The following is a 72089-nucleotide window of genomic DNA, read 5'->3' on the forward strand; positions in this document are numbered from 1 at the left end:
CACCATTGCACACTCCAGCCTGGGCAACAAGAGCGAAACTCCGTCTCAAAAAAAGAACACTACCTATTGGGTACAATGTACACTATTCAGGTGACAGGTGCACTAAAATTTCAGACTTCACCGCTATACAATTCATCCATGTAACCAAAAACTGCTTGTACCCCAAAAGCTACTGAAAGTAAATAAAATCAGTAAAATGAAATTTTAAAATGTAAACGGAATAAATCATCGAATCAAAAGACCAGAAAAATGGGAGTAGAAGTGAGGGAAGGAGGGAACACACTGATTTTTGTCTAATAGTCACAAAAACAAAACAGAAAACCAGAAACATTTTCTCTTTTATTTTTTCACCATCTCTCATTGCAAATCTTCTATACGCTAATAGATACTTTCAACATTGCTACAGATCCCCTTAGATTTCATCTTCTCAAGAGCAAAAGCAAATCATTAATGTAAGCCTGTTAAACTGGATGGCAACTATGCATGACTTCCCCTGGAACCATGTTGCAAGGACCGCTTTTTCAAGCAGCTTTTCCTTGTCTTTCTGCTGGAGGCCGGTTCTAGGTAAAACAGCCCAGCAAGGCAACTTGGAAAAAAATTTTTAAAAATTAATGAGTGCGGCCGGGCGCGGTGGCTCAAGCCTGTAATCCCAGCACTTTGGGAGGCCCAGGCGGGCGGATCACGAGGTCAGGAGATCGAGACCATCCTGGCTAACATGGTGAAACCCCGTCTCCACTAAAAATACAAGAAAATTAGCCGGGCGTGGTGGCAGGCGCCTGTAGTCCCAGCTACTTGGGAGGCTGAGGCAGGAGAATGGCGTGAACCCCGGGGGACGGAGCTTGCAGTGAGCCGAGATCGCGCCACTGCACTCCAGCCTGGGCCACAGAGTGAGACTCCGTCTCAAAAAAAAAAAAAAAATTAATTAGTGGAAAATCATAGAATAAGTCAGGATTCTAGACAAATAACTAGTGTTCGAGTCCCCTCCTTGCCCCAACATTGTCTCCCCACCCTCTGGAGTTCTCTACTCTGACTACAAGCGTAACCAACACTATGTCTGGGGGCGTCTAGGATACTAGTTAAGCATCCTGGCAGTGTCTGATCTGAGTGGTCAGTGCTCAATGTTGTTAAGTATTTTGCATAAAAATGCTGGTTTCCTCTGTGTGTGTAAATATATATATATGCTTATATGCATATATGTGTCGGGGGGAGGTATATGCCAGGATTCTAATAGCTAAAACAAAGATTCAGAGACAATAACTAGAGCGGCAGTGCAGAAAAGGGGACTGTTGCCTTGCTGGGAATATTCAGAGTTGGTCTGATGGTAACATGCAGTATGCTACTAAATGACAACCATCTACTAGGGATAAAAAGCCCTGCTTTGGCACATTTGCAATTTCCCTCATGTAAATAACACCCACTATGGCTCATTTCAAGCTTCCCAAGTGACATCACTGAATGGAAAGTTAAAGAGAGAAAGTCTTTCAGATGTAAATAATCTCAATTATATTTATAAATAATAGTAAAATGTAGTGGAATCACTAGAATGTGAATTTTGAGTATCGCATTTGCTTTTAATATAATGTAATTGCAAGTTTGCATAATTTAATATTTAATAATAGTTGCATTTAACAACTAGTTCCCAAAATCCTTGAAAATTTATCAGTGGGTAGGAGTGAGCAGGTCCTATTCACTCCAGCACACCACTACATGTTGCTCTTCAGAGACGTTAAAAGATACTTTGAACAAATCATCTGGATGAAACTATCTCCAGAGTTCCCAAGGATGCCAAACTCTTTGCTATCCCACTTTAGAAATACCCAAAACACAGGTTAAACTGTGGACGGTATTTATTAAGAATGCCATTAACAACACCTTACGCTTGTATCACGCTTTACACTTTTCAAAGTAGTACTTTTATGGCACGGTGAGACTGTCTGACCCTGCGGAGTGAATTTAAATCGCTGGGTAAATAGCTTCTTAATGTATAATGGGTGAAAAGAAAGTCCTGGGAGCTGTTTGTCAAAGAGAAAGGCGAAGGAGTGGAACTGACAGCCCCATCAAGGAAGCCGGGAGACTGGTTGGCCCCCACCCGGTTCCTGGTTCTCTCCTGGAAATGGCTCCAACATTGTGCAAGCAGGTGGGTGTACAATAGTTTTGAGCACGCATCTCTCCCTCTCTCAGATTTAATTAGAATTTCTCTTTTTTCCAACAAAGAGTTGGACCGGATACCTTCTAAGAGTTTCACAAACAGTATAATGATAAGCGCCATAACATTCAAATATGCTCCTAACAGCTCAGTAATGGTTTCACTCCAGATCAAAACGTGCCTGTTATTGCAGCAGACGCTTGTGCAGACTCTACATGCGTTCTCATCGCAAAAACTCACACCACCAGTAGTCGTGGCCGAGTGGTTAAGGCGATGGACTAGAAATCCATTGGGGTCTCCCCGCGCAGGTTCGAATCCTGCCGACTACGAAAACATTAGCTTCTTTTCTCGCCATCAAACACTTTTTGTGTTTTAGAGCATTCTGCCCCAACTTCCACAGATTTCAGGAATTTTCTAACGGTTGAAACACAACAGGGACCCAAACGGGAGAGGAGAGAATGAAAGGGCGAGAAAGTGTGGTTGTGGTTACAACGTGGGCCCGGGAGGGGCAGACGGGACAAACCACGCCAGACGAGCTTAAAGGAAGAAACGCAAAGCATCGCGAGTCACACAGACACAGGGCAGAGACAGCTCCGAACTCCGTCCCCGCATGCGCCAGCCCCTCACGAACCCACCGCGTTCTCTGCCACTAGCCCTCTTGGGCGCCGGGTTGCCACGGGAAGCGGTGCGCATGCGCAGGGACGCCTAATGGAACGTGAGCCAGCCGGGTCCCCGCGTGATTATCCCTGGAAACCACCGAGCCTGGCGATTCGAAGGGAAAACGCCAGGCGATTCAAGATGGCGGAGGACCTGGACCAGCTCTTGGATGAAGTCGAGTCCAAGTTTTGCACACCTGACCTTCTAAGACGGGGCGTGGTCGAGCAGCCCAAAGGCTGCGACGGCGGCACACACAGTAGCGTCTGGAACCAAGCCGAGGCGACAGAGAATCTCAGGTTAACGGGGCGGGAGGGGTGGGCTGTTCTGCTAAAACCCTGCTCCGGGCCCTAAAGCTGCCCCTCCGCCGCCCAACCCAAAAGAAACGTGCCCGCGAACTCCAGCCCCTCCTTACATCACGGTTCAGACCCTCAGCGCCCTATCCTCAGCGGCAGCGCACCCTTCGACCCTCTAAGCGGATTCTGGCATTTCTTCACTCAGCGCAGACTCCGCCCCCCGGCAGGCCGCAGAGAGCTGGTCCCGCCCTCCCGCAGAGCCCGTGGCCCGTGCCTGTCGTCTTCACCCTGTTTCTGCCTGCCAGAGCCTAGGAGGTTCTAGTCGGGGACCGGGATGCCCCTCAGGCGCCCCGTTCTTAACGCCAAGAAGGCTGTGCTGACCTCGGCCAGATTTTGCCTCTGTGTCCAAGCGGTTCTCATCTCCCTGTGAGGGGCCTGTTAGACAACTTCATCCCATAGACTCAGACCCCGCTCCCCAGGCCAATCCTAATTCTGTCTTTAGCTCAGTTTTGTTTTGTTTTTTGAGATGGAGTCTGGCTCTGTCCTGTTGCCCAGGCTGGAGTGCAGTGGCACGATCGTAGCTCACTGCAGCCTCCAACTCCCTGGTTCAAACGATCCTCCCATCTCGGCCTACCCTAGCTGGGATTGCAGGCACGAGCTACCACGCCCGGCTAATTTGTATTTTTCGTAGAGACAGGGTCTCGCTGTGTTAGCCAGGCTGGTCTTGAACTCCTGAGCTCAAGCTGTACTCCCGCCTCTGCCTCCCTAAGTGCTAGGATTACAGTTGTGAGCCATCGCACCTCAGTTTGTTTGTTTGTTTGTTTGTTTTTAACTCAGGGAGTTAAGATGAGATTAGATTCATGACAAAAGGGTTAATTATTGTGAACATTAAATCGTCTACCTTCCTTCTCTCCATGGCTCCCTAGTTAAGGGTCCCAGGCATACATATAGAAATTTAGGGACATTTCTTAAGTATTTTGGTTTTTGATCTAAAAAAACTACCTTTCAAATTTACCAGTCGTTTTTCCTCCATATAATTATTGAATAATAGGACTTCCTTCACTTCCCCATTTACCCCACAATCCCTCAAAAAACAATGTTTGCATCAGAGTATTGTCCTTCAGCAACTCTTGCTAGAATCTTTTGGAAATTGCCTCTTGCCTAGAATATTTTGGAAACGCTTGTGAAATTACACGGAGGCAACCTTGGATCAATCTAAGAACGTCATCTCCGTTAATTTTGTGGCTGCATCTTTGATTTGGTTTTGTTTTTTTGGTGTGTGTATGTGTGATTTCCCAAAGTATTATCCAGCTCTGTTACTATCCAGTTCACCTGGCTTATCTCCAGTGACATTTATTTATAAAAATTCACTCTGCGAAGATAAAAGCATCGAAAAAATTCTAAAGGAGCACATAAACAAAATTTCTAAAAGTTAGTTGAGTTCTGAGCAACATTTTAAAACAAAAATTAGAGACAACTATAATTACTATGAACGGGCTAACACTCATTTGGCTGTATGTTGTAAATACCACTCTCATTAACTTTTATTATCTTGTATACTGGAATTCTTTATGTGCCTATTAGCACATCTACCATCCGTATCCCACAACAGTTGTTGCTTTAATACTTTTCATTTGTCCTTCTAGGGGATAGAGCCAATCTATCAAGGAGCTTTTCAGAGCTGTTCATCTTGGGAGAACTAGCATGCGGTGGGGCAGGATGTATTGAAGCAAGCTCCAACCATGGGTTGTGTCATGCCTGTTCTTGCTCTACTAAAATTCATCCATAATGTTTCTAGTACCTCAGCCCACCTTAATACATTAGATTTTTTAGTACTAAATAACATAAAAGCCGTAGTGAACCAGTACTTTTGTCATTTATATTAAAACTTTTCATCTGGCAATGTAGTTGTAAATTGTACAAAAAACAGCAACAAAGGGCCTAAACCTTATACCAAATATAGTCCCAACCTGGTTTATAATGTTATATATTAAAATTTTTCCTTGAGCCAAAATTGATACTTAAAAGCTAGGAACAATTTATGTTTGAATTTATTAACAGGAGATTACCTACTAATTGTATAGCAGTGTAACCTATATCTCTCATAAGAGTTAAAATACTGATATTACCTCTTAAAATGATTGCTTTGCAAATAATACTATAAATGACCATGCTACACCTGGATACCAGGAACAACTGCTAATGTAAGGGGTCAAAACATGCAATTTGTTGAAGTGTTCCAAATGATAAAAAGAAATATGTGATTAGTAAAAAAAAGAAAAGACTGATGTGGGTTGAGAGGAACTGCAATAGGAATAAAGTGGTTCAGGCTGATACAGATGGGAATATTTAAAGATAATATAGCTTTCTAGATGATAGCTATAACAGCCAACATTTATTGAGCTCTTTCTGTATGCTGAGTGCTTTATATATGTTATTTCATTTAATCTTCACAACCCCATGAGGTGAATACTGTTATCCCATTTCACTGACCAAATCAATGCTTAGTTACTTGCCTACAGTCATATTGCTAAATCACAAGGACATAGTACATCTAGATTTAGGCTTTTATATATACCTGTCACATTTAATTATAGGTTTAAGTGTTTATATTTTATTTTGAATATACCTTTTATTTTCAGCAGAAACTATATCTTTAAAAGATTAGAATGTCAGAAACAGAGTCAGAGAGGGAACCAGTAAAAGCTTATTAACATTTGATTGAGATTATTATCACATCAGAAGACCAAAAAATGTCTTATACAGTCCTTTAAAATTATGAGTTCTCAATGAAATGTTGACTTTATTGTTATTACTATAGCAAAGCATAGGCAAGTGTAGGCATTGTGAAATTGCATGATCTAAGAACAGACCAGAATCTTATATAAGCTGGTAATTTGGATCTGTAACAGTACTGACTAGGTTGGTGGAGTTTGGATGCATCTGATTCTTGAAACTGTGAAATTGCATGAGGGAGGATACCCCAGTGAGTATGTCCTGAAAGCCAAAGAAGAGAATTTTAAGAGGCCATCTTAGCCACCTCTTATCAAAAAAGAAATATAAGGAATTGGTACCCAACAGTGTCAGATGCTTCTGAAAGATTAAAGAGGATTGGAACTGAGAACCACCATTATATTGTAGTGATTTGGGCAGTGGAAACCTTTGAGAGAAGACTTTCACTGTAGTTGAGGAATTAGAGGCCAGAAGTAGAATATTATACCTGAAAAAAATTTTAAGTAGTCATCTATATATCATTTTTATAGATAAAATATTTGAGTTTCAGTGAGATTAAATAATTTAAACTAGGTCAGTAGCTCTAGACTGGTGATGATTTTGCCACCCAAGGGGCATTTGGCAATGTCTGGAGACTTTTTTTTATTGTCACACCTGGGAAGGGTGTGCTATTATTTAATAGCATCTAGTGGGTAGATGCTGTAAAATGTCCTGCAATATACAACAGTCTCCTGCCCCTACATACACACCCCAGAGAATTATCTGACCCAAAATGTCTGTCGTTCCAAGGTTGAGAAACCCCTGTCTAGGATTAACACCCAGCTGATTCTAAATCTAGTCTACTTGTAAGGAAGTAGAAATCGTGGATATAGACTATTCTTCAGTAGTGAGTAGGAAAGGGTGGCAGCTTTAAGAGAAGGGTTTTTTGAAGTGTCTCTTTGAAGAAGAAAGCCTTGAGCATACTTCTAAGTCAAAGGAAGAAACCAATAGACAGTGAAAGACATTAAGGGTAAAAGTTACAGTACAACTGAAGAGGCTAAGCCTGGAGACAGACAGAACCAACCATCAGGTAGTAGGCAGCAGTCTCTTGCTTTTCTTATTTCAGGTGAAATATTTTTACTCCAAGATGTAACGAAGAAGGCCTATGTTAAAAATTGTCAGAATAAATACTTTTCTGAAATTAGAGAGTTTGACTAAAAAACTTGTCTTCTAAAACAAATAATTTAATGAAGTTATAAAGTTGATGTACAGCATCTACTTTATATAAACGCTAAAGCAAGTTAATGTTGTATAGTATGAAGTGCAGGGACTGCCCTAGATTCAATTCCAAGCCTTTTCTCCCACTATTTATATGACCTTGAACAGATTTCTGAATCTCTCAGTGCCTTTTCTTCATCTATAAAATGGGGTTAAATAAAGATACACTCATGTAAAGACTAAGGACAATGCCTGGGTTATAGTAAGTATTCAGTCAATACTTACTATTTAGCTATTAGCTATTTAGCATCAGCTATTAAATAGAAGTTCTGTGCAGTAGTGGTTGTATTAATAATCCAGTGATGACTGCCTGCAGAAGGTAGAGGTAGTTGAGTAGCTGAGATATTCTAACAAATAGCACCTTTTTTGGGGGGTTGGGGGGAGGGTGGTCATTTGATTACATGACCTTTGGCTCCTCTTGTAAAGAGATACGGTTGACTTACAATGCAACCTTTAGGGGAAAAGTCAGGAAGACTCTTAAAATTATCTTTGTTTATAATATCAGGTTCTGCTTATCATTGTACATATTTTGCATTAAATACATGCTTTAAGTAATTTAGATAAGTACATACCCAGCTTCCTCTCAAATATAATGTACATAGTTTTAAATGTCTCAAGTATGTAATATCAAGTATGTAATAGTATAGAACATATGTGAATTTGTACCTGATAAAATATATCTTTGTCTCAACAAACTTAGACTATATCCACAGTGAAAAAAATTAAAATCACTTTTATCTTTCTACTATCAACTCAATTAATGGACTTTAAGCAAAACTCTTCCAATACTAGTTTTATCTGCTCATAAACCTCAGGTGAGTTTTCTCTGCATATGTTTTCTTTTCAGATCAACAGAAACATTTGAAAAAGAAGATGATCTTGACAGTCTTATTAATGAAATATTTGAAGAGCCCAACTTGGACAAAAAGCCCTCTGTAAGTCAAGTGTTATAAATATGTAGCAATTCTATCATTATTTCAAGACATGTTTAGAATAGTCTTAAAGAAGACGCAAGTAGCTACCCATTATCTTTTGAATTCTGAGAAATACAATTACTTAAAGAAATTATTACACTTAAAGAGCTGTAGAAGCAGTAAAATATTAGAAACTCTCAGTACGTGTTTCCCTGTGCATTTCTCAGTAAGAATAACAAATTAGAAAAGCTGTTAGCATAGAAGTCAACTCACACATCAAGCTGGTCACTTGTATTTATTTGTAGTTTCTAAGAACACTTTTCTAAAAGGCCAAAAACAAACAGGTTTCATTATAGGAATGTGCTTAGCACCTCACATGCAATGCCATTGCTCTTATCCCATGAAGCAATGACTAAATTGTTAATATTTCAATTTTTTAAATGTTTATATGTCTATTTTAGCTGCATAAAAAGTTCACAAAATAATATAACAGCAACCTATATACTGAACATACCATGACAGCTACCCATATCAAACATATATTAATGTTTTGCCATATTTGCTTTACTGGACCTTTTTGTAAAAAAGAAGTGCAAATTAAAGATATAGTTTAAGACCTCTCTAAATCCTACTCTATTGCCTTCCTTCCCAAAGATAACCATTTATCCTTTCCATCCATACGTTTATACTTTTATTACATATGTATATAACCATAAACAATTGTAACTGTGTACAGTAGTCCATTATATAACTGCCACAGTTTATCCACTTTCCTGATGATGAACATTTACATTGTGCTCAGTTGTTTGCTATTACAAATAATGCTTCATCAGATATCTTTTTTTTAATTGGAGAAAAGGCATACAAATTTTAACATGTACACAGGGAAAACCAGTGATTATTCCTTCATTAGATATCTTTACATGGCTTCCTTTACCCATATACAGAAGTTTCTCTAGGATGTATAAAGCTAGAAGAGGAATTCCTAGGTCATAAGGTGTGCTTATCTTCAACTCTACCCATTGCCAAATTGTTTTCCAAAGTGACTTTATCACTTAACATTTTTCATACTGGGCAGTATATGAGAATTTATGTGTTTTAATTTTTATCAGTATGGTGTGTGTCAAGCATATCTTTTAGATTTAAAAGAAAGATACAAAAATAGAAGTCTAATTTACAAAGACCACAAAAAACATTAAGAAATAACTATAGTAGCAGGGTTTTGTTTTTTAAAGGATAGGGAAGATAAAGCAAAACAATGGACTGAAAACATCTAGGTAATGGTTGTGGTAAGAATATGGATAGAGACCACTTATATTTTTGTCCCCAGACTAAAAATCAAATGACTAGTATAGATTTTAAGATCTGAATTTTTCAAAATTAAACTTTTTCAATTCACCTGAAGTAAATTAATACACTGATGCCAAGTTGAATAATATGTAAACACAATAGCAATATTAAATATAGTCATTCCTTGGTATATTCAAGGGATTGGTTCCAGGAACCCCCCACATATACCAAAATCCATACATACTCAAGTTCCACAGTCAGCCTTACAGAACCTACCTATATGAAAAGTTAGCCCTCTGTATATGGGTTTTGCATGCCACAAATACTGTATTTTTGATCCTTGTTTCGTTGGGAAAATTCCACATATAAGTGGACTTGTGTAGTTAAAACCCATGTTGTTCAAGGGTCACCTGTACCCTGCAAACAGAATACTTCCTAAGTACCAAGTAAGTGTGTAAGCACTGAATAGTAATGCCAATTTGTAGTACTAATTAATGGTAGAAAAAAATTACATCGTTTTGTTGCTCTTCATTAATCATCTGAACAATTCATTATTTATTAAGTACTATAGGGTGCATATCTGTTTATGAGGCGCTATCTTTTCAGTTAAGGTGTTTCAGAACAAGATAAGTACTTCTCTGGCTTGGCTTTAAGATATACTAATTTGAAATAAAAGTAGCTCTTACAGTCATGAAGAAATAAATTTTTAAGCATGATCTTTTCCTTTTTTAGTTATGTACTATGTCCAGTTTTCCAACCTTCAAAGGAGATAGGAGGTCTAAGTAAAACATTCATTGGGGAAAAAAACATTTAAGAAAAGAAACATTGGGCCGGGCATGGTAGCTGAAGCCTGTAATCCCAGCACTTTGGGAGGCCGAGATGGGCGGATCACAAGGTCAGGAGATGGAGACTATCCTGGCTAACGTGGTGAAACCCCGTCTCAACTAAAAAATACAAAAAACTAGCCGGGCGAGGTGGCGGGCGCCTGTAGTCCCAGCTACTTGGGAGGCTGAGGCAGGAGAATGGCATGAACCCAGGAGGCGGAGCTTGCAGTGAGCTGAGATCGCGCCACTGCACTCCAGCCTGGGCGACAGAGCGAGACTCCATCTCAAAAAAAAAAGAAAAGAAAAGAAAAGATCGATCAACAGATGGTCTATGCCAGTGTTGTCATTAGAGGCTACATTATGCCCTAAAAATACTACTCCCCCACCGCACCCCCAGCTCTCCCATTCTGTCGCATTTCTGAACTGTTCCCAGACCCACACAAGAAAGCCCAGGAACCAACAACGAACCTCAGAGTGTGCCAGCTTAGAGTCATAAGCATGAGTCTGGATGGCACATGAAACATGCTCCCCAAACAGAAAGATTCGTGCATATTGTTATTTTTCAGACATGTGCCAAAATCTTTTCCATTTCTGCTTAACATCAAATAAGAGTTGAGTGACATGGTAAGACAATATTTTTGCCTCTATTAAATTTCCTCATCCACTATGTAAAATGAAGGCACGACTCTGCATAGTTTAAATTGCCTTTTCTCCATCTCACTTCCTCTCCTTGGCGGTGGTCCTAGTGTGTGGTTGGTTTATGTTGTTTGGTACCATATACCACTTAACACTTAATAAATGCTTGCTAATGATGATGATATTATGTAACCATATAGGAACTACTGTATGGTTGTGACTAGGTAGCTCTACATTTTCCTTGAACATTTATTGGTTGATACCATTCCATTTGATCAAAATTAATATTCCTGAAGTTACACAGGAGCTTGGTTAGTTTAATTTTAGTTCATATGACGCACATTCACAGCCTTTAAAAATGAGCCTGAGGTTTTTTTCCTCCTCAATTGAATTTTTCTAGAATGAAGTTTTAAATAGCAGGTCCTTCATATTAAATCATTGAACTGTAATATTAACTGAAGAGTTATAAAGTGACTCTAAATCTTAGCATGCTAATAATGGCAATATATCAATTTCCTAGCCTAAATTAGTAGAGTAATTTGCACATTCCTTAGGGAGTTCTGCTTCCGTTTTGCCTTTAAAAGGTTTTGATCATTGTTTTTATTTCAGAAACTTAAAAATGATGCCATCAAAATGTGTATTTAAGTCATTTAGAAAATATTCTTGTTATAAGGAATATTAGTTTTCATGTTACAGTTTTCTAAGTTACTCGTGGCCTTTTATTGTTTTGCTTTTTTAACAGAAATTAAAATCTAAATCTTCAGGTAACACATCTGTCAGAGCTTCCATTCAAGGCCTTGGTAAAAGGTAAGTTGAGATTGCTTTGGTGACTTATACACACTATTGAGCAAACACTATGAGCATAGTCTAGTAGATTTTGTTACCATTTAAACAGCAGTGACATTGAACAACAAAGCATTGGTTGGCCTTCAGGAGAAAGACCAATAGCAATATCTTCAGTGTTCTTATGGTCTATGACCCCCTTCATGTAAAGGAAATTAAATGGGGGATTATTGCTATTGTAAATAATTTTCTGCCATTTAAAAAAAGTGTGAACAGTTTCTCAAAATTAATGTTCTGTTACATTCTTCAGTATTTACTTTGACCCTTACATTATTTGGCAAATACATTTTTCTTTTACTCATTTTAACTCCTTGAGTGTTCCTGAATATACAGGTTATATCCAATAAAGCAGTGATCCTACAATAAATAGCTCTTCTTTGAAATGGTTGGCTTGCTAGGGAAAATAGACAATTTGATTACAAGAACATAAAGTCAATAAAACCAAAATTTTTTTAACATAGCCAATTAACTTCTCCTATTTTTTGTTATAACTTCATATTTTTGCATCTGTTGAACACATCTAGTTGCAGTCCGGTGTACCTTGGTGGAAGCTCTATTCCATGTGGGATTGGAACAAATATTTCATGGAGGTAGGTTGTCAGAAATGTATTACACTTTCTTACTAGGTTTTTTCCAAATGGATGCCCCGTTGTTAAAATGTAGTTCTTAACATCTTTGCATCAGTCTGTTTTATAAGGAGATATATTTTTATTAGCTAATCTAAGAATTCTTTGTTTTTAATTCTTGGGAGATAGCTATTGAAAGCTGTGATGTTAGGTATGTGTTATTCATTTTAAGCTCTTTTCTAAGCCCCACTTGAAATGCCTGGATCACTCCAGTCGCAGCTTTGTTTCCACAGGACACAGGAGAGTGAACTTCTTTCCAGGCAGTGGAAGTAAAGTGGCCATGCAGATACATGATGCCTTACCCACACTGCCTTGGCCAGTTAGCATGCAAAGCTACAGGTCTGCATTACCCAAAACATTCTCAAGCATAGTTGCTTGATTTTACATGTTTACATATTTCAAAAGCAGAAACCCTACATTCTTTGTCTCTTCCTTGCCCTTCCTACCTCTGCTTTCTCACTCAGTACCTCTTTCTGGGCAGTCTTATAGTCATGATGCCACCTACCCCAAACCCATGTTAGCCCCATAGTCCTAGCACATTCCATTGGCACTTTCATAATATGGGCAAACAGTTTGGCTTTAAGCAAACGCTACTCTCCTGCTGCTTTTGGTTCTATTTTTGGCAGAGGCCTACTTACCTAGCTTACTTTATTAAAATATTTTTATCTAGTTATTTCTAAAACACTTACTTTCTGTTAATTTTTTAAGAAAGAATGGCCTAAGTTATATGATTGCATGTTGACCACATTTCTGGAGGGATAACTGTTATATAGTCAAACGTCACCAGCAAGGATACATTCTGAGAAATATGTCATTAGGTGACTTCCTCATGTACAAACATCATAGAGTGTACTTACACAAACCTAGATGGTACAGCCTACTACACACCTAGGCTAGGTGGTGTACTAGCCTACTACACACTACTAGGCTACAAACGTGTGTAGCATGTAACTACACTGAATACTGTAGGCAGTGGTAACACAATGGTACATATTTGTGTATCTAAATATTAAAAAGGTACAGCAAAAATACATTCGAAAAGATTTTTCAAATGGTACAGCTGTATAGGGCACTTAGCATGAACCGAGCTTGCAGGACTGGAAGTTGCTCTGGGTGAGTGAGTGAGTGAGTGGTCAGTGACTGTGAAAGCCTAGGACATTACGCTAGTGTAGACTTTATAAACACTGTAACTTAGGCTACACTAAGTTTACTTTAAAACGTCTTTAATAATATTAACCTAAGCTTACTGAAGCTTTTCATTTATAAACTTTTTTTAACTTTTGATTCTTCTTTAATAGTAATTTAAAACACGAACACTGTATAGCTATACTAAAATATTTTCTTTCTTTGTATCCTTATTCATAAGCTTTTTTCAATTGTTTCATTGTTTTTTACTTTTTAAACTTTTTTGTTAAAAATGAAGACACAACACACATTAGCCTAGGCCTATGCAGGGTCTGGATCATCCATGTCACTGTCCTGCACTTCCACATCTTGCCCCGCTGGAAGGCCTTTGTTGGGGGGGCTACAACATGCTTGGGGCTGTCATCTCATAAAAACAGTGCCTTCTTCTGAAATACCTCCTGAAGGACCTGCCTGAGGATGTTTTACAGTTAACTTGTTTTAATAAGTAGAAGGAGTACATTCTCAAATAATGATACAAAGTATAGTATAGTAAAATCATGAACTAGTAACATAGTTTATTATCATTATCAAGTGTTAGGTACCATACATAATTGTATGCAGTACTTTTATACAATTGGCAGCTCAGTAGGTTTGTTTACATCAGTATCACCGCAAACACATGAGTAAGCATTGTGCTATATAGGACAGCTATGATGTAACTAGGAATAGGAATTTTTCAGCTCCGTTATAATTCTGTAGGACCACTGTTGTATATATGGTCCATTGTTGACCAAAACATCACTGTGGCAAATTAACTGTATTGAATAATAGAAGTGGGAGTTAAAAAAAAACATTGTTGGAGGGTTGTGGTGGTGCCAGCCTACATCCAAATCCAAAGACAATGCCCAGAAGGTAGGGCTATAGGACAAAAGTGAAATTAGGAGTCTGGAGAAGCCTTATATGGGAACACCAGGCAGCCAAAGGCTAATATAAATCCACTGGAATGTTACCTGCTGTTAGAGCTATGAAGGAGAATTAATAGTAATTGAATCATCATGTATCGAGGACTCTGTACAAAAAAATTAGAGCTACAAACTGCTTGTAGAGGTGAATTTAGTGTTGTTGCTATCAATCCTAAATTACCTGTCTCAACTCAGTTGGGACTTGTCTCCATCATTTTCAGAGCCATGCCTCCTCTATTCCAGGCATCTATCAAGTCACCCATGAACCACAGCAGCAGTTTCCCAGTTAGCATCCACTTCCATCTTTTCTAGTATCACCCACATATAGCATTCAAGATAATATCCCTAAAATATTATTTTGAGTGCCTCTCCTCTATTCAGAAGGGAAGTGAGAGTTGCCATTTGTCTCACATTAACTCTGAACTTATTATTTGCTTTACCAAATTGTTATCCTTGTTGTTCCTCTTCTCTCTTTAGTTCCTTCAGCTCCAATTAAAGCCTGGGTCAGATATTCCACTTCCACTGGGACGCTTGTCATTCTGTACTTTCCACTTGCGTTTTTCTGCGTCTGAGTATATTTACATTTATTCCCTGTCTGAAACAACACTCCCTTCTAATGCATGTCTCCTGCTACCTTATCTGTTTAATTCACATACTGCAGATTGATTTTTCCATTTGAATTTTTTCCATTTTTTAAATCCATTGAATGCCCATGTCGTAAACCCTGTGCTAGGTTATCAGTGAAAGGCAAAACATTGGCCAGTGAGGAACAAAGCAGCACATGATTACTCCTATGGCATGAAACGGAAGGGCTCTGATGACAGAATGCCTGAGTTCAAAGCCTCACTCTGCCACTTACAAGCTCTGAAGCCTTAAGAAGGGATGTTATCTTCTAAAACCTATTTCCTCACTCTTAAAAACTAAACATATTTCATGGAGATACTCTGAGGATTAAATGAAATAATACATGAAAACTATGCTTATGGTGGAAAAGACAGCTAGGTACTGCAGGCACACGGGGTTCTAATTAAGGTGTCTTTCTCATCCATTAGTCCTGCTTTCTTGTTATATCTCAAGGACTAGAATATTTATTCTACTACTAGCTTTCCATTTAATCTCAGGAAATACATATACTTATAGGTGCCTTCTGTTTTCATGAATGATCTTTTAAAAAAATACATTCTGGTTTACTTCTAAAAAGTAAACATTTCGTTGAGATTTTCTTATGTATGAAATATTTTGTGTGTACTTTGATTTAGTTCTAGCACAGACAAAATCTATGCTAGATGGAATTTCAGTAAACTAAAGAACAGCCTGTTTTCATAGCTCGAGGCTCCTATCACATACTGTTAGTCCAAGTGGGATGCCAAAATCAATTATACCCCATTTCTATCTCCTGCATAGCTGTAAGAAGAGATACCAGTTGCATATATATGTGCAGGTAAATATTGTATTCGCAGATTTTTTATTAGTTGCCCCTTTCATGACACACAATTTGCACCCATAGAAAAATAAACACGTGTTCATCTGCATATGCAACATTTTATGTGTGAAGTACTTTATACTGTCCAGAGCAGTTTTTATATATGCATATTGACTTACCTACTCCACAGGAGAAAAACCCAAGATGCCAATCAAGAATTTTTACCTCCATTTTATAAATGAAGAGATGGAGGTACTTGTATTAAATTCGTCAAACACATATTAATCACTTGGTAGGCCCTAAGGATTAAATGAACAAATTATGGTGAACAAATAAATGGACACTTCCTGTCCTCCATAAGCTTTCAGTCTAGATAAGGAGATAGGCTTTAAATAGATATCCCACAAATAAGTATTTAATTTCCATTTGATATGTGACATAAAGGGAAAGTATGGCATACTATAAGCATAGATAATGGGCACTCTAACCAATATGAAGAATCAAGGAATAATTCTCTGAGAAGATAATCAAACCACAATATGAAAAATGAGTAGGAGTTAGGCAAAGAGAGGTGACCATTGGAGCCAGAGCACACACATGTTTAGAAGATCCCTGAGAAGGGGAGGAGCTGGGGGTGTTCCTCTGGTGGGAGGAACAGAGAGCATCTGGCTGTGCTGGAGCATAATGGGAAAGAATGGCCGCTGAGGGGACTGGAGAGAGAGTGGAGGGACATTTGACTTAGGGTCCTGTAATCCTTTAGAGGATTTTGGAAAAAGTATGTCCTGTGTGCAATGGGCCAGATTTTTGTTTCTTAAAAAAGTCACGTCAGCTGCTGTGCAGAAAATGGCTTGGGAGTTGGAGGGGCAAGACAGGAAAGAGAAGACGGGAGTTGTGACCTGCGTGGTAGCAATGACTTAGGGAAAAGCTCAAATTTGAAGTATTTAGAATATAGAATTGACAGAATTCAGTGATTGATTAAGGAAGGTAAGAGAGAAAGAATAAGAATGACTCCCAAATAATGTGCCTTGCTCAAGGTCATATCAATTATTACAAAGCAAGGATTCAAGTTGGTTACTTGATACCTAATCCATTATGGTTTCTATTATATCACGTAGCAGAAAGCCATGTAATGTCTGGGAAGAATCTTAGCTGATGTTGCTATTGGAACTGCTGTTATCTTCAAACTGTCCAAACATCAAGTTTCTCTAGTCCCATTGTGTAGATCTGATAGGATTTAACAGAGAACCACAGTGTCTGGGCAGAAGATTATATTGGGTTAGATTTGGGGCATTCTTGTCATAAACATCTTTAAAATAGTGAATTCTACTTATTAGCTGGACAAAAGAACAAAGCTCTTGGTGACATGTGTGATATCCTCTACATTTTAGAAGGAAACACCTGACAGTTTGTCTTTCACTGGAGTCATGACTTTATATTAGATATGCTCTTATTTACATAGTTATGAAAGAGAAATATATTTCAGCCTTGAAAAGAAGTACTGATTTACATGGCCAGGGCATAAAGGAAATTGAATCTATCCTGCCTATTTGTGTTGTTTGTTTGATTTCTAGATACAGCTCTGGTTTGAGGTAATGCTGAATGACTTTAGATTTTAGAAAAAGATTTGTCTTTCATTTGTTGATGGAAAGGGGAGAGAATAGTAGTAGGAAGCATGGTGGCAGTAATAAGTACTACAGATAAAACGAAGGCATTTTCAAACCAATCGAATTTTACTCTCAATTATTTTTTAAACTACTTGCAAGACTGGATTATTCCATAGACTGGTACTAATTATGATCTAATAGAGTAAATCGTAGCAGTGGAATGATTTCTTAGCTGCAAGTTAGTTTTATGTTTCTCAAAGGACAGTGTTTGTAGGAAAATGTGGTGGTGTGAATAGATTTGAATAAACTACTAAATTTTAAATTAAATTAAAAAGCTGTATTTAACATTATGGTTGAGATTTTACACATACAAAATGTCAGGAAATTCTAAATTATAGTTCCCACAACAGCAATAATTCAGCCAAATTGCACATGTGTATTAAGGCATTAAAGTTAACACTCTGTGCAATCATGTAATAAACTATGTATGCATAAGAAAGCAGGTCATAGTAACTTTGGGAACTATCATTTTGCATTTCCTGACTTGTACATTCGAAGTCTGAGTTCAAATGTGTACAAATGTAGTTGTTGAATTTCCAAATGTAGAAATGCAACTTCATAAATTGCTAAGTTTGAAAGAAAATATGGACTTGCCTATGAAACTTGTATAGGTTTTAAATGTTTCATTATTATTATAGTTAATAGTATTTTTAGAAATACAAAGCATTTATTCTCTTTTTTTTTTTTTTTTTAAAGCATTTATTCTCAAAGAAACTTTCAGGCCAAAGGTATTTGCAGTTTTGAAATTAGCATATCTGAACTTTGAAGGGAAATAAATGAAAAAAATCTAATGATGAGTTTGTTTTATTTTTTCATTACAGAAGTATTATGTGCTTACTGGAAGAAAACAAAATTGAAACATGTATAAAGAAAAACATAATAATCTCCCTTCCTTCCCTTTATTCAACCACTCCTGATGCAACCAGTGTTACTGTGTAGTATGTAACTTTCTACATTTTGCTCCATGTTCTTATAAACTCCTAGCCACCTATATAGGAATTTATTGGGGGGGTCATTTTTACAAAAATAGGATCATGCTATACATGTTAGTGTGCACCTTGGTTCAGATATCCCTCCAGATTAGCATATAATCTAGTTATCATGAGCGTTGTTTCTTCTCTCACTACAATCGAAGCTCTATGAATATAGAATCTCACTAGCACATACCAGACTCTCAATAAATATTTTTTAAGTGAGTGAATGAGTGCATTATGCCAACTTGTGAGGCAGCAAACAAATACAATCTTTTCCCAGCGCTTAATCAGCTTATCTGAAAAACAGATTCATTTCAATGTCATGTGACATATTCTTTGGTAGAGATATTCCTGAAAATTTCAGTAGGAAGGGAAGCATTTAAAGAAGTCAGCTTATGTGAAGATCTCCCTCAGACCTAATTTGAAAACCATGGAATTAAAAGATCTACAAATCCATTTTCTTTTGTATCTATATAATATATGTGTATGTTCAGTGTACAAGATCGTAGTAAAATAGGTTTGTGCAAAAATTTAACCTTAAGGTTTAGACTGCAAATAATGCTTTAGTATAAAGATTTATAATCAGATTAATCTGTACTTTTCTATTATTTATTCAGTAGTCTGTAATATGTGGTATATCCCATAAATAAATCACCGTGTCTTCACATTTAAAGATACCAATAATCTTTAATATACAATTTTTTTTTTCTGAACAGAGCATGTGACCATCTGCGTTGTATAGCCTGTGATTTCTTGGTAGTCAGCTATGATGACTATATGTGGGACAAATCATGTGATTATCTGTTTTTCAGGTATGTTACTAAAGAACTTCACTCTGAAAAAAGTACCAAGTACTTTATATTTCTTATTTTGATATATTCTGTCCAGGCGGATTCGGCCAAATCATGTGGGCTTCACCTCTTCAATATAGTCATGTGCTACATTATGATGCTTTAGTCAGCAATGGACTGCATACATATATACATGGTGGTTCCATAAGATTATAATGGAGTTGAAAAATTCCTATCACCTAGTGACATCATCGCCATTGTAATATTGTACTGCAATGCATTGCACATGTTTGCGGTGATGCTGGTATAAACAGTAACATGCTGTAGAGGTTTGTAGCCTATACCATATAGCCTAGGTGTGTGGTAGGCTGTACCGTCTAGGTTTGTATAAGCTCAATCTGTGATATTCCCACAATGATAGAATTGCCTAACAAAGCATAAGCAATGCATGACTGTGTTTCTGTCATCCATCTCCTTCTCTCCATCTGCCTGCTGTCAGCCTAGATAAGGACATGTTACTTCTGGACAAGAATACAGAAGTAACCTCCTCACTGGTTTTTCTGCCTACAGTCTCTTCTTTCAGACCATCCTTCCCTTGTTCAGAATTAAAGCGTAGCTCAGAGTATACCGTCCTACTGCTCAACACCCTTCCACTTACGGAATAATGTCCAAATTCCTTAGCATGGCGTTCACGACCCTCCATAATCCAGCTCCCATCCATCCATCATCCAGCTTTGTCTTCCCACAAAGTATATTTCACCTTTGAAAGATTTTATTTACATGAGAGTACTCAAGGCTCCCATTGCTTCTGACTTGGTACAACCTCTTTACCTCCTAGGATGCCTTCCCACCATTTTATCTACCTAAACCCTACCTGTCCTTCAGAGTAAAGTTCATCACATGTCTTCCATGATTCTTTCACCACTCTCTCAACTGGAAGAAAACTCTTCCCTTCCTGTGTATTCACGGTGCTTTGGACCTATTATATACTGTAATATAAAACTGAAGCTCTTAGGTTGGTGTATGACTACCTTTCTCCTTGTGGCTGAGATAATGTCTTGCTCATATTTATGTAATTTGTACATTCTTATACACTTACAGAATACCTAATATCTTTAAGGTGTTACAAGTTATAAAAATATATTTGAACTTTACATTGACATTTTCAATTAAAAATTTAAAGCTAAAAATTAATACAGTATATTACCGCAGCACTTTTCAATAGCATAAAGAAAAGGGTAAGAGACTCTCCCCTACACCTCTTTTGGCAGCCATTCTTGGGTAAATCTATGAGTATACCCTAATTTAATAGTTGTTAAACTTTCTCACATCAAGAACCACTTTGAAAATCTTATGAAAACTTTGAATCCTCCTCATACATATATACACAATTCAAATATAAAAATACATGGAAAAATTATAACTTTAAAAATTTTACAGTTTCCAATCCAAATAAAGCCTAATGTATTCCCAGAATCTGAGGTCAGGAACCCATACTTTTAGGCTTAGCCCACTTTTTACCTTATAAGTGGAAAAGTTGGCTTTTAACTACAGGTTGGCTTTTCCTTTTCTGACTTTTCTAAACTCTCTGCTATTTACTATCTACTAGTTAATCTAATAAGTGGCTAATAATCTCCATATGTCTCCAAGATGAAGCATGAATTTTTATAAAACTATCATAGGATAATAAAATGCATGTAACATCAAGACAGTGGAGAACACAGGCATGAAGTAAACTATGGATAACTTAGTTGCTGAGGAACTTGCAGCATCTCAGAGTCATCAAGAACACCGGTTGGCTTACCCTAGATCTGTGGCAGCCTGGTTTTAAAATATATGTATTTTCAGATAAAACAGTGACAGCTAGAGGATTTATTATACTATTAAAAATAAACAAGTAGTCATTATTTAAATCAGTAGAAAATACTGTCTCAGTTTTCAAGACACTTAGGAATGTCTCTGGGAGATAAGAGAATGGAACAGCTAAAGAATAAGGCTGTCTCCACCATCAAGATATAAATCATTGATATTTATTTTGTACAGTATATTGGTGTTTACCTGTAGACATTATTCAGCAGCTAGTCTATGATACTCTTAGATACTGGGCTCATAAGATGAGAGGAGCCCAGGGGAAGGGAGACATGGGCGGGGACAAGCGTGTGAGCAGCAAGTTAGTAGAGACAATAAGGCCAAGAGCACTGATGGGAGGTGAGCCTTGGATAGGAAAAGGAAGACCTCTATGACTGAGAGGAAGCCAGCAAGGTACTGATGTGTTCAGGGAGAGCTTGCCAGGAAATTGAAGACTTTCATACCTGGCGGCCTGGTTTTGAGAATGAAGATGTGATCTGCTGAAAATAAGGGAGTGGAGGAGGATGTGGAATAATCACTGAGGAAACCAGAAGTGGACAATGACCAAAGACAATTTAAATGTTACACAGTGGAATGCTGTTCAGTTGTTTTATTGTCCTGTTTTACAATGAGAGAAGTTAATGTATCCTAACTTTGAGAAATTTTAGAGCTTTTTTTTTTTTGAGATGGAGTCTCGCTGTGTTGCCCAGGCTGGAGTGCAGTGGCGCAAACTCAGCTCACAGCTCACTGCAAGCTCCACCTCCTGGGTTCATGCCACTCTCCTGCCTCAGCCTCCCGAGTAGCTGGGACTACAGGTGCCCGCCACTACGCCCGGCTAATTTTTTGTATTTTTAGTAGAGACGGGGTTTCACTGTGTTAGCCAGGATGGTCTCGATCTCCTGACCTTGTGATCCGCCCGCCTCAGCCTCCCAAAGTGCTGGGATTACAGGTGCGAGCCACTGCACCCGGCCTTTTTTTTTTTTTTTTTTGAGCCAGTCTCGCAAGCCGGGTTGCCCAGGCTAGAGTGCGTGCTGCAATTTCAGCTCACTGCAACCTCCACTTCCTGGATTCAAAGGATCCTCCAGCCTCAGCCTCTCGAGTAGCTAGGAATACAGGTGTGCGCTACCACATCCAGCTAATTGTAGAGATGAGGTCTCACCATGTTGCCCATGCTGGTCTCGAACTCCTGAGCTCAAGTGGTCCACTCACCTTGGCCCCCCAAAGTCAAGATTACAGGCATGACCCCCCACAGCCAGACAAGTTTTAGAACATTCTGAAAGAAGTGTAAGCTATACTTACCACCTTGCCACAACAGCTGAAGAAAATGCTTTTATTTTTCTATTAAATCATGTGTTTTCTTTAAGGAATGGAATGATGTTTCCCTAAGCTTTTAAGATATATGCATTTTAAAAAGCATTTTAAATGTCATAATTAGATCCCTGCCTATTCATGATTCCTAATCCTAAAATCTCTAAGGATTCAGTCAAGTATCAAATGTTAAGTTTTCAAAATATTTTGCAGATCAAATAAAGGACATTTTTCCTCAACAACCTAGTTTTGGCAGGGTTTTTTTCTTTCTGTTAAAATTTAGATTATTCATTTCTTCCCTTAGCTAGGTCGTTTAGCTGGTCAGTCTGTTTCCTGAAGTCACACAGTTGGCTTGGAAAATCTCTCAGGTTTTGTGAGGTTCTAACCTTCTAAATTGTGCCTGAATTTTGTACAGTGTAATACTGAATGTGGTGCCCATTGACCAGCAGAGGGCACTTTGTAGCCTGCCTTCTGTTGTAGTGATATCCACAAGTAGTGGTTAGGTACTGTCTCTCTTTTTCCGGTATTCATACTGTATTTCGTCCTTTCACTTTGTATTTTTTCATCATTTTTAAAATTTTTTTCCATTTTTCTTTGCCATGGAATGTTTATATGAACTCATTACATGGATTATCATGAAATCATAATTGATTTTTTTATTAATTAAACTTCTATAGTCTTTTGTTATAATAGTATCAAATCCAGTGGTTATCATTTTTACGATGGCCCTACTTGTTGATTTAATTATTTCAACATTATTAATATTTATTTCAGGATAGACTTTTTGTTGCTGATAGTATGAGTAAATAGATCATTGAAACTAATGAAAATTTTCTATAGTTAATTCATCAGAAACCTATGATCTTTATGCCTCTGATGTTCTCTCAACTTGCCATATTGCAGGCTTTTAAAATACGGCATAGGTGAGTATCTGAGGTAGGAGATGAACCACCATCCTTTCCATCCTATTTTCATATTATTTCATCTCTGATAGGATGTTCGTAATTCTTCGGCCCTTTAGGTTATTGTATTCCACAACAGTCAATAAACTGGCCTAGAGAATTGCCATAAAAAGTACAGATTGTCAAAGAAATACCATCAGAAAGAGAACACCAAAGCATATCATCTAATGTTAGTGTGGGGGATCTTGATTGTTCAGTGTTCGGATACTGGGAAAATAAGAAAATAGGCTGGGCACCATGATTCACGCCTGCAATCTCAGCGCTTTGCGAGGCTGAGGTGGGTGGATCACTTGAGCCCAGGAGTCTGAGATCAACATGGACAACATACTGAGACCTCGTCTCTACAAAAAAAAATTTTTAAGCCGGGCATAGTGGCACATGCCTGGAAGGCTGAGGTAGAAGCCTGGGAGGTCAAGGCTGCAGTGAGCCATGATCGTGTCACTGCACTCCAGCCTGAGTAACAGTGAGACTCCTTAAAAAAAAAAAAAAAGAAAAGAAAGCAATGACCTTTTTAAAAAAAAAATTTTTTTTAATCATTAAGCACTGAACAAAGGCACTATGCTAAAACTTTCCTGTTTTACTGATAGGAACAACATGCCAGAATTCCACAAATTAAAAGCTAAGTTGGTAAAGAAGAAAGGAACACGGGCATATGCCTGCCAGTGTAGCTGGAGAACTATTGAAGAAGTGACTGACCTTCAGACAGATCATCAGCTTCGCTGGGTTTGTGGTAAACATTAAGAATGCAGACTGCACATTCGGACAGATGCATCCATGAGAGCGGTCTCCATGAATCATCATCATATTTAGATAACAGTCCTTAACAATACCAATCCCTGTGGGAAAAGGCAGTGAATTTTATTGATACAACTACATACAGTTTTGAAGACCAAATGGACTAAAGAAGATAATGTATTATAACACTCTGGAATTATTCCTGATATATGGATGTTTCACTTTCTACATTCTTTACTAATGTGACAGGCATCTACATTCTTTATTAATCTGTCTTCTGTTTAATGGAGGTTTGATTATGGAGTTCCATACAAATACCTAGTTTTTCATTAGCAGCTGCAATATTGATTGCTAATACATTTAGCAAAACATTCCCCTACTTGTAGCAGTTAAAGTGGATAAAGCCAGCCAGGGCAAAGAGGTCATTTAGGAGTGTCTACAACACTTCCTCCAGTCAGATCTCTTGTTACCAAAGATCATAATTTAGACATGGCAGAAACCAGGTGATCAGTGGCTAACGGAAGGGTATTCAGGAGTAGTTACAGGTATTTTGCAAAAACACTGCCTCATAGCTGATCTTACCTCATCAACTCAAAGCAATGTTATGCACAATATTAAATATATGTTACCAGTTTTAGCTTATTTTTCCCTCTTTTGTTCATTTAACTATCAAAAGTTATTTTCTATTTTGAATACCCAATAATATATAAAAAGAGTCTGATGCATCCAAAATCATAAAAATCCTAATACATACAGGTTATTGTTGGATTTTCCAAGTACTTTCTATCCTTTAATGCCTAAAACTCCATCAAATGAGGTAAACAACAAGTAATATAATTTTTCAGGCAGCCTGTGGACTTTTCTGGTAGGATCAGGTTAACATATCGTTTATTAGGTGAGTAAGTAAAAAGACAAAGCATAACTGAACCAGCAGGTAACCTATTGGGCTTCTTCCTGACATCACTGAGATCTGAGGAGCCCTACAATAGCAGCACATTCAGGAAATCAGATCCCTCAAAATTTCTAGTTCCCAACCCCATTGAGAGATTTTTGGGAGCTTTCCAATCTGCCACAAACCCTCTGCTACATATGTACTATATAGTTTAAATGTGTGATACAGAGCACACTGAAAGGGAGTAATTGAAACAAAGTTATAATCTTCTTAGTCTTATGCTAAATTTATTCCAGCCACCCTACTGAAGGGAGGAAGATCTGATCATTAGAATCCTTTTCCTAGCCATGACATATTTACATACTTCTAAAATTTACTGTAGTAAGTCTAGCATTGCAACAGAATAGATCTTATAATGGCCAATCCTAATACTTTTGTATTAAGGATACCATGACAGACTAAGTGTGGTGGCTAACGCCTGTAATCCCAGCACTTTGGGATGCTGAGGAGGGCAGATCAGCTGATGTCAGGAGTTCAAGACGAGCCTGGCTAACATGATAAAACACCATCTCTACTAAAAATACAAAAATTAGCTGGGCGTAGTGGTGCATGCCTGTAATCCCAACTACTCAGGAGGCTGAGGCAGGAAAATTTCTTGAACCTGGAAGGCGAAGGTTGTGGTGAGCCAAGGTTGCACCACTGCGCTCCAGCCTGGACAACAGAGTGAGACTCCATCTCAAAAAAAAAAGGATATTATGACAGATTTTATCTTTTAATAAAAAATGTATTATATCCCAAAAGTTTTATCTACATGTAATTGTGTCAGAAACCTAGGGGGATGTTGATTGAAGTCAACTGCTGGAAAAAGATACCAGAGCAACAAGATCCACACATTCAAAACCGCGTAGAATTTGACACATTATTCATAATGGTGCAATTCTTTTTTGTTCCAGTAAGCAAATTTACTAAATCACTAATTTGAAAAAAGAAATTTTTTTTGAGACAGTTTCACTCTGTTGCCAGTTTGGAGTGCAGTGGCATGATCTTGGCTCACTGCAACCTCTGCCTCCCAGATTCAAGTGATTTTCCTGCCTCAGCCTCCTGAGTAGCTGGGATTACAGGCGCACGCCACCAAGCCCAGCTAATTTTTGTATTTACTAATTTAGTAGAGACAGGGTTTCACCATGTTGGCCAGGATGGTCTCCATCTCCTGACCTCGTGATCCACCCACCTCGGCCTCCCAGAGTAACCTACATTGCCTCTACGTTGAAGGGACAAAGTTGTCCTGTTTTTGTTTTCCCTTTTATTATTTCATTATAACTATCCTAAAACGTACATACATTGCCTATGTTTGGCATTCCATAACATAATAATTATAATAATCCCCCAATGTCAGAAATGTATGTGTGAGTTCCCATTTTTATTGGCAATTTATAAGCTTTTTAATATTGTACTATTTAAAACTAAAATGTAGAAAGAATATTATGTTTATATACAGTCAGATAAATTATTAACTTGTAATTTAAGCTGAAAATGAAACTATTTTAGTATCAGTAGAAGAAAAGTATAGTCTCTAATCATCTATAATTTTAAAATGCAAAGCCTATAAAACTTTCAAGATGTTTTGCCTATTTGTTTTTTAATATTTATAATAATTTTCTGTCTTTAGCAAGTAACTATTTTTAAGCCAGGTAACTTCTGTATTTGAACTGTATTTTACTCTCAGACCCTCATCCTGCCCAGAAATGAGTAATAAATAATTACTCTGTGTTATTTACTTCTTTTATTTTATAGTAAAATATTCATTTGGATGGGTATTAATTTGAAATCATTTTGATGATTTTTTTTTTTTTTTGAGACAGAATCTCTCTGTTGCCCAGACTGGAGTGCAGTGGTGCAATCATAGCTCACTGCAGCCTTGAACTCCTGAGCTAAAGTAATCCTCCCACCTCAGCCTCCCAAAGTGCTGGGATTACAGGTGTGAACCACCATGCCCAGTCAAAAAAAAATTGTTTTAGTGTCAACAGAAAAGTTTCCAAGCATCCAGTTAAACAGATAATTTGTTTACATTGGGGAGGAGAAGTATGCCATAACTCTGATGTATGTGTGTGTGTATACATGCATGCATAAAGAGAATGTGTGTGTACATGCACGTGTAAAATAACATGGGTACTCAAAGGAACAGGTCCAAGTTTAGGAAGAACAGACCATGTTGACTTGGCGGTATATACCTAGAACTTGCTTGTTGATGTCAGTAAACTTAGTACTTTCTCTTGGGCCAGAGAATGTGTCATCAGACTGTGAGTCTGAATTGCTTTCTCTCTTTTTCTTACTGATATTTAAGAATATGAAAGAAAAAGGTCTTTGTATCCAAAAGCATTATGATGAAGCTTAGCCATAAACTTCAAATGCTGATATTTCTCAACTGTTGTTTTAACAAAATCTCTATCAGCCAACCTACTGCTCCCAGTAATCAGCAATATCTCTTGTATAAAATAGTTCCTGCAGCAAAGAAAAAATTTAAAATAGGCAATCTCTTTAGAGATTTTGCATCTTATTGTATTTCATTGGGTTTGTGACATCATTTTGTGCCCTATTTTAAGATTACACTAGAAAAACCAAAAAAGAAAAAAGATTTCATTAGTTATGTATATATACAATCACATGATAATTAAATTTGACTTTCCCCAAATGCCTTGAGATAAGGGATGACAAAATGAAGTGTAACAAAATCAGAGTTCAGAGTCATGTCCCTTAGAAAGTTACATGATTCTTTTATGCTTCATTCACCTTATCTATATGAATTGTAATACCGCCTTTGTAAGTTTGCTGTAAGGATTAAATCATATAACACATGAAAAGTTACTAGCATAGTGTTTGGTTCAGAATAGCTGCTTAATAAATGTTCTCATTCTTTTGTTATTATACTTTAAGTTCTGGAATACATGTGCAGAACATGCAGGTTTGTTACATAATTATATACGTGCCATGGTGGTTTGCTGCACCCATCAACCCATCATCTACATTAGGTATTTCTCCTAATGCTATCCCTCTCTTACCCCCCAACCCCCTAACCAGCCTCCGGTGTGTAATGTTCTCCTCCCTGTGTCCATGTGTTCTCATTGTTCAACTCCCACTTATGCGTGAGAACATGCAGTATTTGGTTTTCTCTTCCTGTGTCAGTTTGCTGAGAAGATGGTTTCCACCTTCATCCATGCCCCCCGCAAAGGACATGAACCCATCCTTTTTTATGGCTGCATAGTATTCCATGGTGTGCATGTGCCACATTTTCTTTATCCAGTCTATCATTGATAGGCACTTGGGTTGGTTCCAAGTCTTTGCTATTGTGAATAGTACTGCAGTAAACATACGTGTGCATGTGTCTTTATAGTAGAATGATTTATAATCCTTTGGATACATACCCAATAATGGGATTGCTGGGTCAAATGGTATTTCTGGTTCTAGATCCTTGAGGAATCACCACACTGTCTTCCACAATGGTTTGTTCTCATTCTTTTTCCTTCTAAAATGAATACTGTCTAAATTGAAGTAATAGTGCAGCATGATTCTTACAAGTCATTTGTAAAGATGTTTGTTTTATTTATTCCCTATGAGGAAAGCAGCAATGCTATCATTATTTTTATAACTAGTGACTGTACACATGATGACCTTTATTTTATATAAGTTGAAGCTACAACTTTCCTATTAAAGAAAAAAAAAAAAAAAGGGTGCTCCTCCTAGCCTGCCTCTTTCTGTGTGGCTTAAACCTCAGTCAGTCATCATGAAGGCATTCAGGCCTTTCACGGTATCTTTTCAGTTTCATCTGCCTCTGCTTTCCTCCTCCTCCAACCAAACTGCCTACCTGCTGTTCCTCAGATACACTCCCTCATCTTATGCTTTCGAAATCCAACTCATTTTTCAAAGCCAGTGTCTTGTACAACAGCAGTTCTCAAAGTGAGTTCCACTCTCAGGGGTCTTTCAGGTGGTCTACAAGATCAAATCTATTGTCAGTCAGAAGATGTCAGTTTCCTTCTTCACTGTGTTGACGTTTGTGCAGATGGTGGAAATGGTAGATAGCGCTGCTGGCACCTTACTTAGCACCATACAAAGCAGTGATGCTGTGCACCTCCCATCAAAAAAGCCAGTTTCACTTAAGAATGTCCTTGATAAAGGCGGTAAAAATTATTGCCTTAGCCTTCAAAAACATGTCTTTTTAATATTTTGAGTGACTAAATGGGAAGTACAACTAAAGCACTGAGTAATTGTCTGAGTTGTGAGCTGAATGAACTGCTTTTGCCTAAAACAACAGCTGACAGACAGAAACTATGAGCATTCAGAAAAGTAATAATGTGAGTCTCCTCCAAGAAAATAACTGACAGAATGTTAAGTGAAAATTAGAATTTCAAAATATTTATATCCACTGTGAGCATGTCCCCATTATTTAAATTCTTTCCAGATCAAACTAGTGGTGATATTAACAAGCAATTTTTTATACTATATAATGAAATGTGACAATATCTGGAAGATCTGTATAATTCAGCAAACCAGTATTGCCAAAGGAACCAATACATAATATAACAAAAGTATACATTTAAAATGCAAGATAGACCAATAGATTTTAACATAACTGCATGCTGAAAGGTCATTTGATATGATTTCAGTTTCTACATTGCAGCTAACTTTTAAGAAACTACTCCTTGTAAAATTTTGATGTAGTATTGATAAATAGGCACAGTTACCTGAAAAGACTATTATCCTCTTTTCCAGCTGTATGTCTGCATGAGGCTGAGTTTTCTTCTAAGGCCTCAGCCAAAACAGCCTATCTCAAGAGAGTGAATGCAGCAGTAAATATGAGAATCCAGCTGTCTTCTGTTAAGCCAGTGATTAAACAGAGCAGCAGAAATAGAAAACAAATGTCACGCTTGTCACTGCATTTGTTTTGGAAAATGCAGTTATTTTCATAAAAATGTGATAATATATAATGGGTTTATTATTTTTAAGTATATATGGCCTTAATGTATATTTTTAATGTTCTTAGTTTTAATTTCTAATACAATAAAAATCAATAGATATAACCAAGCTTTGGGGGTTAAGAATGTAAAAGGGCCAAAAACATACACTAAGGAAAAGACAGTAAGTGATGCTGGGAAAACTGGATATCCCTCTGCAGAAGAATGAAACTAGACCCCATCTCTTGCCATATACAAAAATCAAACCAAAATGGATTAAAGATTTAAATGTAAGACCTCAAACTATGAAACTACTAAAAGAAAACATTGGGAAACTCTCCAGGACATTGGTCTGGGCAAGTATTTCTTGAGCAATACCCCACAACCATAGACAACCAAAGCAAACATAGACAAATGGGATCATATCAAATTAAAAAGTTTCTGCACAGCAAAGGAGACAACCAACAAAATGAAGAGACAACCCACAGGATGGGAGAAAATATTTGCAAACTTTCCATGTTACAAAGGATTAATAACCAGAATATATAAGGAGCCCAAACAACTCCATAGGAAAAAACTAATAATCCAATCAAAACTGGGCAAAAGATCTGAATGGACATTTCTTAAAAGAAGACATACAAATGACCAGTAGGCATATGAAAAAGTGCTCAACATCATTGATCATCAGAGAAATGCAAATCAAAACTACAGCGAAATACTATTTCATACCAGTTAAAAATGGCTTGTATCCAAAAGATAGGCAATAACAAATGCTGGCAAGGATCTGGAGAAAAGGGAACCCTTGTACACTGTTGGTAGGAATGTAAATTAGTACAACCACCATGGAGAACAGAAAACTAAAACTAAAAATTGAGCTGCCATGTGATCCAGCAATCCCACTGCTGGGTATATACACAAAAGAAAGGAAATCAATATATTGGAGAGGTATCTGCATTCCTATGTTTGTTGCAGCTCTGATTACAATAGAAGCAACCTAAGTGTTTGTCAACAGATGAATGGATAAAGAAAATGTGGTACATGTACACACCAGAATACTATTCAGCCATAAAAATGAACGAGACCCAGTCATTTGCAACAACATGGATGAAACTGGAGATGATTATGTTAAGTGAAATAAGTCAGACACAAATATCACATGTTCTCACTTATCTGTAGGATCTAAAAATCAAAACAAGGAATTCATGGACATGGAGAGTAGAAGGATGGTTACCAGAGGGTGGGAAGGGTAGTGGGGACCTGGCAGGGTAGGTAAGATGGTTAATGGGTACAAAAAAAATAGGAAGAATGAATAAGACCTAGTATTTGATAGCACCACAGAGTGACTACAGTCAATACATAATGAATAATTAATTGTACATTTTTAAATAACTTATAATTGGGTTGTTTGTAACCCAAAGAATAAATCCTCGAGGGGATGGATATCCCATTCTCTGTGATGTGCATATTTCACATTGCATACCTGTATTAAAATATCTCATGTACCCCCATAAATATATACACCTACTGTGTACCCACAAATTTTTTTTAATTTTTAAGTGTAAAAAAGTTATGAGATGAAAAAGGTTGAGATGAGAACTGTTGTACACAATCCTGATTACCCTTCCTAGCCCACCCTACCCCAGCCTAAAGATGTAATTTCTCCCTCTCCCATCTGCTTTCAGACTTTGTTTCTCATATAATACCTTGAATTGTAATTATTTGTGTGCTTATTGTATTCATCTTGGAGATTAGATTTCAAGCTCGTTAAAGTCTCTGAGTGGTACAGGGGAAACTGGAAGAGTTTTGTCACTAACTTCCTGGGATCACTCTAAGTAAGCCAGAGTGTCTTTGGCCTCATATGTGAAATGAGGATTGGATTATTGTTTTCTCATTTGTTTGTTTTTGTTTGTTTGTTTTGAGGTGGAGTTTCACTCCTGTTGCCCAAGCCGGAGCGCAATGGCATGATCTAGGCTCACTGCAACCTCCACCTCCCAGGTTCAAGCAATTCTCCTGCCTCAGCCTCCTGAGTAGCTGGTATGACAGGTGCCCGCCACCACACCCAGCTTATTTTTGTATTTTTAATACAGACAGGGTTTCACCATGTTAGCCAGGCTGGTCTTGAACTCCTGACCTCAGATGATCTGCCTGCCTTGGCCCCCCCAAACTGCTGGGATTATAGGCATGAGCCACCACACCCGGCCTATTAGGTTTTCTTCTAACTTGCAGATGGTATGTGTACTGTTCCTCTAAAAGTACCTTGGTGCACCTAGTGTGCTAGCCACACATTGGGAGATGTGGTGTGCGTGGTGGGGAAGATCCCAGATTCTGGGGTCAGAGAGACATGGGTTCCAAAAGATATCATCTGTCTTCTCTGAGGCTGCACTAGAGACATAGTTAGGATTGAGTTAAGAATTCAGTCTGTCCCATATAGTCCCATGAGATACAAATTGAACTAATTATAAGAAGTAGTTGAGAGAGAAAGATGACAAGCACTTTTTCCAAGTGTGGTACTACTGTTCACAGTTATTCTGTCTCCTCTTCCAGGATTGTATACCCTCACCTGTTGAACTCAGGAGGAGAAGAATGACATCCCACTCTTTGAGATGAAAGGACCTCAGGAAGACAGTCCCAAGAAAGCCATGTTCAGTTAAGGCAGGGTGAGGGCATGAGGAGCTCACTTACCATGAAGTGGGCATTCCAGAAGGCATGGTGAATGAAGTTGGTCAGGAGGCAACAGTTGGGGGTGGTAGGGAAGGCAGGGGGTGGCAAGAGATGGGGAAGAACGAGCAGTATTAGGGTGAGATCCTGGAAGGAACTCATATTTCAACCAAAAAAACAATAGGGATCAGAGCCCTGGGGGGATTGAGCGGCCTTGATCTAACTGCATCTGGTCTGTGCTAGAACAAGGCAGTTTCCATGTGTGATGTAAGCTCAGGCTGTGGCCCTGGGTGGTAACCCAGGCTGCAGGGTGGGGAGGGAGGTCGGGGAGAGGGATTGTCAGGTTGTTTGCACCCAGTTCAGCAGCCTACATCCTTTGCTCTCACCTTTGAGTAGAATTGATTTAAATAGAATCCAATTTGTTAGGAGACTGCGAAGTTCATTTCTGGCTAGAGAAGTACACAATACTCAAGAAAAAATGGTGTTGAGGTATTGTATCTTCGGAAGGCCGTTTCCGGGCACTCTGAGTACTTGGGAATGAGACCTAAGTGCTAACTCTTACCAAGCCTTTGTTCATAAGAACAAGTTAGTATCGGGGATTAAGTGGATTGGGGTTCAGATAGTTTTAAAAAGCGGAAAAGACTGAGGGTCCAGGCTTCAGTTTTGCTGGAGATTAATACCAGAGAAGAGACGTGGAGGAAATTGAGGCACAAAAATTTGCCCAAAATCACACAGGTTGTAAATGGCAGAGTAGTGTTCAGACCTAGCTCAGTTGAGTAACACAGGGCTTTCACCCTGGTATTCCCCCACTGAGCCTTGACAGACCAATAGATGAATACACTAGACTGTGAGAATATACAATCCCAGTGTTACCAGAATAATACTTTCAGATATTTTGTATGATTTTATTTAGAGGAGCCAAGATACAGTGCCTGACTGTAGCTATGTCTCAGGTTGTCTTCCCAGTGCTCATGGACAGGCAGCAGTTTCCATGAACAGTATGAGAAGGCCAGGTTAGGCACAGCAGGAAACAGTTCGGTGACCCATGAGTCAAGTCTGCCATGGGCTCAGGGGTGTGGAAGGAGAGACTACCATGGGTTTGCTAACCCTGGCAGTCTCGGGATTGGGGGCTGGGTTCTTGTCTAGCTCAGTGCTTCTGCACCCTGGCCTCAGATAAAGTCAGCTGGAGAGCTCTAAAAAGTGTCAGTAACCCAAGCCTTAGGCCCAGAAGATCTGATTCACTTTTCTGCAGTGAGACCCAAGCATCGGTACTTTTCAACAACTCTCCCACTTATTCTAGCATTGTACAGCCAGGGTTACAATCCACTAACAGCAATAAGACCTTGGGCATATCATTTTCCTCTCTGGGCTTTAGTATCCTCACCTATTACAAAACAATTCTCTAAAAGATCATACTGCCTGTATAAAAATATTAGGTTATACTAAGTGATTTTTAATGTCCCTCCCAGAATTAAAGTTCCATGAATCTCTTTTCATAATGTAATCATTCAGAAATAATTATTTCATTTAGGGTTGAGTGTGTATTGTGATCAATGTTTCTCTTAGTCCCCTAGAAACAGTCAGTGCCAACTTCAAGGTTTGAGTTCCCTAATGACCAATTCACTTTACATAGAAAAGAATAACAGCCTCCAAAGGTTGACAATACAAATTCTTCCCATTAGGAGAAGTATCTTAGAGTGTGTGGCCCTCTAGAAAGCGAGTCATTGGCACCATCTTCCATTGCAAAGAGCAGCACTTATTAGCAATGTTAGGTAGAAAGCAGGACTCTAGAAAGTGGATGGAAAACAATAGAGAAACTACATAACGTAGAAGCCATTTTAAGTTCTTAGAGTCAAGTAAAATTGACATTCACAGGTATGTAGGGAAAACTGTAAAAGATCTGCTCTCAAAGAATATAATGCTTAATACTTACATAATTTTTTGAGGGATGGGGGATTAGACAAGAGTTGGAAGGCACAGATAACGTGTGCACTCACGATGCTCAGCACCACGTCCTCAGCAAAGAAGCTCCAGGCCACTTCTTGCCTTTGCCCCTGTTAATAAGCAGAGTCTCAGCCAGGCCTGGTGGCTCAAGCCTGTAATCCCAGCACTTTGGGAGGCCGAGACAGGCGGATCACAAGGTCAGGAGATCGAGATCATCCTGGCTAACCCGGTGAAACCCCGTCTCTACTAAAAAATACAAAAAAAAAAAAACTAGCCGGGTGAGGTGGCGGGCACCTGTAGTCCCAGCTACTCGAGAGGCTGAGGCAGGAGAATGGCGTAAACCCGGGAGGCGGAGCTTGCAGTGAGCTGAGATCCGGCCACTGCACTCCAGCCTGGACGACAGAACAAGACTCTGAAAAAAAAAAAAAAAAAAAAAAAAGCAGAGTCTCACACTAAACAGGCTGCTGCATTGTGTGAGGTTATGAGCACAGGCCTAGGGTTAGACTGCCTGGATTTGAATACTGGCCTTATGGGGCATGTGATGTTCTATAGGGCACGTATCCTCCCTGAGCCTCTTCTCCCCAGCCTGTGCAACAGGGATAAGAATGTTCACCTAACAGAGAGTGATGCTGGGAGGAAGTGGATGGGATAATCCATGGAAAGCATTTAGCGAGGCTCCTGGCACATAGTAATTACTTAATAAGTGTGAATTATTTGCTGAGATCTCTGTACAATGTAAAAATGCATACCTTAAACATGGCTCTCTGCCATGATTCTAGATAGGTTTTTTCCTTCAACATTCTTCTTTTTTTACCTTAAAATGTTTGTCCCACCAAGTTTCATCTTACAACAGCAGGCCCAAAGTGACACATGTTAGAGCCTTCAAAGCAGAGGACCATTTCACTTAAATGCCCACCTGCACTGTGCCGGGCGTGGCAGTAGACCCAGAGGTGCCAGACACCAGATAGGAGCGAGGGTTGGCAAAACATGGGTCATTTCCTAAGGAACTGTAATCATTGGTCTTTTACATCAGGTATCTTTGACTCTGGTCAGTACCACACATCAAGTACCACCAGGCACAGTCAGTGCATTTTGGCTACTTCACAACCGAGTGAAATTCAACACTGGCCATCCCCCTGTTGCTCATCATTGATTATAATGTGACTAAAATGGAAACTGCTAACCTATGTGTCAATGCTTGTGCTGGAAACATACTGCTTCCAGATAGGGGGTAAAAAGCAATTCAGTTAAACGTCCCTTTTATGGGTCTATAATTCTTACTGCAACTTCAAGTCGGCTGTTGAGTCCTCAAGTCACATTCTGAACCCAACTCTGGCTGTTTCTGAGACCTGAGGGACCCGGCAAAGGAGGGAGGTCCTGAAGCAGCCTTTCCAGGGGTAGAGTTAGTGACTTACAGCGAAGAAGAAAGAGACACATTTGTCTCCAGGGACTCAGGGTTGTTAAAGACCCACCATCCCGAGTGCTCTAAACAGTGAAACAAATAAGTTGAGAATCTAACCCATAGCGGGCAGACTGACACTGAGGACCGGATCTCATTTCTTTGTTGGGCTTTGGTCTCTCAGGAAAAGCACCCAGAACGCTTCATTCAAATCTGCCTGCTGTGAACAATATCCCATAGTGGTGGAGCTAAATGTTTTTCTCTGGCTGAAAATAGAAATCCTCCCTAGTGTAAACCCCCTGTCGTTGCTTTTAGGAGAAAAGGATAGGCACCAAATATTAGGATCTTTCCAGGGAAGTTTACCAGCCCTTTCAACACAGAAGCACTTGTCATCTTGAGCTTGTGAGCTTGAGCTTGAGCCTAAGCTTGTGGGCTTGAGCTTGCTTTCTGGGAAAGAAAAATTGGAACCTTCTAACTGATTCACTTAAAAAATCAATTCTGTGGCACTTAAAGGAATCTAAGTGAATCTAAAGTTAAAGAGAAACAATGAAATGATTCCTCACCTACAATGAAAGGTTGAAAATCAAGGTAAGGACCTTGGTGAGCTAAGGGAGGAAATCGCAAGGGCATGCAGGTTAATGCTGATGGGCTCTTTGAGGCCAGGAAACCATATCTTCATGACCTTTGAGCATGATTGTTCAGCACAAATATTTCCAGAGTACAGTAATTTGGTTTTGTTTTTAAGAGTTGTGTTGCTTTTTTTGATGGACTGAAAAACAAAATGAAAAATTATTTCGTGTTCTCACTTTTTTGTGCATTGAAATATAGTGCATAAAAAGCAGAAATCCCTCCATTATCCCAAGAGAGAAATACTGCTCATTTAATGTCTGTCCTTCCAGATTTTGGGATGAATGGATGGATAGATGATAGAGATATTTACTGAAATATTTTTCTTAATAAAAATGGGTCCTGTCCTACATATTATCCTGCCATTTGCTTTTGTTTTACTAAACAGCATATCATGGCCGTCTTTCCTGGCCAATATACACATATTTCTTAGAATGGCTTTGTGGTATTCATGGTGTGGGTGTTCCATGAGTTCTCTAACCATTCTTCTGTTTATGGAGATCTTGGTTTCAGTTATGAAAAATGCTTCAGGGAATATCTTTGTACATATATTGATACACATGCTTGCTAGTATTTCCTTAGAAACAGATTATTAAAAGTGGTACTGCTAGGCAGAGATTATGCCTTTCTAACAAGCTTCAAGGTGATGCCTGTTTGCTGTTCTGTGGACCATATTTTGAGCAGCAAGGCCATGGATGTAGTCTGCCCTATAACAAATTCAACTAATCAGATCAGCATGCTGTAGAGGCCACATGTGGGCATTCTGGTGGATAGTGCCAGTGGAGCCCACTCTTGCCAACTTCAGTAAAGCCATCTTGGACCCTCCAGACCTGCCAGTCTGCCATGTAAACACCAGCAAGTGACTTCAGCTGATGTGGAGCAGAAGCATTGCCGGGCCAGGCCTGTCTGGTTTCAAGGTTCATAGAATTGTGAGATATAGAATAAAATGATAGTTCTGTTAAAGCCCTACCCCAAAAACACTGGGATTGCTTGGTCATAGAATTTACATGTTTTTAATTCAGATGATATCACCAAATTACCTTTTCACAAAATTGTGTCCATTTCTATTAGTACAACTAGGGATAAGAGCGACTAATATTTTTTCTAAAGGCACGGAAAGAGTCTGTGTTTGTTGAGCATTGTTGACTGTTTAAAATATATTTTATCATGAAATATTTCAAACATACAGGAAACCACAGGGAACAGGATAAAATAATAGTTCAAACATTTTTGTTGTTTCTTGAGTCAAATTTAACGGTAATTCTGGCAGACACAGTGGTTCATGCCCATAATCCCAGCACTTTGAGAGGCCGAGACAGGAGGATGACTTGAGGCCAGGAGTTGAAGATTCTAGGTAACAAACTGAGACCCATTTCTACAAAAAATGTTTTAAAATTAGTCTGGCATAGTCCTAGCTATGCAGGAGGCCAAGGCAGGCAGATCGCTTGAACCAAGGAGTTCAAGATTACAGTGAGCTATGATCAGGCTACTGTGTCTAACCTAGGTGGCAGAGCAAGACCCTGTCTCAAAAAAAAAAAAAAAAGTAATTATTCTTCAGAGAATTGTCCACATCACACTTCAGCTAAATAGTTAAAATGAGATTTCAATCCAAATGTGTTTGACTGCAAGGCCCAAACTCATTTTGTTTACCAACTTCCCTTCTTATATAACTCATATTGTAGATATACAGTATTTAACAGATATCTTAAGACTTTGGGTCATGTTGCCTAAGTAGCTTCTGAAGATCACAGAACTAAAAAGAAAAAGAACAACATCTAGCCTAGCCTCTGACTGTCTCTTCATCTCTCCCTCCCATAGCTAAAGTATCTTAGCCCACTCCCTTTGCCTTGCCACCCCCTAGGGCTGTAGACAAGTTAATGAACTATCACCTTGCAATCAGTGAAGCCTTCTGCCAAGGGCTTCTTGGAAGAAGGGGCGGGACATGGGCAGGAAGGGAGAAAGTGGATTTATCAATGAGATTCCTGTTGGCAGGGACTGAGAATGGGAGAAGGTCAGGGAAAATTAGGGAAATGAAAAATATTTAAGAAATACAAAGTAAGAGGAGTCAATCGTGGTCATTATTTCTAAAAGAAATAGGTGTGTGAATTATGACACTCTGGGCAAAGAGAGTTCAGGCCGTCTAATGCCAGCCACCAGGTTATAGGTACACAGAGCTCCCAGAACACAGGACCCTGGCATGGGGAGGCACCTGACATCCAAAGGCACTTTCTTCACCCAGGGCAGCTGAAGGGCAGGGGCAGGTGGTAGAGGTAGAAAGACGCATGCCAAAGCCCTGTGCTCAGGGTTCCAGAACACAGCTGAGGCCCACTCCAGCGCCATTCCAGTTCCCCATTGGCTACCTGGACAGCCATGAGCCACACTCAAAGGAGGAGGAGTGGGAGGGCAGTGGCCAGGCTCGAGCATGGTGGGCTGCAGGTCCTGAGCCCTGCGCCCCGCGGGGAGGCAACTGAGGCCCGGCGAGAATTTGAGCTCAGCGCCAGCTGGCCGGCACTGCTGGGGGACCCGGAACACCCTCCGCAGCTGCTGGCCCAGGTGCTAAGCCCCCTACTGCCTGCGGCCAGCGGCGCCTGCCAGCCGGTCGGAGTGAGGGACCGCCAAGCCCACACCCACCTGGAATTCGCGCTGGACCGCAAGTGGCGCACGCAGCCCCGGTTCCTGCCTGCGCCTCTGCCTCCACACCTCCCGGCAAGCAGAGGGAGTTGGCTCCAGCCTCGGCCAGCCCAGAGAGGGGCTCCCACAGTGCAGCGGCAGGCTGAAGGGCTCCTCAAGCGCTGCCAGAGTGGACGCCAAGGCCGAGGAGGCGCCAAGAGTTAGGGCTGCTAGCATGTTGTCACCTCTCAAGGCCTTGGCGAACTCCTGCCTTTCCACTACTCAGCAGCCCCTGTGCCTGTGCCCCATGCCCACCCTCCAGCCCCACAGACCAGCCTGCCTGTTCTACCATCACCCACACCAGGTCTGTGCCCTTCCAGCCATCCTCAAATGCTGCCGTGCTCCTTTTGCTGCCCCCTGACCACTGCCTGACAACCACAGAAGCTGTCACCACTTTGTTCCTAAGGTAAGAGAGGGCCTTCCTTGCCTGTGACAATCTGAGGGGAGTGAGTGCAGCAGCCTTTCTAGGGTCATGGCCACCAGCACAGATTTTTCAGCTCTGCTGAAGTCCCTTGGGCAGTGAGGGAGCACACTGTGTCACAAGGGCATCAGAGGGCCTGTGAGGGAGCCCCAGAGGGTGCAGGTGAGCAGGGCAGGAAGTACATCAGGCAGCTGCATGCTCAGCTAATTCATTACCTGCTCCTCTGCTTAACCTCTGTGAGCCATATTTAAACACAGGAAGGAACTGTGAATGCCCCCAGTAAATGCTTTGACACTGAAGCTCTCTTCAGTGTTTAAGCTTATCGTGTTATGAAGGTACAGGTTGTGTTCCCTGGTAATAACTCATATCTGTTCTGAACAGGAGTGGGGCTTTAGGACACGGAGAGTCGGCGAGAAGACAACTTCAAATGAAAGCAGCACAGGTGGAAGGGACAGTAGACTAGGTAATTCATCAAACCCCTTCATTTTACAGATGAGTCCACAGGCTCAGAGTCCTCAAGGGACATGCCTGAAGACACAGAGCATTAGCATAAGGAACTTTTTTTTTTTTTGAGACGGAGTCTTGCTCTGTCGCCCGGGCTGGAGTGCAGTGGCCAGATCTCAGCTCACTGCAAGCTCCGCCTCCCGGGTTTACGCCATTTTCCTGCCTCAGCCTCCCAAGTAGCCGGGACTACAGGCGCCCGCCACCTCGCCCGGCTAGATTTTTGTATTTTTTAGTAGAGACGGGGTTTCACCGTGTTAGCCAGGATGGTCTCGATCTCCTGACCTCGTGATCTGCCCGTCTCGGCCTCCCAAAGTGCTGGGATTACAGGCTTGAGCCACCGCGCCTGGCCAGCATAAGGAACTTTTTAAAGGAAAAAAAAAAAGAGTCTTGGAAGTTATCAAGTCCAGCCAGGGGTGGCTAGGCCCCTGAGAAAGTATCTTTGATGTCCTACCCCTCTGTTTAACCTGCCTAATTCTTCTCTCAGTGATTTGCCCAGTCCAGGCCTCTCCAGATGGTCCCCTGGCTTCTGCATCCCTCTTTCACCTCCTTTTTCCTCAACCAAGACAAACCACTCCTGTCCAGTCTATCAGGGCTTCCCCTCTGAAACCAGCTACTCCAGTTGAAAAACAAGCCAGTAAATAAATGTCCTACCCTACAGCTGGGAAGAGCTGCTAATGGCTTCTAGTGGTTCTGCACTCTCAAGGGTGTTCTTTTTTTAATTTAATTTTTGAAAAGCCAAAACATGTATACGGCTCAAAATTCAAACACTATAACAATTCTCATTCCTGTGCCTACCTCATTCCATCGGGGCAGTTCCCATCCCAACTCTCAGTAACTGTTTTTTATTAGTTTCTTGTGTATCGTTTCAGAGTTTCTTTATACTCACATAAGCAAATACAGACATATTTACAGAGAATTCTCAAGTGTTCTCAGAACCATAAGCCAAAGGAATCTTGCTAACAATAGAACCTAAGGCACTTTGTAAATTTTATTGAGCAACAACGCTTTCCCAGGGCCCCTTTTGTCACACCATATAAGTGGCTACTTTCTTGTAGTTGGAATTCCTTACTCTGAAGAAAATTGTTTCCAACAGGGCTTTGTAATAAGATCATCACCCAGAGAGAACCACAATCTGCGTCTCATTTCCAGGTATGAAAGGGTGAAGGGGTGGTGTTGGAGAAGCTGGGACCCCTCTTTTTATTATTCATTCCTTTGTTGAACATTCCTAGGTACCAGGCATTGAGCCAGGTCCTGGGGACACAAATGCAGCCCCTGTGCTCATAGCAGAAGGAAGATAACATAGGCTGAGGAGATTGTCCAGTTGTGACTCACCAGATCCAACCCAGGCAGATCTGTGTTTTAAAAGAGAATTGAGTCCTGTAGCTGAAATGTGCAAGGATAGATTTGACTTCAGGGACAGCTTGAGTTATAGCTTAAATGATGTCATTAGGAGCCATCTCTTGGCTCTGCACCCTCTGGGCTGGTTCAATTCTCAGGCTACTCATGGTGGCCTAGGTAGCTTCAGGCTCACATCACCATTGTAGACCATGGAAGTAAGTCAGGATCTCAAGAAGGCAAACCAAAATCCAGGGACCAAGTGTCCTTAGCCCTGATTGGCTTATTTAGATCACCTGCCTATTTCTGAACCAATCCCGGAAGCCAAGGGGCATGGATTGTCCTGATTGGCCTATCTTGGTCACATGGCCCACTCTTGGCTCCTAGGAGTCGGGTCAACTTTACCCAAAGCACCCAGGATGATGGTGGAGGAGGAGTGGTACCTCAAAATAAACCCAGGGTACTATAGCCACACACCAAATAAAGAAGCTGCCAGGCCACAAAAATAGGTGTTGTCCCCCACACCCATGTAATTACAAGTGAAGTGCATGTTTCATATGGGAACTGTAAGGTGCTGGGAGGCCTGACCTGGGATGAGGCATTGGGAGTGTTCCCTGAGGAAGGAGCAGCTATCACCAAGTGAAGGTTGTTGGTTTATTCTAGGGCAAGGTGACTCCAGCTGTCATGGGAAGGCCCAGAGGCAGGAGGAAACAGAGTCCTTCCAAGGAACTTAGAGCCTCATTGTCACTGGAGCTCGGAGAGCAGGGATTGGGGAGTGATGGAGTAACAGAGAGCAGAGGAAGTGACACAGGTGAGGTGGGAAGCCCGGATGCCCAGCACCTTTCATCACTGCCACCTTTAACCCCAGCCAGGTTCAACTGCCAAGCTCCACACATAACAGGTTCCCCTTGGGCTGCGTGTTCAGGCCTGTCTTCAGGCACTGTAGCTGGGAGCCAAGTGAAGATCAAATCTGACCAGGCCGTGTCTCTGCTTGAAACATGAACGAAGTTCTAGGTTCTCAGCATGGCCGTCAAGGCCCTGCCCACACTCCAGCCTTCTGTCTCCCTGCCTTGTTTTCTCCCTGCTCCACAGGCCCAACGCCCCAAGGCCTCCTGGTGCTGCTCATCACTAAAGCCACAATTACTAAGGACATCCTCAGGGGAAGAAAGAGGGCTGAGGAGAGCTAGACTGTAGCCACAGGGTGCATGTTTCTTCTTAACAGAGCAGGTGGAAGAAGGCTGGCCAGGGGACATGGGCCAGGCGTGGACACCAGCTGTGGGCCTGTTCTTAGGACTGGGTCTCAGGCACAGCATCAGGCCTCCTGGCTCATCTCAATATACTCACAGAGGCCCCCTTGCCACTGGATGCCCATCATGGGAGCTGAGATTAGGGCAAGGGCTTTCACAGGGCAGAGATCATGGGCCAGAGAAGCCTGTGCTCTGTCTCTAGGCTCAGAAATCTGCCAAATGCTGATCCAGACTCAAGCTTGGGACTCCTGGGGAAATTTTTATTGACTTCTTTGGAAGGATCCATGAGAAATGCAACTCCAGCAGAGTCACATATGTAAGAAGGTGAAAAAAGCAAGACGAGAGGCTCAGAATTACATTTAATACCTAGTATCTCATCTTAGGTTCTGGGCAGAACATTCTCCCACTTCCTCTCTATGGTTTCTCATCTCTTTCTGACTTATTTTTAAGCTACCCAGTTTACATATGTGGGTTTTTTTGTCGTTTCATTTTTTGAGATGGGGTCTCAGTCTGTCGCCCAGGCTGGAGTGCAGTGGCGCAATCTTGGCTTACTGCAACCTCTGCCTCCCAGGGTCAAACAATTCTCCTGCCTCAGCCTCCCAAGTAGCTGGGATTACAGGCACTCACCACCACGCCAGCTAATTTTTGTATTTTTTTAGTAGAGACGGGATTTCACCATGTTGGCCAGGCTGGTTACGAACACCTGACATCAAGTGATCCTCGCACCTCGGCCTCCCAAAGTGCTGGGATTATAGGCATGAGCCAGCACACCTGGCCTACGTATGTGTTTTTAATTAATTAAAGTTGCTTCCATTACTTTCTTGAAGCAGATACATAAGTAAGTAAATAAATAAATAAGACGATGAAAGTGGTGTTTTTTAATTCCACAGAGGCACCATAGGTGTAAAATAATGTGTTATGGATCAACTCCAGGTCCTCAAATGTTTTGAAGCATTTCCTTTATATGTAGTCCATCAAAGTGGATCACAGCCATCACAGTGAACCTTCAGTTTCCTCTGTTTAATCAGTTTCTCATGAATACACAATATACAATTTCCTCCTGACAGCCCAACAAGTGTAACTACAGCTGCAAGTGCACATCTGTGTTTAGCTAACAAACCAGCTAGGCTCACTCCAATCATCTCTTTTATACAAGAAGACCAAAAAAGTAGATAAAGCCTCACAGAGGTCCCAATGTCCTCCTGAATGTGTTTTATGTGCAGTAATTACCATCTGCATTCTTTCATTCATCAGCTAGAAAATTATGTTCCTCCAGATCTTCTCTTAGAATCTGACCTTAGAGATCAACCACTCCAACCCCTGGTAGCAGAATCTCTGACTGCAGCTCAGGACTCTTTCTTGGTACACAGCTCCTCCTTCGTTTCTGCACAATTCAGTAAATCTCAATTTTCTATTTCTTGACATTAGAATTATGTGAAGCCAGCACAGTGCTTCTTACCTGCCAAAGCCAATGGCTAACAGAAAACTGTGGGAAGGCATCCCAATTGAAGGTAAGGCCTGTGTGGGATCTAGACCCCAGCAGTGCAGGCAACCACTCCACCGGGACATCAGCCTTACTCCTCAGCATCCATCTGCATGTTTTCCTCTTTTCTCCAGAGTATCTCTGAGCACATAATGGAAATGGCCACAAGCTCTGTAAAGCAAGACTTAATCTGTCTAAACATCTGTGTGACCATTGTTTCTTAAAGGCTGAACTGAACCCTTTCTTCCCCACCTCCCACCTTCCACTGGAGCCAAGCAGGGATGGAGTGATACGGTAGGAGAAGGTGGGTCTGGGCCCTGCATCCAGCTACCTGCCCAAAGCAAGTTCCCCTCACTGACAATCCCAGGTACCTGCTAAGCCCTTTTTCAAAGTCATGACTTCAAGTGATCCGCCCACCTCAGACTCCCAAAGTGCTAGGATTACAGGCATGAGCCACCGCACCCGGCCCCCACTAAGCCCTATTTCAACAGGCCTGGCCCCCTCTAAGCCCTTTTTCAACAGAGAAACTGAGTCACAGCAAATAGCCTAACAGCCACCATCCACACGTGGAGATCATGTCTGCAATAGTTATCTTGCTAAGCCTCAGACCACTTAAGGTCTCCTTAAAAGCAAGCCTTGGGTGCCTCATCTCCCTCACACCAAGCAGTCTCCAAGGTGTTTTGCTAGAAAAAAGGCCATCTCCTCCTGAGAGAGTCATGTCATCCCCTGCCCTCACCCCCAGCAGAAGCAGCAGCTCCTCCGATCATATGTGACTGTATATCAGCAGTTTCTCCTACACTTCAAGAGGAATCATGATGCAACAGTGAGCTGCAGGCATAGAGGTGAGGAAGGCTGGACAAAGCCAAACCCATGAGAAGAGCATTACCTGGGCCCTGATGGAGGGGAGAGGAGTCCTGGGGTGGAGTGGGACAGGGGGAGAAAAGTGTCTGGAGCCCTGTGCTCACCGTGTGGTCCTGCAGAGCAGCCAGGGCATCACCTGGAAGCTCATCAATCATGCAGACCCTCAGGTCCCACCCAGGCCTCCTGGATCAGGTTGTGCATCCTCCAGATCGCTGGGTGATTTGGACATAAAGTTTGAGAAACACTGAGTCTGCAGGACTCCATGATTCATTAGATCAGGGGAGAGAGTCTCCAAGTCCTTTCTTTGAACCTTCCCACACAGCAACTGTAAATAATAAATGCCAGGCACAAAGCTCTTCACTGTGTTAAGTAAGAAAATGCGTGTTTTCTTACTTAATTCTGGTAACACGCCTGGGAAGTGTGCCTTATTACTCCCATTTGACAGATGAAGGAAAGAGGCTTGAAGAGGTTAAATAACTTACGCCAGGTCAAAAACTGAAGGAGCTGGGATTTCATCCTGAGGGCTGCTTGACCTCTACACCTACTGCTATGATGCAATAATTATGGCTTTTCTGCTTTGGGTGCTGCAAGGCTTAAAATAAAGCTCTAAGCAAAACATACCCCTCTCTAAACCAGAGCTGGAACTCACTTTAGGACTCCGGGTTGAGGCTCCTTGGGGCCTCCCTGCAGGGATGGGAGGGGTCAGGCAGGGCTCCAAGCTGCTCCCATAAAACAGAGCTGGGCACAAAGTCCCAGCAACAGAGGCCCTGTCCAGGCTTGTCCTTCGGCCGAAAGCTCACTCGGAACAAAACAGAGTCCTCTGGGCCTCGGTGTGACTCAGTGGCTTCTGGGGCAGGGGATCTTGCCACAGATCCCATTGCTGTGGCCGCTCCTCTGGAAACTGCCTGGCCTGCAGCTTCACCTAGCTACAGCCCCCAGGCTAAGCCCCAGGGAGTTTATCTCCAAGACCTCTCTCCAGAAGTGCCATTTCCAGCTACTTTTTCTGAATCCAGTGCTAATGTCTCCTCTGTGAAGTCTGCTCAACTGCCCCAAGCAAATCCAAAGGCTCTAGGCTCTGTGCTCCCATCAAATGAGGCATATTCATTTCTGCACACGTTACTTGAGCGTATATTATTGCCCAGTAACCATGCAGGATGTGATTACATACTTTATCTTATTTAATCCTTGTGCTATGAGATGGATACTACTATTCCCATTTCACATCTATGAAAATTTAGGCTAGTGGGTTTTGAAGCTAGAATTTAAACTTGGAGTCCCAGTTCCAAATCCAATACTTCTGAACCACACAAGTGCAACATTTTTCATAGATTTAGTATAGGACTTACATTATGCATGTGTGTCTTTACCACTAAGCCGCACCGCTTTCTGGGGTCCCCATCATATCTTATTCATTTGTGTTTCCCAATGCAAAATACAGTGCCTACAATAGAATCTATGCTGAATAGACTAGGTTGAACTGAATTATTCAGCAAAGAGTTACCAAAAGACTGTGTGCTGGATCATTTGCAAGGCACAACTACCATAAAGATGAAAAGATGACCCCCACCACCATCACACTCCCCCTACCCCGCCAGAAAAAAACACCCCTGCATAAGACATAAGGACATTGCTATTTATTTAGGTTCTTGTAACAATGGAAGATGCCCAGAGTGTGCTGGAAGCCTCAGGAAGGAGCACTGGAGTCTGCATGCAGGAAAGGGCAGGTAGGGGAAGCGGCCACCACAGCAGATGCAGAGCCTGAGCAACACAACACGACAGAGAACTCTGCCATGTGGGCGAGCAGGACAGGACATTTCCAGGGAAGAGCGGAGGCTACAACACAGAGGTGTGAGAGAGCCTGGTTTTCCTAGAACTTTAAGGGAATAATAAATAGCACTGTGGAGGGAGTGGGTTTCCTAATGAGTGCCCCATAAATTGAACTCCTGGCCGGGCGCGGTGGCTCAAGCCTGTAATCCCAGCACTTTGGGAGGCCGAGACGGGCGGATCACGAGGTCAGGAGATCGAGACCATCCTGGCTAACACGGTGAAACCCCGTCTCTACTAAAAAATACAAAAAAACTAGCCGGGCGAGGTGGTGGGCGCCTGTAGTCCCAGCTACTCGGGAGGCTGAGGCAGGAGAATGGCGTAAACCCGGGAGGCGGAGCTTGCAGTGAGCTGAGATCCGGCCACTGCACTCCAGCCCGGGCGACAGAGCAAGACTCCGTCTCAAAAAAAAAAAAATTGAACTCCTTCCACCCAAAACTAGGGTCATTCCTACCCAAAGCAGAGCCTACCCCAATCCATGAACACTGGAAAACAGACCTGAATGCATTTTAGTTCAAGACAAGAAAGGGTCGATGCCCAGGTGAGTGTGCTCTGTTTCTTTTCCCAGGTCCCAAAGAGCCCACCCCAGCCCCAGGAGAACAGAGAGGGGGTCTGTGAGAAGCTCCAAGTATCTCTTCTTTACAGTTCCCTCTGGTAATCTGAAATTCCCTCCAGTCTGTAGAAAGACAGATGCTGGGAATAAGTGTCCCCCACCCCAACCCAACCCCAGCAGGGTTCAGGAACTATTAGCTGTCCAGAATCACTGCCCATGAAGTGCTGCAGGGAGTGGCCAGAGGCTGGCGGGTAGCCTGAGCCATACCAACACGGCCTTACCTGCTGTATGTCATCTCCCAAAGGTGATGGGAGCTACTGAAGAACGCTGAGCAGGAGGTGACACTGGGAAGGTCACTCTGAGCCATGGGGGGTTAGGAGCAGAGAGGAGGGCACAATGAGGCAAAAGTGCCTGTAAGGAGTTTCCCCTGTAAGGAATCACCCCAAAACTCTGGCCAGGGCAGCAAGGATGGAAAAAAAAAGAAGGAGTCAAGAGATGTTTAGGAGGTGATACATAGGGCCTTACGATTAACTACATGTGACAGACAAAAGGAAAAAAGGCTTCAAACTTGACCCAGGGTTCCAGTCTGGGCAGCTGGCTGGCTCGTGGTGTCATTCTGGAGGCTGAGAACAAGAGAGAGAGAAGTTTGCAGAAGAGAAGAGCTCACTTTGGGTTTGAGGTCTGGGATATCTAAGGCAAGACGCCCAAGAGGTGTGGATATCAGGAAAGAAAGCCAGTCTGGAGAGAGAGATTGGGAGTCAGCTGACTATAAGAAGGCACATTTCCCAGGCAACAGGAGCCTGGAGTCAAAAATAGCATGACAGTGAGTCACCCAGGACAGCCTTTCTCTGCTTCTGCCTCCTCCCACTCTTAGGGAACTCCAGCCCCTCTCAGTGTATTCCAGGGAATCCTAGCAAACCCTGGTATATGTGGGGGGTGGGGGAGGGGGAACAGGAGGTTACATAAACTTACTTCTTGAACTAGACTTCTGTGCCACCTGCTATCCATGGTTCCCCCTTCCCTGCTCCTGCTCACTGTGGTGGTGTCCTGGACCACCCAAGGCTCAGAGCCATGCCTAGGTCCAGATGCTCATTCCAGGAGCCACCACAATTGCCCTGTCTCACTGGGACCAATGTACCCACTGTCGAGGGCATTGCTGTCTGCATTGAAAAGGAACAAATGCACAAAAAGCATGTGAAGGATGACCACAATTAGAAGTAGCTTCTTTGAAAACCAGCAGAACCCAGCCCAACCCTAGTCCCTCACCAGCCAAGCCTTTTCTAGGTCCTGGTCTGCCTCTAGATCAGGGCTAATTCGTTCAGTATCCACCCCCACTATCACCAACAACACCAACACCACCATCACCAGGAAGGTCCCCAGCATCTCTGCCCCAGTCCCCACTGACACCCTGGCCCCTATCCAAGCATGCCTCTCCTCTTACCTCAGGATTAACATCTTTCCACAATGACTGACATTGGGAACATCCATTTGCTACAAGGAAAAAAGACCCTAATCCCACACTGTGCAATCTGCCCAAGTAGACAATCATACCCAGAGACTGAATTACTCTGTCTTAAATAGCATCATCTGTGGGTCCACCATGAGCAAATTCTGTTGGTGCTACTGTCTTTTTTGTTGTTTGTTTGTTTGTTTGTTTTGAGACGGAGTCTCACTCTGTTGCCCAGGCTGGAGTGCAGTGGTGCGATCTCGGCTCACTGCAAGCCTCCCCTCCCGGGGTCACGCCATTCTCCTGCCTCAGCCTCCGAGTAGCTGGGACTACAGGTGCCCGCCATCACGCCTGGCTAATTTTTTGTATTTTTAGTAGAGACGGGGTTTCACCATGTTAGCCAGGATGGTCTCGATCTCCTGACCTCGTGGTCTGCCCGCCTCGGCCTCCCCAAGTGCTGGGATTACAGGCATGAGCCACCACGCCCGGCCGGTGCTACTCTTAAAAAGGTAGCAGATTCTAGTCTCTTCTTACTACCTCCGTTGCTCCCAGCCCAGACCCAGCCACCATTTTCTCTTGCCTGGATTATTGTCATAGGTCTGTTTCTGCCCTTTGGCGTATTCTCAACACAGTGAGCCTTTTAAAACATCAATTAGAACACATCACTCCTCTGCTCAGAACCCTCCCTAGTCTTCCTACCTCAGAGTAAAACCCAAGTTTTTACAAAACCCTAAATTATCAGCCCTAATACCCCCACCCTACACACACACACACACACACACACACACACACACACACCCCTCCACCACTATTGACCTGATTTATCTTGGGGGTTAGTCTGATTCACTCTGCTTCCTTCAGTTCTCAAGCAAAGAATTTTTGCTGTTCTCTCAGGACTACTTTAAAAAATCTTTTAAAACAAATTTAGTTGAAAGATCTACTTGGCTTTTATTAGCAATTCATGAATCGGGCAGCATCCCATCTACAGATTTAGAACAGGTACTCTGATGCACTGAGGTGGGGGGCGGGGCTTATAGGCAGAAGAGGGCTGAAGAAGCAGAAATGGAGCACAAAGTGGGATGCTCGTTTCAAAGTGACTTTCCTGATAGTGTTAAAACAGGGGTTTTCCTTATCATGCCAGCTCAGGTGAGCTGGTGCCCTTCTGATTATTTTCCTATTTTTTGGAAAATGGGAAAATGGGCCCATTTTAGAGTTAAGTTTAATTATATAGCAAGCTAGCACAAGTGGCTCCATTCTGACATGGTCTGGTCTGTTGGACCTAGTGCAAGAGCTCAGCCCAAAGCAATGGCCTCCTATAAGCTTCATTACACCTGCTGTCCCCCAACCTGGAATACTCTCCATGCACATGATCACACACCAACCCTTCACTCAAATGTCACCATCTCAGTGACTGCCCTATTGCAAATGTCAGCATGCACACCCACCCACCCTGCATGAACGCACACACACACACACACAGACACACACACACACACACACACATCCTATCCCTTCACCCTGCTTTTTCTCCTCGGCATTTCTTGCAATGTGATCTTACTTATCTTGTGTCTGTCTGCCTCCATGAAGACCAGAATTGTGTGTTTTGTTCCCTGCTGTACCCCCAGTTTCTAGAAGAGTGTTTATTAATGTGTGTTGAGTTAAATATGTTGATTGGTTGTCATTGAGGCAAAACAACAGGCTGGTTCTTTCCTGGGACACTGCTAGTTCCCTTACAAATAGACCTGGGCGAGTCCGTTCACCAGGTCCCCAGACATGCCCAGATCTGCCTGAGGCCTGGCAAGCTCAGCTCCGCTCAAACCAGAAAGCTCTGCTGGAGGTAAGCAGCAGCTGACATCCTGGGTGTGAAAGGTCACTGCGGGGAGGAAGATGGGCCCTGCAAAGAGAAGAGCCATGGGCTGTGGGAATGCTGGGAGGACAGCATTCCCAAGACACCCAGATGAAAGGGGCTGGCCTGGGAGACAACAGAGAAAGAGTCGTGCCAGGAAAACTAGGGGAGCAGAGGGGTGGGGTATGGCTGATGGTGTCTCCTGCCCCAGGGAAGTCTGTAAGTAGAGCCCCGGAAAGCCCATCTAAGTAGAAGCCTTCACCCAGTTTCCAGGAAATCATGAGAGAAGCCAGAGAGGAAAGGGTGGGAGCCCGAATGGGGTGGAGAAGTGGATAAAGGGAGGAAAGACAACTTTCTCAACAAACTTTGCTGCAAAACAATCTATATAGGCCAAGAGAGCAGGATATGCAGAGGACTTTTGTAATTTGAAAGAGATCTTCATATTCCTTTTCAGGGAGGAAGAAGCCGATGAGGAAGAGGTTGAAGGCACAGGCAATGGAAGGATACTCAAAGGAATAATAATCCAGAGAAGGCAGGAGGATGAGAGGCTTACCACCTGTGGACGGTTCAGTCTTAGCTCAGCAGAGGGACCACCCTTCCTCGGAGAAGGGGACAGAGAGGAGAACACAAGCAGAGAAGTTCGCTGGTGACAGGGCAGGACGTGGCGGTGGCCACACTGAGGACACCTCTTCCAAAAAACAGGAAGCAGTCGTGGCTGGGAGGCAGGGAGGCTTGCAGAAAGCACTAGGGTCTGAAAGGGCTGTGATGGGAAATGGGAGAAGGAGCTGACAGAGTCCATGTGAGAGGCTTTGGGAGCAGCGTCTCCCAAAATGAAGCAACAACAACAAAACATGTAACTTCTCTTTGGGATGCAGCTGCTGACTGAGGCTGTGTGATCTGCGCAGCAGAGGAGGGGGACTCAGCTGGTGAGGGCAAGGGCTGGCTCAGCCAGAAGCAGGAGCAGAGAGTGTGTGCACAAGGACGGGAGACCATGAGGGTGCCAGGCCAGCAGGCAGTAGGTCAGAAACAGCAGTGCATTGAGGATGGGCTCTTTTACTTGGTAAGTGGGGGGGAGGCCAGGAACTCAAGATCCCCATGAGATCCTAGAAGAGGCTTCGCGGGAGAGAGGGGAAAGCAGGAAGGATAAGAGTTCAGTGAGCTGGATACTTCGCAGTTGGGATGATAAGCTCCCTGCTGTGGCCTTGAGGATGGGAGGCTGGATGGAGGGAGAGCTTGGATGGAGGTATCAAGAGATGGCTGATGCAGTGCTGAGGACTCCCAAGATGATGGCACAGTTTGAGGGAAACGAGCAGTGAAGTCCTCAGACCTTGTGAGGGGAGACCTAAGATGTGTGGAGGCCAGTAATGAGGGTGATGTGGGAGAGACTGAGACTTCCCTCCCGTATCCATCAGCCCCTTCTTCCTTAGCAAGAAGAGGTTAGATTTTTAGCCAGAGCCATTGCCACCCAGACTTTTTAAGATCACGTGGCTCATCCTAGCTGGTCGCTGGGAGTGGCTGTGTCCCTGCTCTAGGGTGCTCTGGAAGCCCTTCCTGTTCCCTTCTCTCTGTGGCCGACCTGGAGCTCTGACGTGGTGGCTGAGGTGTGGGCCGCATCTTGGGCCATAAGACAAGGCTTCCACCTTAAGAATGGGAGAACCATGAGTGGGAAAAACTGTGGGTCCCCGAAGACTTCATGAAGCCAAATTATCTGCTCGGGACGTTCTGCCTCAGAGACTTCTTTAACTTAAAAAATAAAATCTCGAGTGTTTGAGATAGTGTTATTTTGGGTTTTCTGTCAGCAAATGAACTAATTCTAAACATGACAGATGGTCGAGGAGGATGGCACAGATCTCAGCAGAGAAGCGTTTTCTAGAGGAGGGTGAACACATATTTGCCTGTAAACAGCAGTAAGAAGCTTCAAGATGCCAACAGTGGGTTCCAGGCCTTAGGTAAACGGGGGGCAGGAGAATGAGCAGCCTCCACTTGCAAGGGCTATCACCCATTGTGTCCTCAGCTCCAGTGAGAAGGAGGAGAGGGCCCTAGCCACGGGGAACTCCTGTCAACGGAACAAGCTTTCCAGAAGGCAAAGCCAAAAGCCTTGAGAGCCAGGGAGTGCTGTAGTAGGAAGAGTTGGGAGCTGTGGAGTCAGAATACTGTATGGCTGAGTATAAGAAGGGTCCATATTGGAGACAAAGGTCATAAATGAGGCCCAGGGTCTCCGAGACCCAAAATTTCCCAGGAGAGTTTAGCCATTTCCTGCTGTGATTGTCAGGCTGAAGCCGACTCCGGTTCCTTCCTGCAGCTGACTCCTGAGGGCAGGAGAGGGAGCTGGCCCGGGCTGGAAGGGCAGAGAGAGAGGACGTCCCCTCCCACAGTGGGGGCCAGCATGCCTGGGAGCAGGCGGGGGAGCAGCCCAGAGCTGAGAGCTCTGGAGGCTGGGATGGCCATATCCTTTCCAGGGGTCATGATCTTAGTCTCAGGTTTCCCATTTTCTTTCCTCAAGCATTTTAGTCTTGTTTTTCTAACTGAATTTCCATATTAACTTCAGAGGACCCTACTGTATGTTTCTATTTTGACGGGCAAATCCTATTTAAACATTGGAAATGTGGATTCTGGACAAGTGTGTGGGCCTTGAAGAGGGACTTTTGTGTGTGTGTGTGTGTGTGTTTGAGACAGAGTCTCACTCTGTCACCCAAGCTAGAGTGCAGTGGCACAATCTCAGCTCACTGCAACCTCTACCTCCCAGGTTCAAGCAACTCTCCCACCTCAGCCTCCAGAGTAGCTGGGATTACAGGCACATGCCACCATGTCCAGGTAATTCTGTACTTTTAGTAGAGTCGGAGTTTCAACATGTTGGCCAGGCTGGTCTCGAACTCCTGACCTCAGGTGATCCGCCCGCCTCGGCTTCCCAAAGTCCTAGGATTACAGGCATGAGCCACTACACCCCACCAAAGAGGGATATTTTATAGGAGGCAGCCTGCCAGGAGGACTGCAGGGCAAAACTGGTCTGAGGAAGACCTGCCTACTCAGGCACGGTGGTGGGAAAGGAATTAAAGACTAAAATAGAAAGGGGCAGCTCCAGGGATCAAAGACTAACAGAAAGACAAGATTCCCCTTCACTAAGTGAAATGCAGGGGCCACATGTGAGAAGGGAGCCAGATTCCTGACAAGATCCTAAGCCCGGAGGAGCTGGACAGGCCTGCAGTTACCTTAACCAGCTTCACAGTGCAGACCACAACCTGCTTATAGGATTCCAATGTTGGGGTGGGTGGATTAATAATCAGGAATTCTTGCTGTTGGCACACACTCTTGAGCTACGGCTACCTTGATGCCCCCCACCCAGGGTGAGAAGTGGGCTGTGGGCTTGGGGCAGAATGGGCGAGGTGGGTTGGAACTGGACTAGGACTGAGATCAGGTTTCCAGCTGTGGGGAAGAAAAGGCCAGCAGAGGCCCAAGATCAGACAGGGCCAGATAGATTGTGCAGGAGCCTGCAGCCACAGCCATTGTCCTGAAACTCATTCCCCTTCTCTCTGTTAACCCCAGATGGAGGAATGTAGCCATGCTGCCAGGGACAGCTACCCAAGTCACAGGGATGGTACCAGGCAAGAAGTAAATAGCCTCTTTAATATAAACTTGGACTCTAGAGCCAGGGTTCTTATTAGAATCCCCTGGTGTGCTATGAAAAAAAAACAAAACCCAAAGCTTGTGCTCTGGCTGCACCCCAAAGCAATAAAATCAGACTCTCCAGGGATGGGAACAAGGCAGCAGTGGCTTTTAAAGCTCTCCAGGTAGGCTGGGCGCAGTGGCTCATGCCTGTAATATCAGCACTTTGGGAGGCCGAGGCGAGCGGATCACAAGGTCAGAAGTTTGAGACCAGCCTGACCAACATGATGACACCTCATCTCTACTAAAAATGCAAAAATTACAAAAATTAGCCTGGTGTGGTGGTGCACGCCTGTAATCCCAGCTACTCAGGAGCCTGAGGCAGGAGAATCGCTTGAACCCAGGAGGCAGAGGTTGCAGTGAGCCGAGATCCCACCATTGTACTCCAGCCTGGGCGACAGGCTCATGTGAGCACTGAATGTGCTTAAGCAGGCCTTGATTCAGAAGAGCTCTTCAGCAAGTGCAAGCTGCCGTTATTTGTGGTAGTAAGGATTCAGTTTGCAAACGCAAACCTGAATAGTGATGGCTCTCCTGTTTAGCTCTTTTGGGATTTGTCAAATCTCACCCTTTTCCGAAGTTGAGTGATTTGTGGGGTGGGGAGCAGTCAGGTTCTGTGGTGCTGATGGGAAATGCATGCTGATATTTCTAAACAGGACAGGCTTGGAGAGAAAAGCAGGTCCCACACAGGCTGATAATTACATCTTAAAATGAGAAACTACCTTTCCAGGAAATCATCTACTTTTCAGCATTTAATTTTTTTTTTGTAAAAGTTTTGTTGAGATGTAATTCACATACCATACAATTCACTCATTTAAAGTGTATAATTCAATGGTTTTTAGTATATTCACAGAATTACACATTTTGCTGTTTTGTTTTCATAAATCGTCTTCTGAGGGCTTGTTACATTTCTACTATATTTGGTGTTCCTGGTCTAGTCCTAGAAAGACACGGTTTATCCAGCACTGATCTGCTCCAAACTTCAACATGCCCAGAATAGATGGTTCTTCAGGATGTGAACTGTGACCATTTGAGCAGGGCGCAGCTCTGAGTGTTATTTTCAAGTCCCTGTCACAGAGATCACATCAGAAGACTAAGGCACCACCAGCAGCACCGGGCTGGGTAAGCAAAGCTGCCCGTTGGCAGCCAGCTCCACGGCGGAGACAGAAAGAACGTTTTAGAATCATCCTTAGAAAGACATGGGAGGGCAAGGGCAAGAACAGCAGCCTCTCCCTAGCTCACGTCTCACCAGGGTTGGTTAAGCAGTCCCCCCCTTGCCCCACGAGTGGCAGGACAGCTCCCAACACTTCTTTAGGCTTGAAGCACATGGGGAAGGGCGAGCCTCCCAGGATTCTCAGACGGAAGCAGCCTGCGAGGCTGAACCATCTAGAAGGCAAGAGCTCCACGTGGGGACTGCTGTCTTTCAGTCAGGGGCCTCCACTCTGAACTGAGTCACCCGTTCTCCCCATCTGTCCATGGGACCCCTCCTCATCCTTTGTTTCTATTTAGTGTTAGAGATAAAGTTCCTCTGAGCACTGCGTTGGCCCTCAACTTCTACAGTTTTAGTCAGTTCTTTTTTCCTGCCATCATCAAGGTAGTTTTCCGAAGTGTGAGTCTGTGTGCACGCTTACATGAACACATTCACAGACCGACGAAGACTGTGCTTTGCAATCTCCAAACACGACTAGCAGGCTCCACACCATGAGTGACACTTCCCTCCTGGATAGAGGTGGCATCATCACAAGGAATTGTGAGTAACATGGGAGACGGCCTCGGCTGGTCAGGGTGGCACCAAAACCTCTCTCAACCACAGTGGGTTAAACCCACTTTAAACCAGTGCTTCCTTAATTGCTGAAAAGTTAAGAAGCACCTGATTAAAAATGCAAGTTCCAAGAACCCATCTCCAACACTCAAAGCAGAATTTTCCAGAGAGGCCAGGCCATGTCTTCAAGTGCCCCTGGGTGATTCTTGCCATAGGAAAGCTTCCTCTTTTTCAAAAAATTCAGACACCCCCCTACTAGAGATTCCTCTGGTTTCACAGGTAGGAGGGAAGGATGGGGAAGGCATAAGACTAGGGAGGGGCCCCTAGACTGATGTTTTCCAAACACTCCCCAGGAGAGTCTGATGTGCAGTAGAGCTTCAGCTGGGCTTTGTAATGGCGATTTCTGTGAAGTTTTCTTTCTTCAGAATAAGGTTTTCATCATCATACCTTTTTGAAAAAGTTCTGAGTTATCAAACGCTGTGCTATGCACCGATGAGGCATTTCATGCACATGCCGGCATTCAGTCTTCTCAACACTTTTTATTGGTTCTATTTGTGTCCCCATTATCCAGATGAGGAAATTAAGACAGCTTAAATCGTTTGCTTCAGGTCACTTGGCTGAGAAGCAGCAAACCTATTTCCACCAAATCCCAGGCCAGCCGCTGAGTGCCACAGTGCTGTGCTCAGCCTGCCCGCGAGGGCCCATGGGGACAGGAATGTTCTGAGAGCTATGGGGCGCTATTGGTCATATCCCAAGGCCAGTTCCCCAGGAGAAAATGGGGATCCTTCCAAAAGTGTGCACACCTGCTTTGTACTGGCATGGTGGGCTGTGTTGGAAGTACCTTTAGGCCAGTAATTCTTAGCTGATGATACATCAGCATCATCTGGGATCTTATTTAAAATGCAGATATCTAGGTCCTAGCCACAGAGATTCAAACTCTGTCTGTCTGGGAGGCAGTTCAGGAATCCGCTTTTGTGTAAGTATAGCCAGTGATTCTGAGGCAAGCAATTGGAGGGGACCGTACTGAAGAGAAGGAAAGAGAAAGCCCTGAGTGAGGAAACTTCCCCTGCCATCAGGATAAGCACCCCTCTTTGAGGACGGTGGAGGCTGCATCCTGTGTGATATTTTGTCCTTTCTCCCATATCTGGAGAGTTTTGCTTCTCCTTTAAGACCTGCCTCCCGTGTCACACTTACTCTGTGCTGTCCTTCTCCACGGCTCCGGAAAGAATTCACCTCAGGAATTTCATAGACCTTTAAATCCAGGCTGTCCCTGGACTTAAAGGCAAAATCCAGGCAAGTGCCCCCTACACCCAAGGAGGATGCCAGTAATCACCCTCAGTATCCCTTCTGGGGAACCCGGCGCCACCCCCGATCCTGCCCACAGAGCCCTCCGGCAACTGCTGCCACATGGCTGGAGCTGCCACACTCCATGCTGTGATTTAGTGCTCACCACGTCCCGAACACCGGACTAGGCTCAGGCAGTTCAGAAAAGGGTCTGGCAGAGCCACTGTTCTCGAGGGGCCTGGAGTCTTGGCCTGTGTGGGTGTGGGGCGTGGGCATTTCACCTCTGGAGCATGCACAGTGCCTGCCAGTCCTCCTTTCTGGAGCCACGGAGAAGGACTGGAGCATTTTCTTTATCCAGTTGGCTCAAACGGTAGTTTTCTCTGCCTAAATCTCTGGGGGTGATTCACCCTAAGGTGAATAAGTTACAAGTCCCAGGCTGCTGTCTGCTGAGCTGCAGCTGGACGGCCCGAAAGCTGGAGAAAGCCCAGCTGCTGAGCTGAGGCTGGGTGGCCTGAGCAGATGTCCTTCTGGTTCCCCAGAAGGGATACTGAGGGTGATTACTGGCATCCTCCTTGGGTGTAGGAGGCACTTGCCTGCTACATGTTTGCCAGCTGTGTTCATTCCCTGGGGCTGCGGCAACAAATTACCACAAACTTGGTGGTTCCCAACCACAGAAATTTATTCGGTCACGGTTCTGGAAGCCAGAAGTCCAAAATTAGCATCACTGAGCCAAAATCAAGGTGTTAGCAGGGCCACACTCCCTCCAAAGCCTCTAGGGGAGAAGCTTCCTTGCCTTTCCCAGCTCCTGGGAACCCTAGGCATTCCTCGATTGGTGGCTGCATCACCCCAATCTCTGTCCCCGTTTTCCCATGGCCATCTTCCCCATGTGTCACAGTTCCCTCTTCTTTCTTTTATAAAGACAGTAGATTCAGGCTGGGTGCGGTGGCTCATGTCTGTAATCCCAACACTTTGGGAGGCTGAGATGGGCACATCCTTTGAGCCCAGGAATTTGAGACCAGCCTGGGCAACGTGGTGAAACCCCAACTCTACCCAAAATACAAAAATTAGCCAGGCCTGGTGGTACACGCCTGTAGTCCCAGCTGCTCAGGAGGCTAAGGCGGGAGGATCTCTTGAGCTCAGGAGGTGGAGGCTGTGGTGAGCTGAGATGGTGCCACTGCACTCCAGCCTGGGCAACAGAGTGACCATGTCTCAAACAAAGAAACAAACCAAAAAAAAGAGACACTAGATTTAGAACCACCCTAAATCCAAGATGATTTCATCTCGAGATTCTTAACTACATCTGCGGAGACCCTTTTTCTTTTCCAAATAAGCTCATATTCACAGTTACTGGGACATATTTGGTGGTGGGGGGACACAATTCAACCCACTGGGCCAGGCTTGCACTAAATAAACGTCAGTGGTTAAGTACTTCCTCCCCCCCATCCCTTCCCCACGCAAACCTCTCAACACCTAATGCCAGCACACCTCTGCTTTTACCATGGATGGGCCTGCCTTGGTGTCAGTTTTGCCTCATTGCAGGTCTCCTCTCCAGCCATGAGGACAGCAGGGGATGTGGAGGGCCAAGAGGGCCAGAAATCCTCCCGCTCCAAAAGGATGATACAATGAGCACCAAACCAGCTCACTGTGTTGAGTGTGCCCAGGTTTGCGCCAGAGTAGGAACCCAGTGCATGCATGGGGGCCAAGGCCATGGTGAGGTGCCCTTGCCCCATGGACTCATGTAGTCCCCTGTGAGCAGCATGTGCCACCAGAAGCTAAGCCTCTCCTGCTCGCAGGTCACCCACATCACAAAAGGCAGTTGTAGTATACACCAGGCTGCAAAGGCCTGCCGTTCAATCCCCCTCCACCACCTTTTGTGCAATCCGGCCTGCTACCACTCATTTCACTTCTCTGAACCTCACTGTAAAATCAGCCTGGTAGTAATACCTATAGGCTTAAATCCTTTCTGCAGCCAAGCATCAATAAGTAAATGCATTCTTCCTCCAAGGTTCATGGAGCAGGGTAAATGAGTGAGTGTGAAAGCTCCAGGCCCACAGTAGGCATTGCATCAACTTCTCATATGGAATAAACAGCATCTGACAACACCGCAGGTGTGTCATTCGGTATTCACTGGCTTTGGACACGCTCCTTATCTTTAACCTGCACCTGCACACTGGTAACTCCAAAATCTTTATCTGCCTCCTGCGTATCTGACTGCCTGGCCCACCTCCATAGTTAAACGCCTTATCCCCCATCCCTCACCTGCTCCTTCCCCTATCAGCTGGTTCTAAAGGAGTAACACTGCCAGTCCAAACACCTCACTGTCCCATCACCTTCTCCTTCACCCCCAAATCAGTCACCAAGTGCTACTGATACTTTTTCCTTAATATTCCTCCAACCTCTTTCCACCTCCTTATGTCCACCTTGTCTTCACATGTTTAAGGCCACATCATTTCTCACCTGACATATTGCAACAGCTTCCCTTCCTAGTCCCTTCCCTAACTTATGTTGACAAGACTGACATTTCTAAGATATGGATCTGATCATCTGCCAGGATGGTATAGAGCCTGTGGGCAAAAGCCCAAATTCGTCAGCAGGGCTGCTAGGCCCTTGTGACTAGCCCAGCCTACCTCTCCAGCTGAATCTCCCTTCCTCCCGCTAAACCACAGCCACACTGAGCCCCACCCTCCCTCATTTCTGCATGACTTTGCTAAGCTGTTGCCTTTGCCTAGAACATTGTTTTATTCATTTCTCATGATTAATGTTATTGACCCTTATTCAACCTCTAAGACTCAGCTCCTTCAGAAGGCCTTCCTCGCCTTCTCTCCAGGCTCCTATAGCATCTCGTTCGTGCTTCACACAACATATACCAAATTATGTCAGAAATGCCTATTACCTATCTGCCTCACAAGCCACACATCCCTATACCCTGCCCCAGACTGTGAGCTCTTGGAAATTAGAGACTGTGTCTCTTCTCTCTATATTCCCATCAAGCACCTGGCCCAGTATCTGTCAGTAGTCAGTGCCTTGATAAATGTTTGTTGAAGTCTTAAATGCCAAGGACAGAGCAATAGGATGTTGCAAGATATAGAGCCTGTGGTTGATTTTTATTTAAAAATACCATGTTATACCATGAACAAAATGTGAGCAACATCCTCAATAATGTTTTATTGGAACATACCAAAGTGTTCTTCTTGTAGCCATCTCTTCCAAGAGCTTAACATGAAACTCAACATAGTGAAGGTCTTCTGCTAGGAGACTGGGCTAATGTAGTCCTTCATAGAACTTTCTGGGATCAGCATCAATACACACAAGAATCATTGCTAAAAAAGTAGTCAAATAGCATACCCTTAGGAAGCCAAGATTTTGATAGGCTCTAGATCACTATCAGCTCAAGGTTAAATTTCCTGAGTAGGGCTCAGAGAACACACATCCTGTGTGGTCGGTTAGAGAAGAATCAAGTGTTTTGGATAACAGGTGTACAGGTGGCATGGATTTGGAAGGCTGAGCAGCCTGTTAAAGAGATGAGGCCTGCCCTATCTCCACCTGTAGGTAGGTCACAACCTCCTTTACAGAAGCCCTACACTTCAGTTAGGCTGGATATTCACTTTCCCTAAATACATCTTGCACCTTTCCTTACCTCTGACATTTTCTGGAAGGCAGCTGAATGCCCTCTCATTCTAATTTTTACTTAGCAAGGCTCTATTTATATGCCAAGGTCCAACTCATTGTGATAGAGTAATGGAGATAATAATACCTGTTATGTGTTTCTTCCACATTAAACTTTTGGCTGGGCACTTGGCCACCTGGCTATCGACTACATTTCCCCATCTCCTTTGTAACTAGATGTGCTAAATGACCAACTTCTGGCCAACAGGATATGTGAGCCACTTCTGGGTCCGGGCCTTAAAACACCTGTTGTATATTCCTCCATCCTCTCCACCTAGCCCATAAGCTAGAACACTAATGTGGCAATGACCAAGTTTTAGCCATACAGATGAGGCCAACACCCTGTGGAACACTGGAGCAAAGTAACAAGATAGAGCAGAACTGAGTCCCCAAATGACCTTGTGGAGCTGAGCTATCCCAGCAGCCTCAACTGCCACCTACATCTGCACGATCACAGGAGAGAGAAACACAATTATATCTTAAGATTGATCTTATATAAATCACTGTGTTTTGGGGTCTCTGCACTTTAACTTAGTTAATTGTACATAATTTCCTCTGGGAAGCTTCCCTAAGAGTTCTGTCTGAAGTCCCAATATGCCTGTGTGGTGCTAATGCTTTCACCACACTCCACGTGGCATCACAGTGACCTCCGTGCATGTTGGTATGTCCCTAGTGGACTCTAAGATTCCTGAGGGCAAAGGCGACACCAGTTTCATTTTTCATATCCCCTAGAGTAGTTAGCACAGTGTCCTGTGCATGGAAGTCACATTTGTTGAAGAAATGAGAGAATAAACAGTACTTGCCACTTGAATACTCTTTTTAGAAGTGAAACAAAGATAGCAGCAGCAAAGTCGATACACACCATAGTTAAACAGAAACCAGAGAGAAAGCAGCTGGCAAATAAGAGGCCCGGTGCACTGAACTGGGGATGGTAATTCTCCAAAAATAAATGTATTGTGGCAACAAAGCCTGAGGAGACTTAGGGAAAAGCACAGATGGTTACTGCAGCCCTGGATCAGAGCCTTCCTTCCACTCAGTGACCCTGTGTCCCTCAGAAGACCCCGGTGGAGGTGGCCACGTGCTCTCAGCACCTGGATTATCACTTCTGCAGACTGGACAACCATGCTGTGGGCACTTGTCCATAGAGCCAGACCTGGAAATAGAGTTTCTCAGAGGTACCCGGAGAGGGGCACCAACTGTATTCTCCCAGGCCATCCCAGAAAAGTGGAAGAAGAGAGCATTTCACAGACCATCAGGAAAACACTCAACCATAAGGGTGTGGGGCTTGGGGCCAGACTGTCGGGTTTGAACCCCAGCTCTGCCACTTACCAGCTGAGCAATCTAGGATGAGTGACTTCGCCTCTCTAAACCTCCATGTCCTCATAGAAATGATAATACTGCCTAGTCGTGAGGTTGTTGCAGGATTGAGTTTATACATTAAGGCACGCTTTATTCCCAAAATGGGTATTTTGGGTAACCCTTTGTACAATAGAGCAAACAAAATACCAATTTTCTGGGTTTTAAAAAAAGAATCTGTGGCTCAAAAAGATTACATGATTCGCCAGAGGTCTCGGTCAGAGCACAGGCTCCAGGCTCTCCCTCTAAACCTTGTGCTAATGGGGAGCTCTGCAGCCTTTACCTGGGTGCTCTCATCCTGGGTCCTGGCCTCAGGAGGGAGCAGCCCCAGGAGGCTGAGAGCTGAGGGCGCTGTAATGCCCCCTCCTGTTTCAGTGGTTTCTCAGGAGTCCAGGGTGAGGAACCCGACCTCTGCGGGCACCACCTACCTGTCGCCCATCCCCAGCAGGCCCCAAGGAGCTGAAACCTCTGTCAGCCTGGGTCTGGGCCAAGAGGATGGGATAGGGGGCACCAGGAAAATGCCCGGATGTTTGCTGATAAAAATGGATGAAAATATGTGAGGGGACCTGAAAGGCACGGATGACATTGTGAGCAAGTGTTAAAGGAAGGGATGCATGAGGAAGTGTAAAGGAGAACATGGAAAAAGTGTGCTTGGGCAGGGCCAGAGCACAGGTGCTTCCTGAGGTGTCCTGGCCCTTTAGCCGAGGTAATAGGAATAAAGCCAGGCTCTGTGTGAGAGACAGCAAGAGAGAGAGAAGCAGAGACACAGATGTGAGCGGTAGACAGAGTCCTGATGTCAAGGAGACATACAGTGAGAAAAGGAAGGATGGAGGGAGAAGAGAGAAAGAAGGGAAGGGGAAGAGAGGGGACGAGAAGAAAGAGAGAAACACAGGAGAGAAGAGAGACAGAGAGCCACCCAGCACCCTCAAAGCTGTGGCTGCCTTCGCCATGTCTGACTTTCAGAGTGCCATCCCCTGTGCATACAAAAAGAGAACAGCGGCTTCTCTTCCTGAGGAATGTGCTGGAATGTTCTGATCGCTGGGTGCTGACTGGTATCCTCAGCCTTGGGTCCTGGCTAAGGACTCCACTCTCCACTTTCCTTCCTCTTCCCGACAAGACCCCTCCCTCTTCCCTGAGCCCTGTTTCTTCCGTGAGGTTGAAGAAAAATGCCGTCGTGGTCCCATCTGCTTACTCGGTGTGTCAAGCAGGAGTTCTCGGCTCCAGTGTGCCATGGAGGGCCTTGGGGAGAGGTCACATACCATTCCCATCCCCAGGTGAGAGTCACATAAAAACCAAGATCCAGACCACACCACATGCCCACTGTCCCTCAGGGACTCCACCATCTTCCAGGGCCCAGCGGACACAGCAGTGACTGCAATCATGGCTCCCCTCTAGCCTGAAAGAGCGCCACCCTTGGAACGGGCTGGCAGCTCTCTGGCCTGCTATTTCCAGTCCCCACCACACACCCTCGGCTGCAGGTCTCTGAGGCCCCTGGAGCTTGGCAGCTTCACACTTCACCCCATGAACTTCCTTCCGGGTCAGGCTGGACTCCAGGCCAGGTTCCTCCACTGCCCTTGTGTTGAGTACAGGAGAAACTTGAGCGAACACCTGACCTTAGGCTAGCTCCCTCCTCACATCTGCTTTGGAGATTCCAGTCTTCTCCTGCCCGGGTCTGCCTCTTAGCAGGGCCAGCAGGATGGGCTGGAGAATTTCTGCACCCCAACAGCTGCATCCCCAGCTCAGTACCTGGACAACATGAATCCACCCCCATTGTCAATAAGGTTCTTTCAGAGCTGCCAGCTCCCTCTGGGGAAGGCCTTTTCCACCCCTGTTCTTTGAGGCCCACAGCTAATTCTGAGTCTTATTATAACTGTATTCCCAACAGGTATGACACACAGCAGGTGCATAATAAAGATTCCTGCATGGATGACTCAATTTGTGACTCCTGGAATTCTATAGACCATTTTTTTAAAGTCCTCTTTTTGTGCAACTGCAGTGCAGCTCAGCCTTTTCCTACCATTTCTGCCACAGGCACAGGAGCACTGAGGACCCTCCTTGACCTCCTGGATCAGAAAGGCAGAGGAAATGCTGTGCAGAAGTCAAGGTGTCAGTGGGCTGCCCTCCCCCTGGAGGCTCCAGGGGAGAATCTATTCCTCGCCTCTTCTAATTGCTGGTGGCTGCTGGCACACCTTGGCTTGTGGCCACATTACTCCAATCTTGGCCCCCATGGTCACATTGACTTCATTTCTTCTGTGTGCATCAAATCTCTCTGTGCTCCCTCATATAAAAATACATGTGATTGCATTTAGGGCCCATGGATCAGCAATGTCATAAAAGACCCCAGTTCTTTCCCTGTCTCCTCTCTGCCATCTTTGGTGTGTTGACTTGACCCTGAAACTAATTTTCCTTATGGTCACAAGATAGCTGCCACTGTGCCAAATATTACATGCAGTCTCAATGAAGGCCAGAGATAAAATAGAATCATCTCATCCTCGCCTCTGCCTTAAGAATAAGGAAACCTTTCTCAGAAGCCCTCTAGAAGAATGCCCCTTTCATGCTTCCTTGGTCCTAATGGGTCACATGTCTATTCCTCAGCCAGTCCCTGGCAAGGAGAATGGAACGACCAGCTTTGGCTTCCATTATGAGGATTCACACTGTGGGGTGGGAACATCCATACACTTATGTCAAGGAGAACAGATACCTGTTGGGAAGGAGGAAAGAGGGACATGTGCTGGGCAGGCCACCTAGGGACCCTTCAACAGTCTCTGTGACAGCTTCTCTTCCTGTTTCCTCTGCTACTCTGATCGTTGTTTCTTGGTGTCCTCTTTCTCTGAAGGTCTGAATTTTTATTTCCCTGAGTGTTTTATGCCCAGATGTTTTCTGGTCTTACTCCACACGTTCTCCCTGGCAGTCTCATTCACCCCTATCACTTTAATTTCCATGTATAATCAAGTGTTCCTGAATGACAGCAATGGGGATACATTCTGAGAGATGAGTTGTTAGGTGATTTCATTGCTGTGTGAACATCATAGAGTGAATTTACACAGACCTAGATGTTATAGTCTACTACACACTAGGCTGTGTGGTGTAGCCTAGTGTTCCTAGGCTACAAACCTGTACATGTTACTAAGCTGAATACTGTAGGCAACTTTAACACAGTGGTAAGTTTTTGTGTATCTAAATGGAGATAAACATAGAAATGGTGCAGCAAAAATATGGTAGCATCATCCTATAGGACCATATGCAGTCTGTCGTTGAGCAAAATGTTGTTATGTGGCACATGACTGTATATGTCCCAAAGTCCAAATCTGTATGTCCTGCTCTTACCTCTCTTTTGAGCTTTGGTGCCAAATATAAAACTATATGCTTCTGACATGAAGCCCCAAGAGATCCTCAAACTCCATGTGTCTAAAACAGAACCGCCTTTCCCTTCCCAATTTTCTCAAAGTTGTTCTTCTGTCTTGTGTCTGTGGTTTGTGTTAGTGGAATCACCTTCCACTCTTGACTACTCCTTCTACCACATCAAATTAGTCATCAAGCCCTGGGACTCAAGCCTGAAATCTCGAACTCATCCATCCTCCCTATCCTCATACTGTGCATAGGTTGGAGCCTCATCATGTCTCTCCTGGTGCATCACAACAGCTTCTCACCGGCCACTCTACCCAGCCACCGGAACAATATTTCCAAACCACAGGTCACATTAAGCCCCTCCTTACCCACATCCCCCGGCTTCTGAAAACACCCACTGGACTTTCCATGAGCAGGTCACGTTTTGGCCACACCTTCGCCTCACCCCTTGCCCCCCTCACTCTGCATTCCAACAACAGTGAGCTTCCATAAGACGTCACCTCTCTGAGCCTTTGTGCCTGCTGTTTCCACTGCCTGGTGTGCCCTGCAAACTTCTATTCTTCCTTTACAACCTGGCTTAGTCAGCACCTCCTCCAGAAAACCTTCCCAGAGTCCCCCCTTTTAAGCAAACCAGTGCCTCCTCTGTGCAACAGCTTTTCTCATTCATTCAATAAACATTTCCTGGGTACTTACCATGTGCCAGGCACTGGGTTACAACAAGGAACAAGACTGACACAGCTCCTGCCCTGCAGGAGGGAGAGGAAAAGGAATCACAGGTTTATAAGATTGTCGAACAACAGCAATTGGCATAATGAAGGGAAGGGCCTCGGGGAAGACTTTCAGGGGCACCTGGAGTACAACTAGGAGCTTATCAGAGGAAAGGGAGAAAGGGGTTCAGGCAGAGGGAACAGCAAGTGGCAAGGCCTTGAAGTGGGAAGGAACATGGTACATCTGGGAAATATCAAGATGACAAGTCTGAACCTTGTACACACTTAACTTGGGCTCCTCGTAACGGGTTCACCTGCCCACCCGCCCTACCAGGAGGAACCCCTAGAGGGTGGGCTTCACATCTGACTCACCTCTGCCTCTTACCAGCCACAGGACAGTGCCCAGGGAGAGCTCAGGACATTTCTGATGCAGGAAGTGAAAATGGACCTAACAAAAGTGTCGCTCGTTGTTACGCTCAGGGTTGGGGTCCAGCCCCAGCTGAGGTCCGAAAGGAGTGGGTGGATAAGCAGATAGCTGAAAGAACATTCAGGGGGCTGAAGGCAGGTGAAATGTAATTTTATTCAGGAGCTCTCTCACCAGCAGCTTACACTAGCTCTTTTACACTGTTCACCTTTATTTTGGCTGCCTGCTCCGGCTCAGCGGTTCCTCTCAGCAGCCAGCTCCCACATACACCTGCGTGGCCAGCTCTCCCTTGCCTTCAGGGTCAGCAGCTGAACTCCTTCTCTCTCTGGGTATGAGTAGGCTGAGCTGTGTCCTGGTTCCCCCGTCCATCTGCAAAGTCGGACAGCTCTGGCTCTCTCTCTCTCTCTGGGTGCAAGTGCGCCTGTACAGAGTCAGCAGGCCAATTATAGCTTTTACAGACAATAGTGGCATAGGGCCAAGGCATGGCCTTCGCATGTTATGGCTACATGGCTGTGATAATAAGCAGAGCTCTATGCCTGCACTCTAAACTCACTGAGTCATGCAGGCCTGGTTATCCACCTCGGCCTATTCTTAACCAAAGCACATCCATATACCTTACACGTGTAAACTGGGAGGCTCTCTGTCCAGGCAAGCTTATCCTCAGGGAAGGGGTTGGGATGGAACTCCCTTTCCCCAACTCATGTTCATGCCAGACTCCCCAGCAGGCATCTGGCCTCATGGGCAGCAGGAGTGACACTGCCACCACTGACCAGCTCCCTTCAGGTTTCCATCCCCTTTGTGAGTGTGGCAGATAGCCACCTCCTGATCCCCACTACCTGTAGCTGCCACCAATACAGAAAAGAGGGAGGGGCACTTTGCTACTGGATCCAGGATTCTGAAATGAGGAGTTGATCCCGGATTATCCAGGTGGCCCTAATAAGGCGGAGGCACACACAGGAGAGGAGAAGGCAATGTGGCCGTGGGGGCAGAGACTGTGACCACAGCCAAGAAACACCGCAGCTGCCGCAGCCATCAGAGGCTGGTTCCCCTAGAGCCTCCAGAGGGAGCGCAGCCTGCCAGCACCTTGATTTCAGCCAGCAACACTGATTGTGGCCTTCCGGCCTTCAGAACTGTAAGAGAAAAAATGCATGTTATAAGCCACCAGGTTTGCAGTATATGTTACAGGAGCCACAGGAAACTAAGTCAGTGAGTGGCCTCATAGGATTTAACAAACATTTAGCAAGTGCCATACATGGCAGGCACTGTCATAGGTGCCAAGATGCAGCTGTGAACAGGACAGGGCAGGCCCTGCCCCGTGGAGCTGCAATCCCGTCAGATCACTGCCTGAAAGAGTGGTGCTTCCAGTAATTATGGACGAGCATCACAGGTAAGCAGGAAGCAAAAATGGTAGCTCAAAAAAACCACACAGACCTCCATAAAATAGTGCCAATTCCTGTGCAAATTGTATACAAATGCATTTGTTAAGACAGATGTCACCTTCAGAGAAAACACAAGACTATCTAGATCCCAGCTGCACCCCAGAAAGCCTGAGGGAACAGTACAGGTCAGAGGGAGCCGGCAGAGTCCCAGACACACTGCCTTTCTTCCCCTTCAGGGCGTTCGGCCTCCTGCAGAGGAGTCAGGTACAGTCATCACCATCGCAGCTGCAGCCCTACAGAAATGGCTTAACCCCTCAGGGAGGGCCCATAAAGGAAAGCGCCCTGAAAGAGCGGCTTCCCAATGTTTACACAGAGATTGCATGGAATTTACACCAAACTTCAGGGTGAGGTCATGACCCTGGGCGAAGGCTTACTTCAGATGAGTCAACACATGTTGGACCTCAGAGACTCCAACAAACAGCTTGCCTTCCCACAAGTAAGTTGGTCACATCAGGTGGGCAGTGACCTCATGTAATCGTCCAGTGTGGTGTACTCCACCACAGCCATCCCAAAGCTGGTTAAGCTCCCTGTACAACCCGGGCATTACCAGATACCTGATTCTGCAAAATATCTGCTCGTCTTCTTGGCCACAGGACTCGCTCTGTCTGAACAACCTGGGAGGAGGAGTCAGGGTGGGGCAGGGTGAGGGACGTGGCCAGGACCCTCCTCATTGCTGCTCGTGCTCCCTCATCCCATGACCCTGGTGAGCCCCAACCTCCAGGCCAGGCTTAACAACACCCCTTCTTTCCATCTCTTTTGAGGATTAAATGAGACAACAGATGAAAACACACTGAAAAGTGTTAGGTGCTAAACCCAGGCCGAGTGATGTTTTTAACCTGGAACTACTCAGTTGCCTCTGAAAGCAATGAACTCTATGCTGTCTTTGCAGGTACAAAAAGAAATCTTCCACTAAATTGTGTTTCAGTGGCTACAACTATGTGTTAGCTAATTCTTCCACCCTCTCACCTACCTCCAAATGCTCCAAGTGTGCAGCTCTGTGGCAGTTTCAAGAGTCGGGTACTGTGTAGTAAAGAATTGACCTTATCCAGAGATGTCCGGCCATTGCCAGAGGTTCCTGGGAGGTACCTCTAAGCCCTGGGGATGTCTTGCCTGATAAGAGTATCTTTGTTTGCTTGGGGAGTGTTGAACCATATTGAAAAGCCTAACAGCATGATTTATGCTGGGGGTTTTCAGCCACAAAGCATCAGCTTGACCTTCAGAAGGGCTGGAGATGAATGGTCAGTCACACAGGGAGTCCACCATGTCTACCTGCCTGAGACCCAGTAAAAGCTCTGTACACAAAGGCTCAGGTGAGGCTCCCTGAGGGGCAGTATTCCACGTGTACCGTCACATATCCTGGCCAGGAAAAGTTGGCGCTGCCCATGAGTCTACTGGGAGAGGACAGCTGGAAGTTTCCCTTTCAGGACTTTCTGCTCCATGCACTTCTTCCTTTGGCCCATTCCTTCCACTGAAATAAACCATAAGTGTAACAGCTTTCAGCTGGGAAGTCCTCCTGCTGATTCATCAGATCTGAGTGTGGTCAGACCTGATCCCCTCCCACTCCCACCACCCCTCAACAGACAATTGGTGTCAGAAGTGAGGTGATCCTGGGGACAGCCTTGCACTCTGTAACTTCTTAACTCTTTTGTACCATGGACACCTTTGGCAGTCTGGTGAAGCTGTGAACTTTTCTGAAGATGATTATTAAATGCATAAAATAAGATATATAGTATTCAAAAAAACCAGTTATGTTGAAATGTATCAAAATATGTGCTTCTTAAAGATATTAAATAATAAGTTATAGTAGAGATTTACTATCTACCAAACAGCCAATATTTCAAGATATCTGCAACAACTATAAAGAGATGCAGATTTAAACCAGGTATGGTGGCTCACGCCTGTAATACCAGCACTTTGGGAGGCCAAGGCAGGCAGATCACTTGAGGTCAGGAGTTTGAGACCAGCCTGGCCAACGTGGCAGAACCCAGTCTCTACTAAAAACACAAAAATTAGTCAGACATGGTCATGGGTACCTGTAATTTCAACTATTCGGGAGGGTGAGGCAGGAGAATCGCTTGAACCCAGGAGGCAGAAGTTACAGTGAGCCGAGATGGCACCACCGCACCACTCCAGCCTGGGTGACAGAGTGAGACTCTGTCTCAAAAAAAAAGATGTAGATGTATATTAGTGTCAGCATCACAGGTGATGTATTTTGTTTCCTACATTCATAATTGAAATTAATTCTAAATTTCAGTTAGAGGTCAGTGGAAATGAAGGTCTAATGTTTTTATCTCATCCACAGTCACAAACCCCATAAATTCTATCCCCAGACCACCAAAGGGTCCAGGGGCACCAGATGAAGAAGCCTAATCTAGGGCTTGGATGATTATCTCACCCTTCCTAGCAGCTTAAGTTGAGCTGTCGTTGTCAATGTTGTTTTTAATGATAATAATTGTAGCTCATCCTCACGGAGCATTAGCTTTATGCCCAGCATAATGAATGTGAAACTGCCATACACATATGAACCATTATTTTTATGTCATATCACTTAACGAGCTTTCTGATTGAGTTAGGAAAACAAGAGCTATCGATTTCGGCATGCTTAATATGGGTGAGGCACATACCAAGCACTTACAATGCATTCTTTCATTAGGCCTCACAGCAACCTGATGAGGTCGAACTGTCATTCCTCCCATTTTATAGACAAGGAAAGTGAGGCTTTGAGAGTTTAAGCAACTTACCCAAATGATAAGGCTAGTAATTGGTGGAGCAAGAAATTCAAATCAGGTGTCTGACTCAAGACAGAGCACAGCTCACAAAAGTTAGCAGAATGGCACTCAGCAAACCAGGATGGCCATGGCGGTGCCACTGGATGACCTGACCACAGTGGTCCTGTGTCGACACAGAAAAGACTGACCACTGAATGGAAATAGAGATAACTCAGCACAAGGTCCTGAACTGCATGGATTAATAAGTCAATGATTACTGAGGCTGTGGGGAAGTTTCTGTGCTAATCATTAGTGTTCCAATTCCAGAACCATGGGGGTCACAAAGATTAACCTGCTCAGTGAAGAGCTTCTTGGTTTCTCTAAGGGTGCCCTTGATTGGCACACAAAGGATCCTGTGGGTGCTTCACAGCCTAGCAGCATCCTCAGTATCAGGCCATGTGGTCTTTGCTGTCTCCAAAATCATCATTATCATCATCATCATCATCTCAGAAGGTTCTTACTTGGAATGGACTGCAGATTCTACAGAGCAGCGATTGGCATCCAAGCCCATTCAAGGACCAGGATGCCCTACAAAGGCAAAGGCAGATGGGGAGGGGAGGGCTGAGACAGAGGCAGGGAAAAACAAACCTTACAACAAGACAAAATACAATACAGGAATGGAAATGATGTGGCACCAATGCCACCACTCCCCATTACCACATGCAGTAGCAGAGATACTACTCATAGTAATACTCATAGGACACTATATAATTTCCCCTTAAATGAGCTTGATGCAGCCTCAGAATCCTTCTCAACACAGCTCTCTAGGTAGCTACAACCAACTGGTTGAACTTGACCTACAGGTTGCAACCTATTTTTCATTGGATCCATAATACCAAAAGGAAAGGAGAAAAGTTATACTCTTGAAACAATGACATAAAACAAGAGTAGCTAACACTTATTGAGCATTTATTCATGCCAATTCCTGTTCTAAGCACTTTACATATATTACTCACATTTTCTTCTCACTACAACAATCTTATGATGTGAATACTATTATTAGC

At 43.7% G+C, this 72089-nt stretch overlaps 1 protein-coding gene and 1 non-coding gene across 2 annotated transcripts; both read left to right on the top strand.

Moving 5' to 3' along the window:
* The first annotated feature begins 2393 nt into the window (after positions 1-2393).
* TRNAS-AGA lies at positions 2394-2475 on the top strand. The gene has a single exon. It is a non-coding gene; the product is annotated as a tRNA-Ser (tRNA).
* Positions 2476-2910: 435 nt separating this feature from the next.
* LOC105508198 (chromosome unknown open reading frame, human C8orf37) lies at positions 2911-26717 on the top strand. Its single transcript, XM_011937006.1, has 6 exons — positions 2911-3099; positions 7934-8021; positions 11493-11557; positions 12118-12183; positions 19084-19179; positions 23864-26717. Exons 1-6 carry the CDS (start codon positions 2945-2947, stop codon positions 24015-24017), a joined length of 624 nt encoding a protein of 207 aa, XP_011792396.1. The 5' UTR covers positions 2911-2944; the 3' UTR covers positions 24018-26717.
* The last annotated feature ends 45372 nt before the right edge of the window (positions 26718-72089 follow it).

This window comes from Colobus angolensis, unplaced genomic scaffold, assembly GCF_000951035.1.
Source record: "Colobus angolensis palliatus isolate OR3802 unplaced genomic scaffold, Cang.pa_1.0 Scaffold16, whole genome shotgun sequence".
NCBI lineage: Eukaryota > Metazoa > Chordata > Mammalia > Primates > Cercopithecidae > Colobus > Colobus angolensis.

Bases quoted from the DNA above. Each gene is read 5' to 3' on its own strand.
- LOC105508198 (XM_011937006.1), top strand. From the start codon at position 2,945: ATGGCGGAGGACCTGGACCAGCTCTTGGATGAAGTCGAGTCCAAGTTT. The intron at 12,184-19,083 runs GTAGGTTGTCAG...TTTTCTGAACAG, and splicing joins GGAACAAATATTTCATGGAG to AGCATGTGACCATCTGCGTT. The intron at 19,180-23,863 runs GTATGTTACTAA...TTTTACTGATAG, and splicing joins TGTGATTATCTGTTTTTCAG to GAACAACATGCCAGAATTCC.